Raw genomic sequence first — 72089 nt, forward strand, 5'->3', positions numbered from 1 at the left:
GAGACCCAGTCCTCCGCCCCTAAAGCTTGATATCTTTATGTCTATCTTAGTTCTAAAACTTTTTATCTTTAAACTTGGTCCGTATTTTCTTTTGTTTTGATGTTCTGGAGGAACATCAGTTTGTTTATATGGATGTTGCTTGCTTGCTTTATGACTATTTGCATACTATTTCTGCCTATATGTGCTTTGTTCTATGCTTTGGACACAAACCATTGTAATGGTGCTGTGTTTTGATATATATGTGCATTAATTTTGATGAACGCCAAAAGGGGGAAAAGAAAGGCAAACTCAATTGTTGACAAGCTCTCCATCCATCTAAATAGAGGTATATTTTCTTTTTGTTACTGATTGTCTTCTATTTATTTTAAGTGAGTTTGCTTAGGTTTGTCATTCATCAAAAAGGGGGAATATTGTTGACCTTAAGTTTTGATGATGTCACAAGGAACCTAAGCAAACCCTAAGTGTTTTAACTTCTGTCTATTAGCTTTGATTTATTGACAGGTTTATATATGCAACGAAGTTCTAGAGTCTGAATGGAGCATGGAACAAGGTCTAAGGATAGGCTATGGATGAACAAAGAAGACAATCAGAAGTCAAGTTCCTTTAGTGAGGAACTGAAGCTCCAGAGTCGAAGCTTCACAGTATCTCAAGGAGTCTAATGTATTTTATCTTTATTTTAGGCTTCTTGTATTTATGTTAAGTACATTGTCAATTGATAGGATTTAAGTGGATTTAATTTTATTTGTTAAAGATTTTATTTTCCATATTTTAACTTGTTTTAATTTAATTTTGAAAATATCTTTTTAAGTTAAAATATCTTGTTAGTTAAAAAGATTTTCTGTTTTGATTCTATCCTATTATTTTGGAAAATCTGATTTGGAAAATACTCTTTTAAAAACGGTTGTTTTACTTGGTCAAGGAAGTTGAGAGAAAATAAGAAGCCGTAAACCACTTCCTTATAAAGAGTTTTAGCTTGCTGCCCAAGCACCCACGAACTGCACTTCCTAGTTTTATGGAAGTTGTGGCTTAGTGGGAGTTAAGGCAAACGACAGTGTTTTAACTTCCCTTTTCTAGTATAATTAGGATTGGTATTCTGTTGGGAAAACACACTTGAGCATTACAGTCTTTTAGTCTTCAAAAGAGTCATAATCCACTTAAGTCCTTGAGTGTCCTTGTACTTAGAAATTTAGAGTTTAATCTTTGAGTTGTATTGGGATAGAGTTTGGGGAAACTCTAAGAGTGTTTATTGCTTTGAGTGAAGCAAGGAGAAAAAGAGAGTTAGAAAGATCAACTGATTGAGGGATCAGTTGAAGGGAGCTTAAGTTCGTAGAGGAACTTGAGTTTAGAGTCTTAATTTGTAATAAGTTGTTTGCCTTATTATTATTAAGAGTTGAGTATAAAATCCCTTGTTGTCGTGGTTTTTCTTCTTGATTAGGGCCAAGAAGTTTTCCACGTAAAATCTCTCTTTGCACTTTTAGTTTTTATTCGAGTTCCTTTATAAATTCCGCAAAAATTACCCTAGTTCCTCTACAATACAATTCACCCCCTCTTGTATTGTTCATTCGAGTCAACAAAGTATTTCAACATTTCCGCCGGCGGCAGCTTATTGTTGCCAGAAAATGGAGACTAATATGAGTTCGATTCTTTAATTCAAATTTCGATAATTATACAACTTTTTGTCAAATTTAAAGGTCAGCTGACAAATTCTGGAGAAAATCCTGCATTTAGTCTCTCTCCTCTTACCTTTATTTAGTACTAGTACTTTTTATCCAAATTTGGAAATCTGATTGTAAATTGAAGGAATAAAAAGAACACCTAGAAAGTAGCTCATCGGAAACAAGCTGGGTTTATTTATGATGATAAGATGGGGTAATTCAAAGTTAATTGCAAATTAAGTGACAATTTGTGTTCTCTAAAAAAATTACATAATTTGTAAATCAACAAAAATACCCATCAAATGGATCAAAAACTATGAAAAATGAATATACAGATTAAGAGAACATCTAAGTTCATTTCGTTGATAAATGATTGTTGTTTATCAAATTGCAAAATTCTACTCCGTAAATACTAGTAAATACATAAATTTTTCTACTTGTCATAGTAAAACCGCTACTTGAGAGTTGAGATAGGGATTTGCCCCAAAATCTCTACTTCACTATTTCATGCCGGTGATATTAGGTTGATAAATGAATTATGTCCATCAATGAGATGAATTGGGTCTCCCTCAACCATCAAAACTATGAGTTTACAATTAAAGACATCAATATAAGCACTGATGTATTTAATTTACCACTTGCATTTATTTAGGCAATTATATAGTATACACTAATTACTAGACTTAAACTAAGCACAAGTAGTCAAACTATACAGTAGTCCATACATTTTTATACTTAATATTCCTATTATTTGAATTAGTCTTGATTTTTTTTATTTAATAGTAGGTGAGATTTGAGTATAATATATTTGAAGTGTTGTCTGGTTAAACCAATTTCAACTGTTATTTGCCATACCAAACACTCTTTCATTCTCTCAGCTCATTCTGAAACCAAACAATATGGATGTTGGAACCGTGTTGTCCGTTGCTCAAACTCTGTTTGCTTCTCTTCAATGTTCAGAGCTCAAAGAGTTGAGCTCCTTGTTCGGCTTTGGGTATAAATCTCAACTTGAAGAACTCCAAGAGACTGTCTCCACTGTCAAGGCTGTGCTCCAAGATGCTGAGATCAAGCAGGATCAGCTTTCTTCTGAAGCACAACTCTGGATTCAGAAGCTCAAGGATGCTGTTTATGATGCTGATGATTTGTTCGATGAGTTCGTCACTCTTGTTAAGCAGAAGCAGCTCATTAAGGGTGAGAAACTCTCCAAAAATGTGAATATCTTCTTTTCTCGTTACAATCCTATTAAGATAGCTTACTCAATGTCCCAAGAGGTGAAGAGAATTCGGAGGAAGTTAGATGCTATTGCCAAAAATCACTCTCAATTTGGCATTAGTATTGATCCTCAGCCTATCAGGAGGAGGAGGGAGGAGACATGTTCTTACATCTATGAGGGTAGTATCATTGGGAGAGAGGATGACTTGGAGAAACTTGTAGGTCATCTGTTGAATTGTTCTACCGTTCAACAAGATGTTTCTTTCCTCAGTATAGTGGGTATTGGAGGATTAGGGAAAACTGCTCTTGCCCAACTGGTGTATAATGATCCAAGGGTCACAAGTGCATTCCCATTGAGGTTGTGGACTTGTGTCTCTGATCATGATCAGGAGCAGTTGGATGTGGAAAGTATACTTGGTAAGATTTATGCTTCGACTGGTGAAAACCATGAGGAATCTACCATAGAAAGTTTACAAAGCAAACTTCGAGAAAAATTAACAAGCAGAAAATACTTGCTCGTTTTAGATGATGTATGGACTGAGAATCGCAATCACTGGCTTAAGCTTGAAGAGTTCTTATTGGGAGGTCTGAGAGGAAGTTGGGTTGTGGTAACAACATGGTCGCACAAGATGGCCCAAATTGTAGGAGGTGGTCGAACATATGAACTCCAAGGGTTGTTAAAGGAGAATTCATGGTCCTTGTTTAAGAAATTAGCATTTGGATCAGAACAATTAAGCCCCCACGACGATTTGTTGAAGATTGGCCGAGAGATTGTTGAAGGATGTGCCTGTGTCCCTCTTGCCATAAGAGTGGCAGGTAGTCTTCTGTATGGTCAAGACAAGAGTAGATGGATATCATTTCAGAAGATTGGGTTATTTAACTCTAGAGAAAGCCAAAAGGACATCATGCCTATACTCATGTTTAGTTATCATCAACTTGAATTGCCCCTCAAAAGTTGTTTCACATATTGTGCATTGTTCCCAAAAGACGCTGTCATACAGAAGGAGATTTTGATAAATCTTTGGTTGGCACAGGGCTATGTTGTTCCATTAGATGATGGTCAAAGTTTGGAAGACGCTGTTGAGGAATATTTTGCTATTCTGATGCAGAGATGCTTTTTTCAAGATGTAGAGCACGATGAATATGGTGAGATCATTTCATGTAAGATACACGATCTGATGCGTGATATTGCTCAAAATGTAGCAGGGAAGGAGATTTGTTTTACAAATTCTGTAAGAGACAACATGGATAGAAAAGTCCGGCATATTTCCCATGTAAGAATCGAACACTATCAATGCTCTTTTAATAAGACCCACATTTGTTCGTTTTTGGATACTGGCACATTGGAAGATCGTGTTGTAATTGACAAATCTTTTTTGAAGGCATTAGTAGCAAGTTGGGTGTGTTTGAGGGTGTTGGATTTGAGTAAATCAGGTATACAATGTTTGCCGCACTCAATAGGTGAATTGTTGCATTTAAGATATATAGATATTTCACACAATGTTCTTCTAGATGTGCTTCCTCAATCAATTACCAAATTATTTAATTTACAGACATTGAAATTAAATAGGTGTATATTCTTGAAAGAGTTGCCAAAAGATTTGATGAAGTTGGTTAACTTGAGGATATTGGATATAACTGATTGTAATAGCCTGACTAACATGCCAAAGGGCTTGAGTAAGTTGACTTGCCTTCGTGTGCTAAGTAAGTTTGTATTGGATGGATCAAAGGCAAGTCAGAAGCAATGGTTTGATCAGCTGGGAGAGCTAAAAAGACTTAATAGCCTGAAGGGTGAACTTTTTGTCCAAATCAATTTTGTAGAAAATGCCATAAAAGTTAAGGAAGATATAGATACGGAAGGAGCATATTTGAGGGGTAAGGAACATCTCAAACTTATTAGAATAAACTTTGATAATATGGGGATTGATGAAGAAGGAAGGAGATTAATGGAAGAGCTGCAACCACATCCGAATCTCAAGGGATTAGAGTTGGTTAGTTGTGTTGGCATGAGAATGCCGAGTTGGGCTAGGGAAAATAAGTTGGCGACCTCTCTCCCTAATCTTAATAGATTGCATCTTTACGATTGCGGGATGGAGGACTTGATATGCCTTGGGAATCTTCGTCATTTGGTATTCCTTAGAATTGTCAGATGTTATAATTTGAAGTACATTTTTTAAAAGAGTGCATTAGCAGGTGGCAGTGATCCGAATGGATTCTTTCCCCGCCTGAGAAAGCTAGATATGTGGCAGCTTCCAGAATTGCAAGGATGGACAAATTTCGGGGGGGGTGGGAAATAATAATCAGCTTTGTCTTGATATTAACAGCAACTTGAGCATGGCACCAATACCACTTCCTCAATTGAACTTTTTGGAGATATCAGATTGCCCTAACTTAAAATTGATTCTGCTATGTCCCAACTTAGTAGAACTGAATATCAATAAGTTCAATGAAAGACTCCAAATAATTGTGCATATTACGAAATTGGGGGATGAAAAGGCGGATGTAAGTGGCAGCAGTACTGGTTCTACTACTTTCTTATCTTCATCCTCTTCTTCAAATGATGTTTCCAAATTAAGGAAATTTAGTATAGATGATGTTCTATGGCTTAATTCGTTTCCCAGAGAAGTAATTCACTGTCTTGTTGAGCTGTGTATATTCCATAATTTTGAGTTGGAGAGTTTGAAAGAAGCTGGGGGTGTGTTCAGTAGCTGCTCGTCTTCCCTGCGATCCTTGGAAATTGGATATTGCTATCGTAAATTGAGGAGTCTTATTTCTGGAGGATTGGAACATCTCTCCGCCTTGGAGGCTTTATCAATGGGAAATTCCCTGTTTCTCATGGTGAGAAACGAAATTTGTTTCTCATGGGGGCATTTTCGTGAATAAATCAACAACTTTTTCATTATTGTGGGCTCCACAGTTGAGTAAAGTTGAATAAAGTTGTTGGTTTATTTACGAAAATGCCATGTGAGAAACAAGATTTGTTTCTCACCATGAGAAACTGGGGCATCCTCTTTATCAATCTCTAGTTGCCCTAATGTAAATTTTTTGGGAGAAGAGGAGGAAATGAACACTATTGGCATGCCATGGCCATCCTTTTCTCACTCCCTTTGTTACTTGAAATTGTATGATCTACCACAGCTTGTGGTTCTTCCAAATTGGATGCAATCTTTGGCAGCCCTCCATACCCTCGAAATTTGTGATTGCCAGGGATTGGAATCTATGCCGGATTGGATGCCTAAACTGACTTCCCTCAGGATACTTCGACTTTATCGCTGTTCTGAACGCCTCAAGGAAAGATGCCAACAACACACAGGGGAAGACTGGCCTCACATTAAGCACATCTCTTCCATTATATACAAACTACCATACTTCTGACATTATAATGATACAAATTTCGTACTTGGAAGTAATCATGGTATTTGTCAATGTAATCATTTACAAATTGCAAATTTGCAAACAGTTGATAGAGTTGGATGTATTTACAATATGCCAAATCTTTGCTTAAGTATCTTATTTTAATTAAACAGGTATGAGTAGAAAAGTATAATTTGCAGACTTAGAAGTTACATTGGTGTATTAAGTTAACAGTTTAGCCAAAAAAAATTGAGTTGAATAAACTAATCAGCTGAATGGAAAAATCTCAACATTGTTTCAGTGAGTTGCAAAGGACGTTATAAAATGATACAGAATGTTGTTTTGAAGGTAATGTTCTTAGGCAGTAGAGTTTGGTGCTTGAGAGGGGAGCCGCTCCAGAAAGAGATGAGATGACGTTATAAAATGATCAATATTTCAATTTAAACCTGTGTTCAGAGTTTAAATTGAAATATTGATCATGTGGTGCGGCGTTACATATTATATGTTTTCAGCCATTAAGTCTTGTATGAATTAGATACGATTATTGAACAAACTACATATTTTTCCATTAAAGCTGCTTCGGATGCATAATGTCCACTCTCATTAGCTACGGATGCATAATGCCCACTCCCATTAGCTACGGATAGAATGGAGTAGTAACAGTTTCTGGATACAAATTTAAAGTTTAGGAATCAGAGGCAAAATATAAGCTCCAATTCATATATAATACATTTTTTTTTTCTTTTTATAGATGTAAAAGAAGTATATATATATATCTACTTCTTTATTATATAATCATTTTGCAGCAAGATTAATCCCTGATACTGTACTATATATACTGTAAGTTGCTTGGATATATATTAGTAAACGCTAGTCTTATTAAACTAATACGAAGAAGTATAATTAATCAATAACCAGCTCATATCTACGTTTGATACTTGTGGATGCATTGACTTTGAAGGTTACACATATACTCAAGACTTGAGCATCAAATTAACCAAGGGGGAGTATATTGATCTATCTAGCCAAACACACAAATGTAATAATAAGACAGAGTTGAGTAATATTTGTGGCAAAGATGATGAAGCGAAACAATTATGGTATGGTTCTTCTACTATAATCCTTGCCATCTTATGTTGACAACCATTTGTGTACCAGCAGTTGCCCAAGGTGTCACTGCAGAGTTTAACAAGGGTTTTCGTGCACTCGACTGCCCTTGTTATCCAATTTGCCTTTGCAAGTGATTTTATTCTATATTTGGATTGACATTAGATGTAAGTTAAACTAGTAGGTTATTGCTATGTTCTTAAGGATGTCTCTGGCCTTCGTCGTCTGTTTGTTGTTATTTCCCTTTTTGTTTGCACTTTTCGCTTTAATGGCCTAGCCAAATTTTAATATATTTCCCTTTTCCGCGTTAAAGAAGAAGTAAGTGTTGGTTTTTATTTTTGGAAATCAAGATTTAAGACTTATTGAGAAGGCCCAGAAGTCTTCACGAGTCGATCTAGAATGCAAAAAAAGGAAAGTGGGTTTAATATTGTTCAAGTATTGTATTGCTAAATCTTATGTCTATCTTGGACACATGTACGTAGGTTGTATCAACTTCTTCTGAATTAAGATTAAGGTTAAACTAATCGTGATTCGAGCATAATTTAATAAGGAAAGTGCATTTCTATCTACCAAAATACATCTAAAAGCAAAAAATGGTAGTGGCACGTAGGGGAGTTGCACCTGATTAAGTAGTGCTGCTTCTTGGGCGGCCGTGTCATGGGGAGGCCATTGCCAGGCCGTGGATACCAAGGTTTAGCCACAATCAGGTGTGGAGTGTGTTGCAGCAAGTTATTTTTGGTGCTTTCATAATCGTCACTATGTCACAACTCACAAGCTGAGAAATCAAAAGTGGCCATCACTAGTCACTACAAGTTAGCAGTCCAATATTACTCCACATCTCTCTAACCTTAGCAGAGAGCTTCATCTTTCCCAAAGTTCATTCGATCAAACAAGATAAAAGAAAATTATAGCATACAAAGTTCATTCATCTTTCCCAAAGTTCATTCGATCAAACAAGATTTGTGCAAGATGGTCTCAACAAAGAATTGCTTACAAAGAAACACGATAAAAATAAAAATGGCAATCATTGATTATTGTATCAAAATTTAAAGGGTATCAACTATCCAAGCAGATCAAACTTGAAGTGTATCAGTATCAGTATGTATGGTATTAAAAAATGCAACAGAAAACTATCACTCTTGATGGAGTTAAATGTGCACTCACAATTCGCTTACTTTTTCTCTCATAAAAAAAGAGAAGGAAAAAAAAAATAGCTAAATGATTTTGTTATAAACTGGGAACCACAGAATTATAATGCTCACCCAGACCAAACGCATGCTTGTGGTATGATAGCTTGATACAAGAGTTCAATGAAGTAGAAGAACCATCAGTCTTGTACTCCTTGCCCATTTCAACATCAGGAAAGGACCCTGAAAATATAATTATATGTTTCTTCAAGCAATGTGTCAAGGCACCAAGCTCCAGTTGCCCACCCCAAGCTGCTGTTGTTTCCACCTCGTGACAGTAGTTTTCAAATCTCTGCGCCAGAGAATCGTCTGACTCTCCTTCAACCTCATTCTCTGATATGAAAAAGGGGAGAAATTCAGAGACATGATCAAGCATATAAGAAGCAACCATTTCTCGAAGCTGCTGGAAATTGTAAGGTGAAGAACCTCCTGACAAGTGAGCTAGCTGATCCTCCACAGCACGATAAAGGCAGTGGCCATCAGGTTTAATATCATTGATGGTCAATCCAAGTGGGTCTAGCTTCTTCTCCAATAACCCATCTTCAATCACTCTATCACTAGTGATGTTGCTTTGTTCCTCTTTTATTCTTTGTTCCCTTGCAGCTTCTTGCTGAGCTCTTTTCTCACGTCTCTTAACACTTTTACTAGGCTTGTGATTATCAGCACTACTGGCCACAGATACTCCAGCAATTGCTTTGACAAGTGTATCAAGGTTTCCTTTGTCATTTCCATTGCCAATTGTGCAGCTATTATAGCCCAGTGAAGAAAGTTCTTGTGCATGTTTATCTCTGAGATTTGCAGATAGCTTGGCTACTTCTTCCTCAACTTGCTTTTTCTTTGCTTTCTGTTCCGCTTTGCTACCTTTAGCTGCAGCCTTTTTCATCTCAACCTCTTTGTTCTGTAGCTGGGAAATTTCTTTCCTGTAATTAACAGAGGGTATTTGAAAAATGACAGTGAGATAACATTCTCTGATCCACAGGTTTGTATGCCCCAAAAGAAGGTAAACTAAATCTATTCCAATGAAAAAAAATAATTAAGGTTAAAAAAAGTATGCCAGCTTTCTATTATTTAGAACAATACCCTTTCCTATATTTCTTACACATGCCCCCCACTACCCACACTCTCTCATACTCAGTGTATATATATATAGTAATTATAACCATCATAAAAAGGATGGAGATAGTATTATTTTGAAGTATCAAATACAATTATAAGGAAATGCTCAATTTGTCCCTTGAGATAGGAAAATTTCCACTTTGTTAAACTATATTTTGTATATTTTCAGTTTTTTCACTATGGTAACCTAAGATACTATAATCAGTGACACTAACACTCCACAAAAATTTATGAACTTAGAAATGTTATTAAGGTTTTCTTTTAGAAAGGCAAAGTTGGCCTCAACAACACCAACTATAGCATGGGTGCATAAAGAAGCGCAACTTCAAACAGGTGCACTTTGGACCACAAACTATGCACCACACTACTCTGGTGGTTGTAGGGAGTCACAAATAGTGTTGTCTATGTCACAACTTGCATCCCCTTCAAGTTGTACAGCTCTTTACACCCAAGTCATAGTTGGTGTCTTTGAGGCCATACTTTTCTTTCAAAAATAATAATTTTGATAAGCCAATGAATGAAAAGGTTAACACTTAAATAACCTGTTATTTCCCTATTCTCCTTTCATGATCCAACTTACAAGATTCCAAATAAGATCTTGCATAACAAGTCACTATTTGACAGATATTTTAACAGTATTTGCATCAGGCCAATAGATTTATCATATTTACAATCTGAGGTGACTGAAGTGAAACTACTTCTACAATCTGCAGTGTTCAATGGTTAACGAAGTGAAACTGCTATGAATAATACAAAAACAGGGCACTAAAGTGAAAATGTTGGCATAACTCAAAAGTGCCAAAATGAAAAATTACCAAAATTCAAATATTTTTACGATAGAATTAAAAGATAATGAACTGCTGTTTCCAAAGACTAGAAAAAGCTATTTGAAAATAGCCACCAAAGACTTTATAACATTCATCAGTGACCCTACTGATTCAAAGAGCTCAGTGATTTATAAACCCAATAACCCTAATTAGAGTGCTATGAGATATTCGATCCTTTTTAATTTATAAAGATTTTTTTAAAAATAAATTTACAGACATAAATAGGAGTAACACTAAGATATACAAAATGACATATTCACATACTTGCAATATCTTGGATAGATCACATATAGAGTAAGTAGAACTAAAACTAATATGTGATATTTATTCATTGTAGACGAATATTTTTTTCAAAAGCCATCACTTCTATTTTTAATGATGAAAAAATATGAAGCTACTATCCCATCTTCAAAATAAGGAATGCTAATAACTACCATGCCAAAGAATTCAAAGAGAATAGACGGACACATACTCCCAACAAACCAAATTTGATTATCTGAAAGGGGCAGCAAAATGTAGAAAAGACTAAAAAAAATACTCCAGAATTGCCAAGGGAACATGCTTCTACTTTCCATAGTAGAACTAGAGAATAACATAGGATATCTAACAACAAATAGCTTTCCCAGGGGGGCAATGACTTTGGAAGAGAGAAGATTTACACTTAAACTTGCTCAATTCTAATAGACCAGGAATCGCTATTCACAAAATAGTGCTCAAAGCAATTCCTGTGGTAGTCAGAATATTGCTCAAAGCAATCGCTATGGTAGTCACATTGATAAGGAAACCTGAGCATAAGACTCCAGTCACATATTCTCTGAATAAATTATTCTACACTATGCTCACCACAAGTCCACAAACCACAAATTGTAAGATTTACAGAGTATAGTATCTTAGGCCCAGTCACCCACATTTGTAAACCAAACTATCAGCATAATGATCAATCCCAAAAAATAAAAAAGTACTAATTCACCCAATATTTACAATCTAGGAAACTAGGAAAGCATTACTGGACAGATCTATATCTTGCAAATGTTATTAAAAAAGTAGGCATTTAAAGAATAGGCTTTGTACATCAGATAGCTTTCAAAAGCATAACTCAAGAAAACACAAATGCTCCAGAGACTTCAGTTACAGTGCTCTCAACTTCTCAAGCATGACTACCTTGATTCAAAGAAAGATTGAAAAGTTTTTAAAGCTTCACTCATCAGGCAAGGTTTGGATTGGTGTAGCTCCTTCCAAAGGTAAATTCCACATTGGTCTGTATTAATTAAATAATCCTCACACCCAAGGGACTCAACTATCCAATCATTCAGGATAGTGGGGATTGGAATATGGTCCATCAATCCATGGTATAAGGTAAAATAATGGACTAGTTTACTAAAACAATCTAGTGAATTACTTATCTGTACCAAAACAACGTATTGACACAACAGAATATAAAAGGTTTTAATACTTCCATAATGCAGAAAAAATCCCTTATGAGATAAGGATTATAATAAGATCATAAGGACAAGGTAACTGAAGAGTTACACAGGACATAATCCCAGCGAAATGATCTACTACGTAAAATGGAGGCTTGTCACTAAAAGAGCATCTAAAGAACATTATAAAAAAGCATACGATTAGCTCTCTGCCTCAATCATATACGAAGTATGTAACCCCAGTGAAATGATTAACTGCATAAATAGTGGTTTGTCACTAAAAGAGCATCTATATAAATAACTAAATATATAGCACATAAGAAAATAACATCCTATCTATTGCTTAAATTGTTAATGGAATATAGAAAAATTTACCTGTGCCTTGAAAGCATTTCATCACGGGTTTCTTGTTTCTCCACAGGTACATTATCAAGGTTTTCTTGAGCTTCAGCAACCTCTATCTCATGGCTACCCTCCATCTTTTGACCTGTGCAACAGAATGATTAGTTTACCCAAGGTCTATGTGCCAAAACTTAAGACATAGAAAGACTGGAAAACAAGTATGAATAGCTGATAAAAACTTAGATGAGTAATGATTGTTGTAAATCACTACTAAATCAGTTATCTCATTCAAAAATGGAGCTAAAGAGGTATAGTTCATGCATACAACTTGGTTAATCTATGATAGTTCCTTATATAATCAATCATCATACCTCTAGTACATTTGTGATATTCATGTAAAAAATTTGCTTCAGCTTCTAATTAAAAAATAAAATCAATAGAAGTAGATGGTTATATAAACAGGTATAGGGCCGAGCCGAGTTGAACCAAGCTCGGCGAGTACGCTAGCACGTAAATTTAATCAAACTTGTATTCCCAAGCATTAATTTGTGCTAAAAAAAAGACCAACCTATCATTCTATAATCGAAACTACAATTCTCCGAGTATTAGTTTAACAAAAATAGATTTATACAATTAAGAAAAAAATTAATTGAGATTAATCTGCTCTTAATCTGAACCAGGTAACATCCTCTTCTTAATCACCTTAAGAACCCTTTTGAATTAAATAATAACTTAACTATTAACATCACTAATACTCAAAGTCTCCAAAAGAAGTGAATGTCCTTCAAAAACATTAAAAAAATTAAAACTTTCTTTTGACAATAATCTAACCATATACCCATTAGATTCTTATGAGTGAAATTTAAAAAATTCATCATAAATTTGCCAGATTATTCTAAATTCCATAAACTAATAATGACACAAAAAAAGTAGAATACATATCATATAATTTGTAATTTCATAGCAGAACTGTCCCAGAGCCTGCAACAATTAGCAACCAAATTTGACTATATCATCAAATTAGGCTTAAAAAAGAATGTAAAAATTCTTCTTGCTTAAGAATATGAATAGCAAATTCTAGCAACCACTCGCTTGTTATAATGTTTCATAATTACAGTAATTATAACCAATAGTTCAATAATCAACCTTAGAAGAACCCTAGATTGATATATTGACAATTAAAGTACCGATATAAACTAGATAGTATAATTGATATTCGATGTCAATAAATTTGAAAAAAAAGTTGAAAATATTTTACCTCGGAAGTTATTTCAATGGAGGAGAAAAAGCTCAGAGGCGGCTTCAATGGAGAATTCAGAGTACGCTTCCTTCAATGGAGGAGGGAGGGAGGGCGGGCTGCAGCAACGCAGCGGAAACGTGATAAAGCTCCAAAGGGTTAAAAAAAAATATTCTAGGTTCGTATTTTAGGTTCCGGGTAATCGGTATTGGAACCGGAAAGGAAGTCATGAATCTCATGATACATCACGGTTAGACACAAGTAAATACTTAATTTCGTAAATTATGATATTTTAATAGTACTACTAAGCCCTTTCGCAAAAAAATAAATAAATAAAATAAAATAAATAAAAGAGTACTATTAAGTCCCGGTTCACTTCATCTTAAAAAAAATAATATTAAGTAAAAATAATTTCAGTTCGGCAAAAATAAGTTCAGTTTAGTAAAAATAATTTCAGTTCAGTAAAAATAAGTTCAGTTCAGAATCTACATACAAAGCTGCTCTCTCTCTCCCAAACCCTACCGCTTTCCCAAAAACTGCTCCGGCCATGAGGCTCGCCGGCGGGCGTGCGGCTCACCGCCCATGCCACGGCGTCGGCGAGCCTCCGATCTACTCCCTTAGGTTGTTTTTTTCCTTTCTCGTTTTTGTTTTCGTTTTCGTTTTGGTTTTTTGTATTTTCGGCCTTGCAACGTGCACCGCCTCCCCTCTTCGGCCGCGTCAGTTCCTCACCGGCCTTGCTGCCGGCTTGCCGCCGGTTTTCGTCTCCGCTTCCTCGCCGTGTCTAGGCCCCTCCGTTTTGTCCGTCGTCGCGACGTTGTGTTCGAGAACGGGGAGGGTGAGTTATCTCCCTCTAAGTCCCTCGCGTAGGGCCGTTCTTAGTCTGGTGTATCCAGCCGTCGTTGCCGCGGTTCAGGGGTGTGTGGGGTTTGGGTTTCTCGGGCGGGTATTGGCGGTCCGGGTTTTACTGTCAGGCGGCATGTGGGTTGGGTTGGTGAACCTCGGAGCTTTGGTGGTTGTGCTCGGAGTGGCGGCGGGGTGGGTTGTTAGGGTTCTGTTCGTAGTTCTTGTTTTTAAGTTTCTTCCTGTTTTTTCTATTAGTGTAGTGTTTGGGTTTCCTGTTTCCGTCTTTGTGTGTTATTTGGGTTTGTTATTTTTTCTTTTTGTGTGGTGTGTTGGTGTGCTATGGGGTGTGCAGATCGGTGTACCGATCTTCTGGTGCAGGATTTCAGCCGGGTTTGTTGGCTATGGGGCTTTGGTTTGATCTTCAGTTGGTTTGGGCTAAAGGGTTATGCTTCCATGTCGATATCCGTGTTTAAATCGGAGATTGTCTTGTCAATGGTGAAGTGTACGACACCAATTTTGATTTCAGGTCGAGGAGTACAGGATTCTGAGTCAATGAAGGTTCTCGTCAGAAACTACAACATATTGCCAGACCCCCTTGCAAGAGGCTGCATAGGACAGCATTATATGAGCCAAGGGTATTTCAGAAAGTCATTTTGCGCGTGCAATTGTAGTTTCCTTTATTTCGAACTTGTAATTGGTTCTTTTGTCTTTGTATTGTTCGATTACGATTTCTTATGTAAGTGCCGTATGGCTTATTATTAATGAACTTAATCTCCCCCCCTTCAAAAAAAAAAAAAAAAATAAGTTCAGTTCAGTAAAATTCAGTTTTCTTAAAGAATAATTATAATAAAAAATCAGTAAAAATAATTTCAGTTGAGCAAAAATAATTTCATTAGTTCAGTAAAATTAATTTTACTTCAGGAAATATAATTCACAAATTTTTGTATGTGGCCACATGGTGTGGCCAACCACAATTTCTATTTTTTTTTTTTTTTAAAAATACCACAAGTCTTCTCACTCCTCTTTTCTTAGCTTGTTCTCCAAGCCAAACTACACCATACATCACCAACAACATATCTCTACTACACCCAGTTTCTCAGCTTCTTTTTCAAGCCACACCACAAATCACCAACAACCATACCTTTACTTTACCCATTTTCTCTCTCCTCTTTGCCAAATTGCTGCAATTAAAGCCCGAAATTGTAGAAATTGCTGTGAAAACTTGCAATTAATCAACCTTAAGATCATCAACAACATTTGAAGTAGTGAAATTGATGAGAACCAGAGAAATGTGAGCTTGTTTTCTTCGTGAAATCTTAGATCGAACATTCTTCATTCGTCAAAAATTCAGCAACAGAAACAACAATAGTAATATGAGTAGATTGTAGAATATTTGTAGGGTGCGACTGGTTTGGACAAGGATTACTTGTAGGGTGTTATTGGTTTGGTCAGGGGTTACTTGTATGGTATTACTGGTTTTGGTAAGGGGTTATTTGTATGGTGTTATTGGTTTGGTATAAGTAACTCTTGAATAAGTAACTCATACAAGTAACCCTTGAAACAACTCATATATGTAACCCTTGAATAAGTAACTCATACAAGTAACCCTTGAATAAGTAACTGTTGAATTAACCCATACAAGTAACCCCTGAATAAGTAATCCATACAAGTAACCCCTTAAAAAAAATACAAGTAACCCCTGAAAAATACAAGTAACCCTTGAATAAATAATCCATACTTACAAGTAACATCTGGAAAAAAAAAAAAAATTACAAGTAACCTCTGAAAAATACAAGTAACCCCGGAATAAGTAATCCATACAAGTAACCCCAGAAAAAAAATACAAGTAACTCCTTAAAAATACAAGTAACCCCGGAATAAGTAATCTATAAAAGTAACCCCTGAAAAAAATACAAGTAACCACTGAAAAATACAAGTAACCCTTGAATAAATAATCCATACTTACAAGTAACCTCTGAAAAAAAAATACAAGTAACCCCGGAATAAGTAATCCATACAAGTAACTCTAGAAAAAAAAAACAAGTAACCCCTGAAAAATACAAGTAACCCCGGAATAAGTAATCCATACAAGTAATCCCTGAAAAAAAAAATACAAGTAACCACTGAAAAATACAAGTAACCCTTGAATAAATAATCCATACTTACAAGTAACTTCTAAAAAAAAAATATAAGTAACCCCGAAATAAGTAATCCATACAAGTAACCCCTGAAAAAAAAAAAAAAAACAAAATACAAGTAACCTCTGAAAAATACAAAATACAAGTAACCCTTGAAAAATACAAGTAACCCTGATAAAACCTGTAACCCCGTAATGCACGTGAATAGTAATTCCGTTATGCATGTCTGGGTCTGCTATTTTCGCCGACTTGGCAACATGTCACACGGTGTGGCCTGCTGCACCAAAAAATTCAAGTAACTCCTGAAAAAAAAAATACAAGTAACCCTTGAAAATACAAGTAACTCCTGAATAAGTAATCCATACAAATAACCCCTGAAAAAAAAAATCCAAGTAACACCCCTGAAAAATACGAGTAACCTTGACAAAACCAGTAACCCCCGAAAAATACAAGTAACCCTGACAAAACCAGTAACCCCCGAAAAATACGAGTAACCCTGACAAAATCAGTAACCCCCGAAAAATACAAGTAACCCTGACAAAACCAGTAACCCCGTTATGCACGTGAATAGTAACTTCGTTATACGAGCGTCTGAATCCGTTATTTTATTGAATTGGCAGCAGGCCACACCGTGTGGCCTGCTGCACCAAAAAAGCTCTAAATATAATTTTGTTTCAATAAAAATAATTTTAATTCAGCAAAATTAAGGTGAAGTGAACGGGGCCTAAGAGGTAATAAAGTATACAGAAGATTACTATACATATGCTTCCAGTAGTATAAACGACACTCTTCGGGCTTTTTCAGTTCACCTTATTTTTGCTTATTTGATATGGTCTTATCCAATCTGGTTGTCTAATATAAGTAATAATATAATCAAAGTTTGACCTTAAGTGTACTATAATCTATATGAAAAAAATAATACCAAGTGAGGGTCTTTTTAGATTCATAATAATGCGTTATTTTATTAATATGTAATTTTCATAATTTTTTTTTTTTCATAACAAAATTATGGAAAATTTGTCAAAAACAACCTTTTAAAATGCCCACTTTATTTAAAACAAGCTTTTAAATTTTTTTTTTGCCATTTCAGACCATATTATAAATTTTTTTTTTATCAAAAACAACCACATGTTACTTTTCGACGTTGACTCTATTTTTCCCTATGTTGACCACGAGTGTGCGAGTCACGTGACCTCCTATAGTGCTTAATACATCCCTTTTCCCTCCAATTAACTCCTATTAAAACCCTTGCTTCTTTTTCATCCCTCTTTTAATACGAGTGAATTGGAGGGAAAATTGGTGTATTAATAAGCAATATACGAGTTCATGTGCATTGCACACTAGTGGTCAACATCGGGAAAAATAGAGTCAACGCCGGAAAGTAGCATTTGGTTGTCTTTGATAAAAAAAATTTATAATGTGGTCTGAAATTGCAAAAAAAAAAATAAAATAAAATAAATTAAAAGGTTGTTTTAAATAAAGTGGACACTTTAAAAGGTTGTTTCTGATAAATTTTCCCAAAATTAAAGATATTTAGCGATAAAAAATTGCCATAAAACAATAATCTGATCCAAACTTATTTTTTTTAAGTAAAAATAAGTTGAACTAAACAAGGCCTTACTAATACCTAAAAAAAAGCAATATTACTATTAGGACTTCCAGTGGTATAAAAACTCTTATACAATTTTACTTGTGGCTGACAGTAATGTATTACGACTTCCTAGAACCGGCTACTTCCTCCGTATTTTAAGTGTGCTAAAATAGTAAAACGTAGTCTGATTTAGTTTCTCAACGAAACCCTTTTATGTGGCCGTTTTGTTTGTTCCTTTTTTTTTTTTTTTTTTTTTTTTTTTTTTTTTTTTTTTAATGGAAGTGTTAGACTTTTATTTTTGGGAAATTACTACTACGCATATTTTTAATGTTATTTCTCTCTACTTTAATACACCATACTCAAATAGTACAATTATTAATGTTAGTAAATTGATGTAAACATTTTATCAAAAAAAAATGATGTAAACAAGGGAATTAAAATCACACTTCTTTCGTTCCACAAATATTGCAACAATTACCGTGTTAGGAAATTGTAAAATATTGCAACATTTCTCTATTTGCACATGTTTTTTCTCTTTCGATCTTCTTATTACATAAATTCAGCTATTTTTATCCCTATCTAATTCTAAACTCTTTTTAAAATATGTTTCTCCTCCCCATGTTGCAATATTAGGGAAATATCAAAACTAGTAAGAAATTTGGAGGGCTTATAGCTGCAATAGAAAATCTAAACTTTTTTTTTTATTTATTATTTTGTAGTTTATTTATTTAGTTTTATAGGCTTAATAATGTTCCTCCTTCGGTAAAGCTGTATTCTTTCTTTCTTGAATTATAGGGGATTTTTCTCCATGATAAATATTTTTCTTACTTTTTTTAATTTGAAAAAATTTTCATAAATAATCTCATCGTTTAGCAACCTAAAAAATTTTCGTCATTGGGACTTTCTTCTCCTAAAACCCTAATCGATTTTTACCTCTTTAAAATGTTATATAGGTCACGTGTCATCCTTTAATTATTAGTCAATTTGGTTATTAAGATATTTTAAACTACCTCACTCTTCTCTTCCGTCCTGGTTAACCTGAACATACAGTCGGACACTAATATTAGCTCCAACCATCATTAAAGTCCACATAAAAGCCGTCATAATCAAATACTCCAACACCGGCACTTTTTTCTTTGTACCACAACACCTAATTAAGACCAATATCGACCCTTTTATCCTTGTACATACAACAACACTGGCAATGTTTATACCTACTTCAGTTCTTTTGATTCGGATTAGTTGACATTATTCACAAATTCTTTTGCGCATCCTTTGTGATTTATATATTACAAAAAAACCTCTCTCAATAATCTTTATTTAGTAAAAACAAGAGTTATTTACCTCTATTTTACATTATGTGTAACATTATATATGTTTGCGAGTATAAAATACTTCCTCCGTTATAGGTTATGTGCAACGATTTGACATAAAGGAGAGAAAGAAAATGTATAATTGTTGCACATAACCTATAACGAAGGTAGTATTCAATTGTTACACATAAAGTGAAACGAAGGTGAGTAGTTATTTTGTAACGTAGGGAGTTGGAAAACGATTTCAAAACAGGAGTTTTAGGCGGTCTCTCATTCACCCACAAGAAAGGAAAACATAGGTGGCAAAATGAACACAAAGTCGAAACACATGCAAGTGATGCAACACTCTCTTCTCAACACTTGGAAAATGAAACTGACACCCCTTACCACACGTGTAATTTAGAACCATTCCCTCGCTCCACCACATTCTAAATTTAAAACTACCTAATTTCATATCCTTCTATATTATACGCCTAAATTAGTTACAATTTTTCTTCAAGGATCTTCAACTTTCATTTACATATAATCTCACTTTTTTGTCCTAAGAATTACTTCGTATTAATTAATCATAGTAGTTGTTGATATTTGATTATTTGGTGTAACATAACATACGTGATTACTAATGATGGCACGACTACGCTCCGGGATGAAGTTGATGTTGTTGGTGATTGTGGTGGCTGTGGTGGTGGCGGACAACGTCACCGTTTCGCACGCACACGACGCCTCCAAGGAGGAGATTAAAGAAGGCGGTGAATCGTGGACGGGGTGGGCTAAGGAGAAGATCCAAGAAGGGCTTGGATTAAAACAACAAAATGTTGGTGATGCAGGTAATAATTACCAAGACGAATTTTTAGTTTAGGTAATGTATGCAGTGATGTAGACAAGATTTGAACTAGTTAATATCCACCTTAACTCGTAAGGGTGTATGAAACAACATCTTTATTGAAAGTGTTAAGTGCACAACGTACCATACCCTAGTACAACCATACTTGAATAAAAAATTGAGTTTGGATTATGCATGGATTCATGCTATTTTGAGTTATGGTGGCTTTTTGTTCCCCTGTGTTATGGATTCTTTGAATATTTAATTTTAGAAAATTATGATGGTAGTATGGAATAATCATTTGTGATTAGATTTTATCTATTTATATGTTGTCACTTAAATTAGTTGGAAGGAAATTACAAGTAAAGTTTGGCTATATACTACCTCCGGTCCAATTTACTCGCAATAAAGGAATATTTAATGTCTCACAAATAATACTCCTTTGTTGCGAGTAAATTGGACCGGATGTAGTAAATTCATGTTGCATGCATATTATAATTATTACGAGGGATTGGAACAATACGACAATAACTATCCACAACAATATGATACTTTGTACATCGTATTAGTTATTTCTTAATAGATTGTTTTGCTTAGATGTTTAAAGCTTGTTAATTTGTACAAAATCAAATGGTTATAATCCATAACATAGATCATAAATCAAGGTTATAAAGATTTTTAACAATAGAATGATTATAAATGAAGTACAAATGTGCAATATTGATCGAGTAAAGTGCAAGATTATAATTTTATGATATGGGCAGCAAACGAAGCCAAAGAGAAGACATATGAAAAAGCAAATGAAGCCTCCGACAAAGCAAACGAAAAGGCACGACAAGCTAAAGATAAAACATCCGAAGCTACTAGAGATGCCGCGAACAAGGCTGCATCGACGAAAGATGCAGCCACTGAGCATGCCGAAGTGGTGAACGACAAGGCTCAGCAATACGCCAACGAGGCCTCTAACAAGGCCTCGAATGTCAAAGACCAAGTCCAACAACAATCGGAAACAGTAGGCCGTAAAGCTCAAGAGGCCAAGGAAGCAACGGGCCAGAAGGTTGATGAAGCAAAGGAGGCAACAGCTCGAAAGGCTCAAGATGCCAAGGAGAAGGCCCAAGATGCTAAGGAAGCCGCGGAGGAGCATTCGAGTTGGATGAAGGAGAAGGCCAAGGAAGGGTATGATGCTGCTAAGAAGAAGGCTGGTGATACTTTGCGTAATGCTAAGGAGATTGCTCAAGATATGACCTCGACTCGTAATATTGCTGATAACGACGATGACGATGATGAGCTCTAAAGCTCTAAATTAGAAGTTTATGTTGCAATGGTCGTAGATGGAGGGAAGGAAGACACGGATTTGTAGTTAGTGTTTTGGCCATTTTGAAGGAATGCCTTTTCTTTTTATGTTATTATAGTATGAAATTTATGTATGTGTGAAAAAATGTTATCCTAGAGTATAGTCAGTGTTATTGCATGTATGTAAAATTTACTTGTATAAGTTTTACTTATCTTTAGTTAATAGACTTGTGTAGTTGTTTTAAGTTAAGAAGAGCCACCAAGAGCAGTTAGCAATGGTGGCGAAAAGGGCAGAAACGGGGTTGTTGCCACCAATCACGGTGACTACACGTACAAGGTAAAACTATGTATGGTAATTTTTAAGAAAGTTGAAAGTAGAGCTTGTGAAGGGCAATACATATGTACCCAAGCTCAGTTTTGAAATAGCTAGCTCCTGTATTATGTACTAATAAAATCACATTCCCTCTGGATTATTTTTTATACCCCTCTATATTATTCCGATCCACTTTTGGTCGATCTTCATACATACCGATTAATCGTTTAAAACTCTAAATTTCACCATATTTTACACAGAGAAAACAATATGGCTTGTAAAAAACCGAAAGACAAATAAACTGTTTACAAGAAAACATACAAGTTCTGAAACTCCTTAAAATCAGTACATTGATTACAACGATTAGAATTGTCCCTAAAGGGTTTACACCTACGTATGTAAGTATGTTACTGCTCATTTATGATTACACTAATCTAAATAATTTATAAAAGGTGAAAATAAGTGATGTTGAAAAAAGTTACAAAATTGGGCTTGACCTCAACAACACAAGTCTGCGGAATTGTGGAGGTTATATATACATTTTTACCGTACAAGTCTACGCTGTAAAGAATCGGATATGAAACATAGGATTTCTAACTAAGAAAAGGGACCAAACGAACCCACAGTTAATTCTTCTGGCAAAAATACACTAAACTTTACTATCTCTTCAAGACTTCCCCTGAGTAGCAGCCGAATGACCCTTACCCTTTGGCATTTTCTTTGTGCTAGCTGCAAAGAGAAAAAAAAAAAAAAAAAAATAACAAATCAAATTAGCAGCTAATACAATCAACTTCAGAAACAAGATCTAATTGAAACATAGAAAGTATCAAACAGTATCGATGAAAAAAAATTCAGAAGGTATGAAAAATTAAAGAGGGTGATTGAGAGCATATACCATCTTCGACATCCTTCATCTGGTAATAATGAGGAGCGATCTCAATCAGCCAATCCGGTTTTAGCTCAGTTACCTGCAATTAGAATCGAGTCAACAACTTAACAATGTACGAAAATATATTTTCGAAAGAAAATGAAAGCTAGCAGAAGAATATATATGCCCATCCAAAATATAATACTCAAAACAGTCAAATGGAAGCAGAAGGAAGAAGGATGAAAAGTCACCTGTCTCATATATTCCTTCGTTGTCAGAACCAGTTCGTGGTATACTACCCATCTTGGTTGTGGCTCCATCTGCTCATAAAGAAAACAATTGTTCAGTTCCAAAAACAATATAAAAACCTATATACTTCGTATACTAACAAACTTAGGTAACCAAGGAGTCGGAGCACAAGGCAAGTCAGGGGAACAGGGTATGCAACAGAAAAGAAAACACACACACAAGCAGAAAGCATATATTTTGCAGTATTAGGCATTACTAGAAATGCATGTAAATAACCAACCCCCAAACGACAAACTTAGAGAAAAGTCAATTACAACCCTCGCCCCCTTGCCCTTTTTTTGGCTTGGGATAGAGAGATTGGGGAGAAGGGCAAGGATAGATTTAACTTCAACTTGGCCAAATCATGTAATCAAGTGCATAGCTATAACAGAAGATTCAGTAAAAGAAGTGACAACAAACCATCAGGATCTAGATCGTGAAAATTTTAAATGAGAATTTTTTGCACAGCCATTCAAGATGACTATGATCAATCCATCCAATGGCCCTCGACAAAGGGATGATGACCTAAATTAAAAAAAATTAAAAAAAAAAAATAAATAAAAAAAATAAATAAAAAAAAAACTTCACTACTGTACCTGATTATAATTCGAAGTTCGAACAACCAACACAAAAATTTCAAATAAACAAGACAAATTGAAGCCACTTATCAAACCAAAAACCATTCCAAAGTTCCACTCTTCCCACCCATGCTCACCACTTATTGTTATTTTTTCTTTTTTAAATGCCACGAAGCCATCTTAAAAGCCCCAGGATAAAATTAAAATTAGTTACCTCACTGTTGTACCAATACTTCACGTGTGCATTGAAAATTTCACATCATATAAATGCATGACATACAGAATAGTACATGAAAATGCATTTGATGGATTTTGCTTTGACGTTAATAACAGAATCCAAGCAACTGAAAACTTAACACGGCTTACCTGTGCTAAACCAGAACTGGGATGAAGGTACACAGTTTGAGGATGCTTGATTGTCCTATAAGATCCATTTTTCTGTAACCTTCCCGTATGAGGAAAGAAACCTGTAGCAGTTAATGTAAAATTGCATTTACTACTTTATCTTACAGTCTCACAGATAGCATATGTTATCAAAAATCTGAATAGAGGGCTTTGCATAAGAACCTGCAGTGATTGACTTTTTTATAGCTTCCAAATCATTTAGACTCGTCGTGGCTTCAATTTCAACCCTTTCCAGAAGTCCCTCAAGTTGATCTCTAATATCCCTTGCTCTTTTCATACTCCTGACCTAAACAAAAGAATCCAGAATTTAATATTTACTGGAGAGCATGAATCAGATAACTACGATAGACAGCACTAACATAGGCACCATCCTATAGAAAAAGAAATGCTACCAAATCTTTAGATAGAGCAGTTAGCACTATTCCTTACCAAATCAAATAAAATGAAAATAAAAGACTGCATACCTGAACATAATTCTCAAAGCACCACATGCTTCCATAATCGCATGCTTTCCAGTCATTGTAGATCTAGGGAAAGAGGACAAAAATTTAGCACAAAAATCAACAAATATTACAGAGATAGCAGAAAATTCAGCAATATTCACAGAAATAAAAATCGAGCTCCACAATAATCATGCTCGGCATAAATCCAAGCATATTAGAAAGAGAAGGAAGGAGTTCTTAGACACCAATGTGTCTAATGCACTAGCATAAGAGAAAAAATAATGCTTTCCATGAAAAAAGTGTCAAAAGAATAATATGAATGCCTTTTACCACACCAGTGTGCTTCTCTCCTCTTCCAATTTTAGAAAAAACAATCTAAACATAGAGTAGCTCTAATACCTTGAGAAGTGCAATATGGTCTCCAACATTCCCCTCGTGGAATCTCATCCTTGCAGTGTCTGCATGGACTTGTTTGTCCTTGGGGCGGTAAAATATCGAGTTCCCAATAGAAAGCATTGCTGCAATGGTAATGATCTCCTCTGAACATTTATGCTTCTCAGAAGCAACAATCATCTTTGATAACATGGGATCAAGGGGAAATTCCGCCATTCTTCTACCAACTTTAGTCAGCTCACCTAGCTTATTTAGGGCACCAAGTGCATAGAGCAACTCAAGAGCTTTCAATAATGCTTCAGATGGCGGTGGGTCCATGAAATCAAAGTTCAACAAGTCATGAATTCCAAGACTTTTAAGGGAAAGCACAACATTTGCAAGATTTGTTCGCTGAACTTCAGGGACAGTATTATCCTCTAAATCTTGGTAGTAATTGTAAGCAGTGTATAATCTATAGCACTTTCCCGGCCCTGTTCGTCCAGATCGACCTGCACGTTGATTTGCTGATGCCTTGGAGATGGGTGTCACCAGCAATGACTCCATCCCTGTTCGTGGATTATACGACTTCATCTTGACGAAACCTGGATCTATAACATATTTAATCCCATCAATTGTCAGAGAAGTCTCTGCAATATTTGTGGCCAACACAACCTTACGTGCCCCTTCAGGAGTTGGTTCAAATATCTTTGCCTGCAGATCTGTTGGAAGGTTGGCATAAATGGGGCATATAATAAGTTCAGAAATCTTTGTGCCAAGGCCCCTAGTCCTATGCTTCAGTATTTCCTCTGCTGCTTCAATTTCTTCTTGTCCAGTCAAAAATATAAGAATATCCCCAGGTGATTCTGTGACATGTATCTGCAACGCAGTAACAATGGCTGCATCCAAATAATCAGCTTCAGGTGCCTTTGTATAGTGTATTTCGACAGGGTAACGCCTCCCTGGAATTTTGAAAATTGGAGCAGAATCAAAATAGTCACTAAACTTCTCGGCATCAAGAGTTGCACTTGAGATGAGTAACTTCAAATCTGGCCGAAAGCGAGCAACATCCTATTACACGGGAGCACTTTTCTGAGTATATAGCAAGATAAATTGGGAATGATCACAGAAACAAAACAATATTCACTGCCAGAGAAACATATAGTCCTAAACATCCAAATATTTCCCTCGACTAGCTAAGATAAGACAGTTGGAATCTTTACAAAGCACTACAACCCCATCATTTACCAGGTAGGTCAACCTCACTTAAATTGAGAGAAACATCTGGGATTGGATTAACAAGAGATTGCACCTACCTTGACCAATCCGAATAATATGTCCGTAGAAAGTGTCCTCTCATGTGCCTCATCCACCATGATAACACTGGAGAAAATAACAAATCAGATGTCTAGGCATATAACTTGGATAGAAGAATAGAGTTAGACAAGTCTGGAACTAGCAAGTCACCTGTAGCTAGCAAGGTCAGGCTCACCAAGAAATTCGCGAAGAAGCATACCATCTGTCATATACTTAAGAATTGTCTTCTCAGATGTGCAATCTTCAAACCGTATGGAATAACCCACCTGCACATGAAAACAAAGTTGTACAATCTTAGGGCACAGCATAATAGCATATCATACTGATAACTACTGCATTCGCTAATAGTCACATGGCTATTTATCATGAACATCACAACTGCTAAACCACTGAATAATTGAATTCCTGTCATGAAAGCATAGACATAATAATACAACACAGATTCCCTATAGTATCAACGATGAACTTTTTTAAGTATGATCAGTGCTGTGATTCCATTTTTAAATATGGTCAGTAAGTTTTTCATAAGAGAACACATGTAATGACAACTGTATGAATGTATGATACACCATTACTTTACATTCTTGGGTAATATATCTAACATCATGCAAGGGATTATCCTAGGCCTGAGGTACGTTTTACTTATGCAAGGAGAAGGCCCAAGAATAATGTTGCTGCTGATGTGTGAAGCTGAGTGGACAGAGTTTGTTATGCTTGAGGGCAGAAGAGTAATTCAGAATATAGTTTGTTATTTTAATTCTCTGTGTTAGCTGTAATAATTGAGTTTGTTAGGCTAAACTCTGATTATAAATATGGTTAAGGAATTGGGGGGAAAGTATCTAGAAAAATACTGTTGAGTTGCTTGGGAGAGAGCCTTCCTCTCGAGAGAGGGCATTTGTGTTGTAATTTTCTGGGATTGCAATACAAAATATCTGGGTAGCTATTTCACTTCTCTTTGATTGCTTGAATCATCCTCTGTTTTCATACTAAACTCTAGCAAATTTGGTATCAGAGCAGTGACGATTCTTGCCGGAGAAGACAATGGCTCGCCTTAATCATGGTCAGCGTTTGGACTTACTGGAGCAGGAGATTTCAGGGCTGCCCTCGCGCGTTGCTCGCGAAATCACCACAGCAATGGCGGCCTTCAAATCGGAGATATCTGACCAGATTGCTGCTGGGCAGGAGAAAATCCGATCGGAGGTGCGCTCCACCTTATCCAATGCACCGCAATCTGGGGAAGCTCTCAGTTATCACTGGGAAAACCCATTCTCTTCACAACCTCGTTTGGATCATGGTGATGGAGGTTCTCAGGCGGGCCAATCTAATAGGAAGTTAAGGAAACTTGACTTACCAATTTTTGATGGCGTAAATTCTGATGGATGGATTCTCATAGCTGAACGTTTTTTCCATTTCTACCGATTGTCGGAGGAAGGCGGCGATCGTCGCTCTGGATGGCGATGCTCTGCTTTGGTACCAATGGGAGCACTGGAGGCACACCGTGTCAAGCTGGGACACCTTGAAGAAGCTCCTCCTCCGCTGCTTAAAGAAGATATCCGGGTCGAAGTTCGGATCCAAAACCCACCCACGTTGGATCTGACCATGGATCTCTCCATGCGGATTGAAGAAAAATTAAAACTAAGCCCAAAACCCAACCTCAAACACGTGGAGAACCCAATACCCAAACACACGAACCAACCCAAACACATCCCCAACCTCGAACCTATACACTGGCCTAAACACGAACCCATATCCCGTCGCCACCGCTGCCAGCGCCGCGGCTTGAGTGTGCTGCTGACAGTGGAAGACGAGGACGACGAGGACTCTGGTGAGTTGTCCATGGCTGAAACCCTCCTTGAAAATTCTATAGCACTACCACCTCTCTTAGAACCGCCGCCGTCTATTGTACCGCAAGTCACCTTGAGTTCAGTGATGGGGCTAACCAGCCCGAAAACCATGAGGTTGGCTGGAACTGTCAACGATTGCTCTGTGGTGGTGATGATTGTCCCCAGAGCAACACATAACTTTATCTCCTCCACCGCCGCGAAACACTTGCAGATTAATCCGATCCACTCTAAGAATTTTGGGGTGACCTTGGGTACGGGGGAATCTGTTCAAGGGGAAGGAGAATGTAAAGGAGTCGTGCTGGACCTCCAGGGGTAACGACCGTGGAAGATTTTCTCGTGTTACCTCTGGGTAATTCCGACATTATTATGGGAATCCAGTGGCTGGAAAAATTGGGGAACACCACCACCAATTGGAAAACTCAAACTCTTAAATTCCAATTGGGAGGAAATACAGTAACCTTGAAGGGGGAGCCTCAGCTCGGGAGAACAGGGATTTCGTTAAAGGTCATGCTCAAGAATTTGCAGAAAGAGGGTCCGGGGTTTTTGCTTGAGTTTAATCGGCTGGAACGAGTGGAGAATGAAGCTGAACCGTTAGTGCCAGAGGTGTTTTAGCCCTTGGTGCAGAAGTTCCATCAGGTGTTCAATATGCCGCAAGGGTTACCCCCGCAACGACAAATTGAGCATTGCATTGTTCTTCGCAGTGGTGCTAATCCCATCAGCGTTAGACCTTACAGGTACCCACAATCACATAAAGATGAAATTGAAAAATTGGTGTCTGAGTGCTAGAATTATTCAATCTTCAACGAGTGCTTATTCGAGTCCTGTGCTTTTGGTGAAAAAAAAGGACAATTCCCGGAGGTTGTGTTGATTACAGAGCTCTGAATAAAGAAACAATCCCATACATATTTCCAATCCCCGTAATCGATGAATTGTTGGATGAATTGGGCGGGGTGGCCATTTTTACGAAACTTGATCTGAAATGTGGATACCACCAGATTCGAGTAAAGCAGAAGACTGCTTTTCGCACGCACGATGGCCATTACGAGTTTTTAGTTATGCCCTTTGGTCTAACCAACGCTACAGCAACTTTCCAGTCACTAATGAACGAGATATTCATGTCGTTCCTTCGCAAGTTTGTTCTCGTTTTCTTCGATGACATCCTGGTGTACAGTCCCTGTGAAGAGTCCCACTTGGTCCATCTTAGACAAGTGCTGAAAACTTTGGCCACACACCATGCTAATTACAAGAAATGTGAGATAGGCAAAACTCGAGTGGCATATCTCGGGCATGTGATTTCTGCAGCAGGGGTTGAGGTGGATGCCACCAAAATTCAAGCCATGATGGATTGGCCTCCTCCCTCGAATTTGAGAGAGCATAGGGGATTCCTTGGCTTCACGGGCTATTACTGGAAGTTTATCCAAGGTTATGCCCTCATAGCTCGGCCTCTCACTGACCAACTTTTCAACACTCTCAAAGAAGCTATGGTCAACGCACCTATCCTTGCTGCCCCGGACTTTTCTCTCCCTTTTGTGTTGGAAACTGATAGGGCACGGTTTGGGTGCAGTACTCCTTCTGACCATCCGGTGGCTTATTTCACCAAGATTATAGGTGTGCAAAGCAGGAACAAACCCATATATGAAAAGGAGTTGATGGCAATTGTCCTTGCCATTGAAAAGTGGAGGCATTATTTGCTTGGCCGCCACTTTGTGGTGCGGACTGACCAGAGGAGTCTCAAATTTCTCCTCGAACAACGGGAAGTTGGTCAAGCATATCAAAAATGGGTAAGCAAACTCTTGGGTTACTCGTTTGAAATTCACTATAAGCCAGGGCCTACGAATAAATTGGCAGATGCCTTGTCTCGTCAGTTTTCACCAGAGGTGGAGTGCTGGAACATGGTGACTTCGTGTGGCCTACGATGGGATTATGTGCAATCTTTTATCCTACAGAGAATAATCTCTCAAATTCAGGCTGGAGAGTCGGTTCCCAAATGGTTTTCCTGGGATAATGGAGTCTTGAAATATAAAGGCAGGTTGGTAATTCCTAAGCAATGTGAACTTACCAGAAAATTGCTTAAAGAGTACCATGATTCAGTGATTGGTGGGCATGCGGGTGACTTAAAGACGTATCAAAGACTTGCTGGAGAATGGTTTTGGTTTGGTATGAGGAAAGATGTTCGGGTTTATGTGCAACATTGTCACATGTGTCAGCAGAATAAAACTTCAACGCTCACTCCTTTGGGTCTCCTTCAGCCTAGCCTTTGCCTATCCCAGAGAGAGTGTGGGAAGATATATCCATGGATTTCGTTGAAGGTCTCCCCAAGTCGTTGGGGTGGGATACCATACTAGTCGTGGTGGATAGGTTGACTAAGTACGGGCACTTTATTCCACTTAAGCACCCATTCACAGGCTCAGAGTGTGACTCAAACCTTTGTCAATGAGGTGGTCAGACTTCATGGTATTCCTAGCTCTATTGTCTCGGACAAGGACAAAGTTTTCTTGAGTATATTCTGGAGAGAGTTATTTTGTATTCAAGGGACACAGTTCTTGCGCAGCACGGCCTATCATCCACAGACAGACGGGCAAACAGAAGTGGTTAATAAGGGGGTTGATGCCTATGTGAGGTGCTTTGTAAATGGCAAACCTCACAGCTGGGCTAAGTGGCTTCCGTGGGCAGAGTATTGGTACAACACGTCCTTTCACACCGCCACAAATTGTACTCCTTTCAAGGCACTCTATGGGTGTGATCCTCCTCACTTGGTTAGGTTCTCTGCTGAAGTACCTCTGTTTCTTCTGTCGAAGAGCAGCTGCAAGAGAGAGATGCCATGCTTGATGATCTCAAGTACCATCTGGTACAAGCTCAGGTTTATATGAGGTTTCATGAGAATAAGGGAAGAAGAGAGGGCTCATTCAATGTTGGGGACTTGGTGTATCGAAAGCTACAGCCTTATAGACAGAAGTCCTTGGTGCGCAGGACAAATGACAAGCTTTCTCCCAGGTTTTATGGCCCTTTTCCTGTGGTTCAGCGTATAGGGAGTGTAGCTTAGAAGCTGCAGCTGCCCCCTCATGCTAAGATACATCCTGTCTTTCACATTTCTCAGTTAAAGAAGGCTCTTGGTGCGCACCAAACTTCATCACAGCTTCCTGCTCACTTGTCTGCTGACATGATAATGGAGGTAGAACCTGAGGCTGTTCTTGGGGTGAGGAATTCTCAGACTGCCATGGAAGTACTCAATCAATGGAAGGGACTGCAAGAGTTCGAAGCTACCTGGGAATTCTTTGATGAAGTCAATTTAAGGTTCCCTTGCTTCCACCTTGAGGACAAGGTGAATCTTTGGGTGGGAGGTATTGCAAGGGATTATCCTAGGCCTGAGGTCCATTTTACTTATGCAAGGAGAAGGCCCAAGAATAATGTTGCTGCTGATGTGTGAAGCTGAGTGGACAGAGTTTGTTATGCTTGAGGGCAGAACAGTAATTCAGAATATAGTTTGTTATTTTGATTCTCTGTGTTAGCTGTAATAATTGAGTTTGTTAGGCTAAACTCTGATTATAAATATGGTTAAGGAATTGGGGGGAAAGTATCTAGAAAAATATTGTTGAGTTGCTTGGGAGAGAGCCTTCTCTCGAAAGAGGGCATTTGTGTTGTAATTTTCTGGGATTGCAATACAAAATATCTGGGTAGCTATTTCACTTCTCTTTGATTGCTTGAATCATCCTCTGTTTTCATACTAAACTCTAGCACATCACAAAGTCACAAGTAATTACAAAAGTCCACAATTACAAGAATAAATTATGCAAAGATGGCAATTTGTTTTTGAAAAATTAGTTGGCCAAAAAAAAAAAAACGTAAAAGACAGCAAAGCAAAATCCAAAACCCTAATGTCTAACATTTCACCACCCTTTTTCAGTATTTAGAATTTCATGTGAGACATGAAGCAATATACTCCCTCCATCCTCTAAAAATATCAGAGACCTTAAAGGTACGATATCAACAAGTGACATAAATCGGCAACCAATGAACAAAGCTTACCTCATGCCCAAGTTTCACACCCATTTCTTGGGAAACACGAGCAGCAACACTCATGGCAGCAACTCTCCTTGGCTGAGTACATCCAATCTGCATTACAGGAAAAGCAAAGTTTTGATTTTTCAGGAATTTATGACAATATCTAAATGCATCCAGCTAATTTACTCATGATAGTATTATAAAAACTCAAACCATTGTCAAAAGGGTGGATTAAATAATGTATAGACAAAAGCTTCTTCTTGTTATTTCCCTTAAACCAGAACCTATTTAGGGTGCATTTGCGTTAACTTCACCTATAATTCACTCATGTGAGCTTTTATCCTGAACGTAACTTGTATGAACTTATCTGAAAATATTTTTCCAAAAACGTATTTCCAAGCAAAAGTTCAAATTTAAAAATAAGGTGAGGAGAACACATCCTAATAGTAGTCTTCTCCAACAATACAACATGGTTGATCTAGAATTACAATGGAATAATTGGCTTGGAGGTACTTTTAAATGTAGCAATCAAGAATCTATTTTGGACTCCTACAGGTGTCAGAAGTCAGAGCTCTAGCCAGTGCTTGACAAATATCACAACTCATAGAAGTAGCAACTATGAGGCATATCCAGAACAGACACATGAATAAGTTCATTGAAATTTCTGATGCAGTATGCTTCTAAAGAAGATCCAATAAATTCTTGATAACTAGATACTCTCACTACACAAACCACATAACCCACAAGAGTATCTCGACAGAAAAGCGAGTATACATGAACTTTCATAAACTAACACATGTCGACTTACAGGCATCTACACAACTGTGCATATAGCAGTCATTTTCCTTGTAGTAAGGTAGTCAAGTACTAAACAGCAACTATTTTTCATTTAAATTAATTATGAGTCTAGTCCACCTCAAAAAAAAAAAAAAAAAAAAAAAAAAAAAAAAAAAAAAAACACACACACACACACGCACACACATTCAGTGACCATTTGGTTCATACTAGAGAGGGTAGAGAATTGAGCCCAGAACTTGAATATTTGTTTGGCTCGAGAGGGGGCGGAGGTAAATCAAATTATTTACCAAGCAAATCCTTTCATTTTTTTGGTTTACGTAAAAGAAACTTCAAACATCCCCTCGCCTCTTTCCTATAACCCAGCCACAGTTTGATGCCAAATTCGACCAGGAAATAATTGGACCCAACCTCCATTGACAGAACCACAATAGTCAAGAAGGGAAGGTTCTGGGGCTGGGAGAAGTTGGTAATGAAGGTATTATCTAGAAGAAAGTAGTGACCATGGACAATAAAAGTGGTGATAGCTAGGTCTTAGCGATGGATGGTTCTGAGGATAAAAGAGGTAGACTGAGAAAAGAGTGGTAATTGTAGACGATTGCTGGTTGGGATGATCTGAAAGGGTTATAGCCTTACAGGTGACAAGTGGTTGGGAATTGTGAGGATTAGAAGTTGACGTGGATTTGGTGTTGAAGTGAGTAATAGTAGTGAATGACTTCTCAAGATCTGTAACAGGTTGGAGACTCGGGGAATCTAAAACAGTGAGGGTAGGAAAGAGGGAGTGAAGAACAGAATACCAGTTTCTTGTTTGGGGTGAAATGATTAAGGCAAAATGAGGAAATAGGATTAACCATTCTTGAATATGCCCAACAATACAAAATCATGCACATACGCATATCAGCTTCTATAAGCATAATGCTTAGAATTAATTCAACACAAGAGCGGTTAAGCAAAGAAAAGCTTCATAAGCACTCGCATTAGCTTACTGTAATACCAAGGTTCTTATTGATACATGCAGTGGGAAGCAAGTCCACACACACACACACACAAAAAAAAAAAAAAAAAAAAAAAAAAAGGGAGAAACATTACAACATCTTCGCAAGAAATATAATGTTTACAGTTTACAGAAAGAATTTACATCCATAAAAACAAATCTAAATTTTTCAGGGAAAGAAAGAATGAGATAGAAAATTTAATACAACAACAGAATCCAGAACAAGAACAACTACCATATGAGAACATATACTTGCAAAACAAAACAGTAGACAAAAGATTTGTTCTGATATTACATATACTTAGCACAGAACACCTACCATTCCAACTTTTGTATATCCACCTTCATGGAGGTACTGGGGTATCTGAGTAGTCTTTCCAGAACCAGTCTCTCCGACAATTATAAGGACCTAACAAGACAAACAAGGGGGACAGGTCACAACCCACAACATCACATAGCAGTGACAGCGCATTAAGTATGATGTACATAGCATTTAATCAGATGTTTGAAATACCTGATGATCTCGGACAGCATCAAGTAACTGTTCACGATATGGATAGACTGGCAAGGTTTTCCGGTCCTCCTAAGCACCGACAAAATAGAAATCACCAAAGGAAAAAAGACAATAGATTATTGATCAAAGAACACATTAACACTATTTTTTAAAAAAATTTAAAAAAAAAAAAAAAAAACAGCAACTCCATAAAGGCTGAATACCGTCAAAAGCAAGATTGGCAAGTCAGAGGACAATGAATAGTCACAGAACTTTTTTTTTTTTTTTTTCTTTTGACAAAGTCACAGAACTATATTAATACAAGTTCTTACACTTTAAAAAAAAAAACTCAGGAAAACAAGGAAACATACTAAATTTGTTAAATAACAAAATCATGTCAAAAACAGTGACTTCTCCCACAACTAACAGGGAAATGTAGACATAAACATCCAGATTCAGCAAATAAAATAAACTTAAGAAGATAGAATTGCATTGCATAATGCAAAACCACAAGCATAAATATCGTAGCTCAGGAAGTAGACATCAAAAGTTTAAGCTACTTTAAACTGATTTAATCCCTTGGTTAATGAACAGAAGGAGAACAATAAAAAGAAGAGGTACAACATTTGTAGATCATACTTGTGGCAATTAATTAGGCAATATACAACATGAGGATAGACAGAAGTTTGTACAGCCATATGTGGCCAATCTTTCATCACCACAACAGTCAGCAATACGAGACAACATAAAACAACAACAGCAGCAACACCAATAAGAAGACAGCATACTAGCAAAGAAAAATAAAATACATGAGATCATGGATAAATGGCTGCCATATTTTCTTTTTCATGGAGAATTTTGCAGGGAAATTAGTGTTGGTTGTAATTGCACAATTAATTAATACAAGTTAAATAAGGTAATTTCACAACTGATCATAGTAAAAGAGGCATACACACATCCATTATATATCAAAGTTAGAAGTCAGCATGATTACCCACTTCAAACTCATTCATCTATAAGTCTCTGATTCCATTGTTTATAAGCAAGAATTCAGGATGCCAGTCAATTACTCAATTATAATCATCTCATTCAAATACAGCATTTTTTTTTTTTTGTTAGCTACTTTTTTTTTTTTTTTTTTTTTTTTTTTGACTCTGAAGGTTGAACTACAAGAAAATATGAGTACGGACTACAAACCTGAAGCTTCTCCAAAGCGGTCTTTGCTTTGGACTCTTCCTGTGACTCAGTAAGCATCTCACTTTCAAACTGCAAAAAAGAACAACAATTATAACTTATAAGCATATACGAGCACAAGTGACAAGCAAACAAGATCTTAATTATTACATAATCTATTCTACCTTGTCCCCATCCATTACAGAGGCCTTTATGAAGTCGATTTGATCTTCAAAGACATATCTGAATTAAAAGTAAACAAATAAAAGTGGTAAGTTAAACATAGACATCAGCAATAAAGCCAGATATAACCAACGAGAAAACAAGACTCACTCATAGCTTTCAGCATTCTGCCTTTTATCTTTGGAACCAAATTTGAGGGTTGCTTTTCCTGAAAGAAAGGGCTTCAGTTTAGAGAGGAAAAGAAATTAAAAATGAAGAATATGAAAATATGCTTCAAAATCTTCTTGTAATATAAATATACCAATCTGGTGATCCTCCCAAGCTTCTTGTTCAGCAAATGGGTTCATCTTACCCCCAGATTCACCACCATCCCTAATGAACAAATAGAAAGAGGCAGAAAACGTAATTAGACTGACAGCCAAGTGTTGATGACTTAAAATCCACTCTGTATATATATATATATATATATATATATATATATATATATATATATATATATATATTAAATGATATAAACTATGCAGATAAATTGGCATACCTGTAACGATTTAAAGCTACAGAAAATCTTTTCTCTTGGTTCACTCCACCGTCAACATCATCATATGCATCTGGCATTCTATACTGCGATTCAGAAGCAAATACATGTACACCAAACTATCAGAAAGCCCACAGACAGCACTTTATATGAGAACCAAGGGTAATCTTAACACAATTTGAATCCATGTTTTAGGAAGGAAAATAATTAGACTTCCACTGACTTCATTAGTAGATATGTTTTATGTCCAAAGAATCGATAAACAGAGTTTAAAATTACTTGTCTTCTAACTTTAAAAATTTATGAAGCTTGTATAACAGCTTTTACTTAGGATTTGGCTATACACAAGTAAATTCAAACCTAGCTTAGGACTAATAAACTTATAAACATGCTTGTGGCAAAAATGGTTGAAGGTGATGATGAATCTGACCTGTAACAAAATAATCCAAAAAACATCCAAACAAACAAAATATTTTTGATGGATATGCAGTGGCCATATAACTGATTAACTGCCCAATATAACAAGGAAATGTGATCGGATACAGTAAGATGCATTCAGGAGCATAACGGACGAGTACACCTTACTAAAGGTATTGAAATTTAAAAATAAATAAATAAATAAATAGGGGGGGGGGGCGAAATGATAATAATTATAAAAAAAAAAAAAAAAAAAAGGGGGGGGGGGGGGGAGGAGTTTCAAAAACAGCAATCACAAGAGAAAAAACAATAAAGACAAATCACCTCGTTTATCTCACTAGCATCTTCTCCTCTCCTTTTGGAGACAAGCTCATATATTTCCTTTTTGTACCTGTGATAATATGAATGTCATTCAGCTATAAATTAAAAAAATAACAAACAAATATATTTAATCAAAAAACACATTGAAACAATTGAACAAAAACGTAACCAGATTACAACTAAAGAAACTTTAAAGGCCCTAGAACATGCACAAACTTATAGAGGACTAGAGGTTAGCTGTGTTGCATACTTGCATGTTCCAAGTAAATCCTAAAACTATAAATGGTATCCATGCCATAAACAAAACCGCCACATGAGAAGGATTCAAATCGTCAGCAGCATAAGGATGTTTAAACAATTTAAGAGAAGCCTGATAATAAAACACATGAATTTTCATGAAAACAAAAATATTATAAAACAAATTTTAAGGGAAAAAAACATATGATGAACAGTGAACACCAGCTATTACTCTACTAGGAGTCTAGGACACATGAAAACCACCAATAACATGATTAAATTACATCAAACGTTGCAGTATACAGCTCAATTTCAATAATGCAAAGCAAGAGGCATATTAAGACTACAGAAAAAAGAAACACAATAGGAGTGACTCCAGAAGACAGTACTGTTCAGATTGTGAAATATGAAACAAATACGAGGAAGATAAATAAGTTAACAATTCTAGCAAATGAATATGAAGATGATGACACTTTAAAAGACATCACTAAGTACATGGACAAAGAATCACCTTAATTCGCGTTGCTCTGCTTCAGTAAGCTTAACACCATCAAATAGATACTGTTCATCTTCGATCTCATCTCTGCATCACATTAAACATAAGATCAGGTAGAAAAGGCGAAAAATACATGAACTAGCAAATTACCCGAGCTCAATCCTATTTAACAATTTAGAAAATAAAAAATAACTTAAGGTGCTACTGCAGACATACCTGAGCTCCTCTAATTTCTTTTCCTCCCTTTTCTTCAAGTATTCTTGCCTTGAAACCTTTCTGCAGCAGATGAGCAAAACAAAGACGAAGCAACATCAGTACAGGAAACAAGGAACAGAATTCTTTAGCTGCAAACCTACTGATACTATATCAGTAAGGAATCTCATGGTGACCAGAATTAAATTTGCAATCATCAAACAAAAACAATGTAAGGTTTACAAAGCACGTAAAGGAGCCACCCTAAGAGCCAGGGCAATAAATTGATGAAATTAATTCTAATGACAAAGTAGACAAAGTAGGACCATTAAGAATCAAGTGTAATCACAATAAGAACAGCAACAAAAGCAAATTAAACCAGAATGAGGGTGTCTCAAAGGCAGAGTAAACTCATTTTAGTCTTATTCAACATCGAGTTAAAATCATCTAAAGCTTCATCAAAGTTCGAAACACAATCAAAGATGGGAGACTGGGAGCACTTCTTCAACTCAATTTTGCATGATAAAGATTAACCTAGTAGAAAACATGTATTAATATCGACAGAAGTCCAAAGTTGATGATGCTATTTAACAAAGATAGCTAGGTCGGATTCAAAGACATAAAGATAACCCTTAAGGAACGATTCATATCACCTTTATATCCATCAAATGACGAAGCTGTTACTACTACATAAATACAAACAAATTATTTAGAGATACAGTTGTACTCAATTGAATGTATAATACTTTCCACCTAAATCATGCATAACAACATCTTCACACCACAATGATGACAAAGCCTCTAAGGTTAAGCTGGATTTCAGATGACTACGGTTCCACTCTAAGATTCATTATTAATTTGTGACGGTATTTCTCAGCACACATAATATAATGGCCCTTCACTCTACAGCTTTTATAAATAAGATAAAAGGATCTTTCTGTGGAATTCTACGAAATCCAAAAATTTCATACGAGCAAGAACTTTCAAAGAAATTATGTACAAATGTACATCTAATTATTATTTTCAAATCAGGATTTTTTTAGTATCCTTTGTAAAATTTGAGAGAGAGGAAGCAAGAGAAAGAGAGAGGAGGCAATTTGAGGCCAAAAAGGCATTAAAAAATAATGAGGTGCAGAGCAACAGGCTTTCAATTTTAGAGAACAAAAAAAAAAAGGTTTCCCTGCAATGAATCAACAATGGCATGTTCTGGAAAAAGTTCAAAAATTGAAGTAAGATGCAATTATGCCAAATGCTAGAGTCATATAACTATAGATTAAGCAAGAAACTAACCTAAGTGCATCTATATCATCCTGCTCCAAAGCATTAGATCTCCGAATTGCCTCTTCTGCAAAACAGAAATGAAGTTTTCTTTAAAGTAAATAGAACAACAGAATGGTTTTGAAGTTTCAAACTTTAGAATAGTCCCCTTAAGACGAAATTGTAACTCTTTGTAACTAACCTTCCTCCTTCTTCGTCAACTTCGTCTCTGTTAGCTGTAAATAAAAGTGGTGTCATTGCCAAACCACAAAGCATGGAAAGAACAAGAATGGAACAAAGAAACACAGGAAAAAGCATTTTACTAAAAATAAAACCAAAATTAATGCAACAGAATCCATTAGTCCACTTTGAACCGTCCTGACATAGAAATGTTACCTTCCTAGTTCGAGCAGCATCTTTTTCTTTCATATGTCTTTCCAATTCTTCCTTCTCTTTTTGGTCACGTATTCTTTCTTCTTCTGACTGTTTATGAAATAGACAAATCAAGAAAATATCAACAGAAAGCAACCTCATTTAGAAATTAAACATACTTTGAATATATGTGTGTGTGTGTGTGTGTGTGTACCCCCAAATTTAGATTCCAACCAAATTTTTCCCCAGATTAATACAAAAATAACTTCAGAATTATGAGACTAGGAGATGGGAAGGCCGATGAATTGAAAAAAATCAGCAAGTGCATACCTCAGAATCATCATCATCAGAATATTTTCTCTTGACCTGTCTTTTTTGTTCTCTGCTTACCGTCACCTGCAGTATGGCATAAAGTCAACAAAAAAGATGACAAGTCAATTCAAAAATTAATCATCTAGCAGCTTACCATAACAATGAAAACTGATCAATCAGTAAAAAAAAAGTAAACACTATGCCTCATCATCTTCATCATCAGGATTGTCAGTTTTCTTCCTGAACCGCTTCTTGTGTGATTCTTTCTTCATTGGCTCAGCATTGGAAACAGGCATACGATCATCATCGTCATCTGCATCTAGAAGCTCATAAGTCTTCTGTTTCCTAACCAACATTGCCGCCTCCCTCTCTTGCTTCTGATAAAGCTGATAAAAGAAAATACAATGTTATTCAGTTTTCCAATATACCTATCTATATCTCTACTGCGCTTTTTCGATGATGTTATAATTTCATGGTCTACTTGCCGAACAAGTACAAGTATGCAATTCGCTACCTAATATTGTTAAATTACTCCGAACAGTGTCCTGATGTACCAATTCACATGTTTAGGTTCGTAAGTTATGTTCCAGATAGTAAGTTAAAGCTACAATGACTAGCACTACAGCTAAATCAATACAGCAAATTCAACAGCAAACTCACATTAACTCCAGAAGTTTTGTGGGAAATACAATCTTGTTTAGTATTCCAATACACCTATCAATCTCCTCTGCATTTTTTTTTTCCAATAATTGATTACACATCAAATTCAACACCACCAACTAAAAGTCTAAAACATTCAAATGTTATCAACATGTCCTTGAGAAATAGCATCATGAACATCCCTCAAGTATCAGATTCTTTCCACCGTCCTGAACTATATGCATCACTTGTGTGGGCACATTACAGGATACTTTTTTGACGATAAAGCTACAATTTCAGTCTGCTTACGGAACAAGTACAAGTACACAATTCGCTACCTAATTTTGTTAATTATACTCCGAAAAGTGTTCCAATGTACCAATTCACAAGTTTAGGTTCCTAATCTATGTTCCACATTGTAAGTTATACTACAGAAACTAGTACTACAGCTAAATTGATAAATCAAATTCATCATAAAACTCACATTAACACCAGAAGTTTTACGGGGAACACGAGCATATATCTCTTCAGCGAAAGCTCGGGTTTCACTTGACGATGATAACCCGAATTCCACAAGCTTACCAACAACATCCCCAGGAGAAGAAGCCTGTTTTGCTGCAAAAAAAACCAAATAAAATTCATCAAATTTTCACAAAACAAACAATTTCAATGATTTGACTTCAGTAAAAATAGAAATTGAACCTAAAAATTTATACTTACATAAACCGATTATATACTGCACGACAGTAGGCTGAGAGTAGCCAAGAAATGTCATTAATTTGTCCGAAACCCATGATTTTAAATTTGCGTCACTACCCATTTCAGATTAAGCTGCATATAAAAAAACCCAATATTGAAAAAGCTAAAAAATCACATAAAATTCTTCTCGAAATTGCATAAAATAAACCCTAGAATGTAAAATTGATTTCAGTGGTTAAAGAAAAATAATCTTACAGTAGAAGATGGCTTCAATGGAGGAGCGAAAGATTAAAAGGCGATTGGAGAAATTAGAAATCAAAGATGAAAGAAATTGATTAGAAAATCGAGTGGTTTGAAAGTGGAAAGCAAGTAGAGTAGTAGAGAAGAGGGAAAACCGGAAAACCAGAAGAAAGCGGGAAACGGAGAAAGAGGAAGAGCTCAGAACGAACAACTGAGCATTGAGAATTTGAGAAGAGACAACAAGGTTACGAGTAATTGATTTTTTTAGATCTTCAAGAATTTTTTAAGGTTATTTTTGTAAGTTTATTTTTATAATTAAAAAAATACTGGCAAATTTTAAGATATAATAGTTTTGTAATATAAACTGAACATTTAATGTATACAAAATGAACATTTTTTAATAAAATATAAACATAAAAATTGCATGTTTATGTTTAATTTTTGTGACGTGTTCATATTTTTTTACTAAATGTTCATTTTTTGTAAAATGTTCAAATTTTTTTTACTAAATGTTCAAAAGTATAGTCGTGGTGCACCTATTTCTAGGTGCACCATGGTGCACATAATACTAATTGAAAAATACTACCTCCGGTCCAAATTAGTTGTAACTATTTTCTTTTTGGGCCGGTCCCCATTACTTGCAACTTTTCCATTTTTTTCCTTATTTAGTAACTTTTTTAGGTAAAATTACAATTTTACCCTTACTTATTTTTATAACCAATGTTATTATACTACTAACCTAATAATTACACTACCTAACTGAGCAATTAGATTAATCATTCCCACCAAAAAAAACCCCAACTCTTTAAATTCTACATCATCCCAACCAACTCAATTGAATGCTACAACATTCAATTCATCAGATGAATATGGTTGGGTGCATTTATTCTAGAGAATTCTCCAGATTATATTACCCCCCCAAAACCCTAGTTCATATTTTTCTCACTCCTCACTCTTCGCCGTTTAGCATCTCCTCTCTCTCTCTCTCTCTCTAACTCTGTCACTGTCTTTGCGGTCTGGGTTTTCTCCTTCCTTCATTGTTCTGTTCTATTCTTCTACTTCTTGAGTCCCACTATGTCAAATTCAACGGACAAAGAACTCGATCTTCTTTGCCATGAGACCCTTGAATCAACTGCATCTAAGCGTCGATCTGGGCGTGTAACCTATAAGCCGCAGCGAGGAATGGGAAACATGAAACCCGTTCGTCGTGCTTCATTGATTGCGATCGAGGAGGAAGATCCGTGGTGCAAAACTTGCTGAGTTGAGCGATGAGGAGGAGAAGCCTCAGGAAGTGGTCCCTGTGGCTATGGTCGGTGATGAACCACCACTTGGGGTGGTTTCGATTGCTAAGGTTCATCCTATTCCTGCTGCTGTAGTTGATGAGGGTGAGGTCTCCGCTGCTGGATCTGCTACTGGGGAGTCAAACCCAGTAGATCTGGAGGTTTCTGAGGTGGCTAAGCCACCTGAGTCCCACGACGACGGTGAAGGGCCTTCTAACGGAGCTAAGAGGATCAAATCTGGTCCACCTGGAGGGATGTCGAGGGAAGAGGTGATTGAGGCGTACCAGCAGATCTACTACCCTCAATTTAACCATCCTCCTAACCGATTGCGCAGCGTATACTCTATAAACCCTAGTTTATTTTTGTTTTCCTTTAGATTATGTTTGGTTTGTTACGATGGTGATTGTCTTCCTTTGATGTTGGATCATGTTTTGTGTGTGCTGGTAAATCTCAAAATTGTTATTGTATTGTGTTGTGTATTTGCTGTATTTAAAACTTGTTGTTTGGTTACTTGGGTTTTGCACTGTATGATGTTATGTGGATTATGTTGGTTGTGAGTTGTTGGTAGCCTGTGTTGGCTCTGCTGTATCTTGAATGCTCATAGGGCTGGGTTCTGTGTTATCTTGGTTCTGATCTGCCTTGTGTGCTGGTATGGTTGTGCTCTTTGTTGTCTTGGTTCTGCTCTGTGTTGTGTGCTGGTAGGCTTGTGCTCAGTCTTGTGGCTAATGTGCTGCTACGGTTGTGCTAGGGTTGTGCTCTGTCTTGTGGCTATTGTTGTGCTATGGTTGTCCTAGGGTTGTGCTCTAGGTTGCTAAAGGTTTTAATTGTGTTAGTTGGACCATGTCACGTGCTTAATGCTTAACACATGTTTAATGCTTAACACATCCCTTCTGAGTCCCCTGGTTGATCATAGATGCAAGTACTAGATGGCCTTCCTTAGCATTTGAGTCCCTAAAATGCATTGAGTCCCCCCAACTGTAAATGCATACCTTGTTTATTTTCCAAATGATGATGGGACTCACCTGATAGCTACTTGGGTGGTGTGGATGCTCATGTAATCTCTGTATGAGGTTTTGTTGAGGTACCAACACTCACCAAAGCTTTGACTGAAAAAACACCCATTCTGATGGAAATATTAGTTACAAAACATTTAACTATTTGGGTTGATTACATGTTTCACTAAACAAAATATTAACACTATAATGAATACATGACTGCCTAATACATGTGTAACTTGTATTTACCAAAAGGACACATAACCTAGACATAAACTCACTCAAAAAGTTGTTAGAATATTAAAAGGTTATGTGTGGCAGTCATGTGTTGAGTCCCTATTCCATTTGCATTGTTCTCCTCATGTGCTTCAGTTTGCATCCACTTCCATGTGTCCTTGATCATCACCAATTACTGTCACTGAATCTAAATATTGAACAACTTGACCAATGAGATTCCTGTCAACTTCTAGTAACTGTGGTAGTAGACCTTGACTGTCCAAACTTCTCTTCTTCATGTGAGGGGGAGAGAAGGTGTTCCCACCTTGCTTCTTTAGTATCTTAATCAAGCATGATTGTAGTGTGATCCATGTGTACTTGTTCAAAACTGGATCAAACTCTTCAAAAGCTCTAGCAACTTCCTTTATGAGCTCATCTAGATTCCTTGGGAATGATTGGTATTGTAGTGATTGAATGACACTAAACAAACCTAAATCTAACACATTTGTTTCGGGTGATTGAGCTGGTTGGAAAATGAATTGAATGTTGAATCCATGGGCATGGCAAGCTGCCTGAAATTCTTCATCCTTAGGAACTTGATGAGGTCTTGCATTATCCCATTGAATGAAGATGTCCTTAGGTAGCTGTTCTGGCCACTTTTCATAGATAGTTGAAATCACATGTGTTAGTAGCATGTCCCTAATGCATTCTTTTGTGACACTTTGAAGTGCCTTTGTCTCTAGAGTCCCTACATCTCTGTTTTTGTTTTTCTTTTTGGCCATTTCATACTTGAAAAAAGGAAATAGACCATATTTCCCATCATGTACCATGTTGTTTTGCTCATCAAACAAGGGTTTCCCAATCATTCCTATGAACATTGATTTTATCTTGAATCTCCTTGATTGTTGTGCCCTGTATGGATCTTCCTCTGTAAGCAGCAAATAAAATGTTCTTGTCTCTGGATTAATGAAGAACCATTTTTCATTTAGATTTATCCACTGCTGCATGTCTCTTAATTTTGGGTCCCCTTCTGTTGGAATGGGATCTATGTGACTTAAGACCCATTTGAGTCTTGACACTTTGTGCTTGTCTGTAAGAGCTGGATGATTTGTGCTGGTGTGTGTTCTCAGCCTGCCTTGTTGCCTGAGTCTGTGCAGTGATGTCTTTGGTATTTTGAGGGCTGCAGCACAACCTCTCTCTGTCCCTCTCTTGTATAGTGGTACTGATGTTAGAAATTCATCTGTGTACACTTTTGGTTTGGTTCCTGTCCTGCCTAATTTTTTGGTATTAACATCAACAACAGTACCTTCAGCAAGAGATTGTTTGATTACCTTGAACCACCTTGTTGTTGTTGATTTGTGCACTGAATGTTTTCTAGCCAAATTGGCTAAGAAGCCTCTTGGCAGTGAGTTCCCCTCCATGTGCAACATAATCTCATCAACAAGTGCTCTTTTCTCTTCTACATTCATTTCTCTGCTTGCTCTTACATGTTGTTGTGCTTCTTCATTGTTTGCATCATCATCTGCATCATATCCATCATCATTCGCTTCCTGTTCTTGCTCTTGATCATCATCTGAATCGTACCACCATGGATATTCTTCTTCAATTTGTTCATCTTCTATGAATTCATCATCCAATGCTTGTTGATGTTGAATGTACTCATCCATAAGTTCATCTATGAACTCTGCCATGAGTTCCTCCAATTTTTATTTTCCAGGGTGGCTTTTTGGTGATGAAGTGGCGGCTGGTTTTTTTTTGTCGGTCTTCAACGGAGCCTATTCCTGTAACTAAAGAAGCTGCATCTACTAACACAACTTTAAGAATTAGGAAAATGCTAATCTTGATTTAGAATGATGTAATTTGATAGGGCTGCCTGTATTTTGAATTAACAAAACATTGTTTCTGATGTAACCTAACTTAACTATCCTACCCCCCCCCCCCCCAACCCCTCCCCAATTACCCTAAAACTGTTCTTTTGATATGGGGTTTTGGAAAGGATGCCCTCCTTTTATAAGGGGCATTTTGTTTGAATGACAATGAAAAATTCGAATTTTGGGGGAAATTGTAAAAAATTTGAATTTGGGGTGAAAAATTGGAAGGGAAACAAAGTGGGAAACAATTTTCCCACATGTTTGTATGTTGCCAGAATCTGTTCGTGGGAAATTCCCACTAAAAATCAAAAAGTGCAAGTGGTCCAAAAAAGTCAAATTATGGGACCACATGTATTCCCTCCATATTACTCCACTGATTACTTACCCTTACTTTTTCTAATCAACCCCTTAAAAGTTTTGCCTCAGCCTCCGCAATGACCCCCAAAGTTGCAACTAAAAATCTAAAATGGGCCGGAGGTAGTATAAAAAAATTGTAAGGTTAATTGATTATTTTAACCTTTAAAAAGAAAATTTTAGGTTATTTAAAGATGAATTCAGGACTTAGGTTATGTTCACCTCACCTTTTAAAATTAATAGTATTAAGTAAAAATAATTTCAATTTAGCAAAAATAATTTTAGTTCAGCAAAATAATAATAGCTCAATAAAATTAATTTCGATTTAGCAAAATAATGCAAAGTAAACGGGTTCTTATAGTTTGAACTTTGAAGGGATACTAATTAAAATTATTAAACAAATTTGAAGAATTTCAAATATAAAGTGGATAAAGAGGTGTCTAATTAGGAAGAGGTATGGGGTTAAAGAAAGAGATTTGACTAGCTTAAATTTCTAATGTGGGTGTTTGTGTTGAAAGATGGTTTGAACAGAGTTTTGAGTCCAATAAACTAGTTTATAAAATGCTAATAATAAGAGTTTTTTTTATGAGAGAGAGAGTTTAGTGGTAATTAAGGTAAAGTAAAATAAATCTACTATCTCACAGTTAACCCAAATTTACTAACCATTAGCAAGTTTACTCAAACAAATACAAGTTATACACATGTCTTTATTGGTCAGTTTATACAATATAAAAGGGATTTCTAATTATTATTTTTCTTACCTTGTTAGGAAAAAGAAAAGAAAAAAAAACAATTTCTAACTTATGAATTAAAGCAACTGAAAATTCCAAATTTAAGTAAATCAATTAGCTAGAGAAGAAATTCAAGAATTCACTCTTTTCATCGAGGTTCTTACAAAAATCAGGGGTATCGACTTGGTTGATTGGTGTTTCTAGTTAGTGAGTTCAAGTGAAATAGATTTAGTAGTCATTTACATGTCATACTATAAGAAACCGTGCTTTTAGAGACTATAAATACCGGTCACATTAAGCATGGTCAATTTGGAATGCATGCAACAGTGCTCTACACAATGTTAATGTTAACTAGCCTTTTGACCTGTTCAACGAACGAGTTGTAGTTCATTTTATTTTTCTTGAAATGTGTTGCTTATTTGTGTTGTATGTGTTGGTGATTTTTTTTGTAATAATTTGCTTAATTTTCTTATTTATAATTTGCAAGTTAGGAATACATAAAGATTTTAACATTAAATAATTTGTTATTTTAACTTTTACATTAAAAGGGGTATAGAGAGGAGTAAAATTTTTTTATAGTGAAAATGGAACACCCTATTTATTAGTCAAATTTGCAAGTTATGAATGCATAAAGACTTTAACATTTAATAACATTTTATTTTATATTGGGTTTTTCTATATAGTAACCCTGTTTTTTTCACTTTTCTACGCTGTGCCCTAACATATATCACTTTCTACACTGTAGCCCCAATATATTTTTTGTTTCCATACGGTAACCTTACCGTTAAAAAATTTCGTTAGTGGGGCCCACTCTCCATTATTAATATTTTTTTTTATCAAATTGCACGTAAATGCCTCGTTTTTCTTATTAAGAAATGTCTCGATTTACGCGTTCACATTTTAACACACAAAACGAGGCATTTACGTTATTTTTTTTGCCAAATCTGGGCTCAATTTGGTCCCTTAAGCCCCAAAATAGCCCTTGAAACCTTTGACGGATTATTTTTCAACGCACAAATCGATAAAAAAATATTAATAATGGAGAGTGGGCCCCACTAACGGAATTTTTTAACGGCAAGGTTACCGTATGGAAACAAAAAATATATTGGGATTACAGTGTAGAAAGTGATATATGTTGGGGCACAACGTAGAAAAGTGAAAAAAAACAGGGTTACTATATAGAAAAACCCTTTTATATTTTAATTTGAAAGGGAGTATAAAGAGGAAATATTAATGAATGTGTTATGTGGCATATGGGTGAATTATGATGCATGTGTCATATAAGTGATTGTGGTTTGTCTTTTTAAATACTAACCAAGTATAGATCTGCTGAAGATGCTGCTGCAATTGATAGCAATGTACAGGGATGTGAGCAGTTATTTCATTGAATGTCGGAGTAATTATCCGAGCAAGTGTCTTATTTCAAATAGAGTAGCTGAGGAGGGTGATACACATACATTCAGTGTATGTAGAGCCCACATACATTCCCAATTAAGTGATGCCACATAAGCTTGAGCCAAAAAAAGAAGAGGGAATATTAGGGGGGAAAATTTCACCCTCAATGGCGCTAAGTAGTAACTTAAGCAGGAAAAATGGGTGGCGAAAATTATTGGCGCCTAACCTCATTTAATGTACAATGAATCTTTGTTTTGTTTTTAATTTTTTTTATGAAATTTCTATTACTTTATCATTGATGGTATCACAACCATATTACAAGTTAATATGAAAAGGACGCCGGCGAAGATGAGCAGGACGCCGGAGAAGATGAACAGAGTGGGTGAAGATTACGGAATCCAACACCGACAATTATTTCTCAGATGAAGTTATCCGAATTTTCTATTCGCGAGCATGTTTACTAGACAAAAAAATTCGATTTTGGAAAATCAAAAATCCACCATGATCGATTTATTTCAAACATTTCTTTAATTTAATTAAAAAAATTTCACTGCACTTATCTATCACGCTTTTCCAATTAAACAATTGATGGTGAACGGCTAATTAAATTCCAGTATATGATATCAAGTTAGATAAAATATACATTATATTGAAATAATGTCATTCATTTCTCGTATTAAGATTTCTACTAATTTCCAAACTGGATTCTGAACTGGAACGGGTAATTAATTTTCAGTCACTGCAACTTTCATGGCTGAAACATAAATACATATATAATTAGTAACAAGAACAATTTTTTAAGTAAAATCCTATTTTTCCACTGATCATGTACAAATTCAAATGTGTTAAATTGTCTAATCAATTACTAATTAAATCAGTAACAAATCCTATACCGACCTTTATTAAGAAAAAGTAACTATTTTTATTAGCGTATACTTAGTATACTTAAAATAATTAACTATTTATATTAACAATTTGCACAGTACACCCTGAAACCCCGAATACAAATGGCTTGCTAGGTTATTTTATAATTAAAAATAAATAAAACTAATCAAACAGTTGTTGTTACTATATAATATAATAATAATAATAATAATAATAATAATAATAATAATAATAATAATAATAATAATAATAATAATAATAATAATAATAATAATAATAATAATAATAATAATAATAATAATAATAATAATAATAATAATAATAATAATAATAATAATAATAATAATAATAATAATAATAGTGAGCTATTGTTACTTAGGGCTTGTACCGGAGTTTATAAACTCTACTTTGCCTTTCGTACTTGTCCCCCTAGTACTTTTGAGGCGGCTCATCAGCGCACTTTTGACGAGACTCTTCGATCTTCTTTGGAGCTTATTGTTACTGCTTTAGGACCTGGGTTTGACGATTGACAGTGGCGACTTGCCACTCGACCATTTGCGTTTGGAGGTGTTGGTGTTTATTCTGCAGGTGATGTTCGGCATTATGGTTTTCTTGCTTCTCGGTTACAGTCTACTGGGTTGCAGACAAAGCTTCTACGACATGCTGACATTGTTGGTCATGGTCTAGCTTTTGAAGACACTTTGGGTCTGTTTAATGGCGCGGTGGAGTTTGATTTTTTAAGTAATCCTAGTGAGGTCGATGCCCCGAAACTCATGAAGTAATTGGCAAATATATATTTCACGAAGGTGACCGATTCTTCATTATCCACCTCTTCATTATCCCCTCGTCTATCAGCATTTTGGAAATCTCAGCAGGGAGATCACACGTCTGCTTGGCTTCAGGCCGTTCTTATTTCAAGATTGGGTCATACTATGAACGCAAAGACTTATCGATATCAAGTTAGATAAAATATACATTATATTGAAATAATGTCATTCATTTCTCGTATTAAGATTTCTACTAATTTCCAAACTGGATTGTGAACTGGAACGGGTAATTAATTTTCAGTCACTGCAACTTTCATGGCTGAAACATAAATACATATATAATTAGTAACAAGAACATTTTTTTAAGTAAAATCCTATTTTTCCACTGATCATGTACAGATTCAAATGTGTTAAATTGTCTAATCAAATACTAATTAAATCAGTAACAAATCCTATACCGACCTTTATTAAGAAAAAGTAACTATTTTTATTAGCGTATACTAAGTATACTTAAAATAATTAACTATTTATATTAACAATTTGCACAGTACACCCTGAAACCCCGAATACAAATGGCTTGCTAGGTTATTTTATAATTAAAAATAAATAAAACTAATCAAACAGTTGTTGTTACTATATAATAATAATAATAATAATAATAATAATAATAATAATAATAATAATAATAATAATAATAATAATAATAATAATAATAATAATAATAATAATAATAATAATAATAATAATAATAATAATAATAATAATAATAATAATAATAATAATAATAATAATAATAATAGTTTGTGGTGGTTATTTTGGGTTATTTAAGTGCTGTTTTTCGATTGGTATTTGCTCCGACTTTGGTGGTGGCTGTGTTGCCATGTCGGTGAAGTTTCATTGTCCCTTTGTGGGTCTTAGTGGGTGTCAAGATGGGAGTGGCAATGGGCTTACAAGGCGTTCTTTAATCAAGCATATTCATGATCGTCATTGTTGTACTGGTGCGCGGGATGTTACATGTCAGTCTCTTACTTCTAATTTGGTTGTTTATACTGAGGCAGAAGTTACTTTTACGCGTATGGGGATTTGGTTTTGTGGGGTTTGTTACAAAACTCATACGCTTCGTTCTTGGTGTCGTCACGAGAGGGGTGAGGATGTATCACCCCCTGATGAAGGAGATGGTATTATTCGTTTTGTGCTTCATAATTTCTCCAAGCCACAAGCTCCCTCTTCTTCGACTCGTATTGGGCTTGTGGATGGTTTGGCGCGAGATCAGTTTTGTGGTTTTGACGTGGCTCTCATTAATGCTTTGCTCTCAAAGGGGTTTCGTACTGTGAAATCTATCCCTCCCAAGTGTCGTTTGGGGTTTTCTCGGATTCTGAAAAGTGCTCTAGATAAGGTGATCTCTAACCCTAATGACATTTCTAGTTGGGTATCGTTGTTAGTGTTACCTCTTTGCACCCTTAAAACCTTTCGGCCGCGGAGTAGTCGTGAGTCAAGGTCTTCCGTAAAGCGTCGGCATCAAGAAGAAAGTATTTCCCGGGCTATTTGTTCTTGGGGTGCACCAGGTGGTAGTGTGCAGCTTGTGAGGGAAACTTTGGCTGAGGATGCTCCTACTATGTCGGTGGTTGATGATGAGGACCTTGATTTGGAAGAGCGTAATATCAAGCAGTGTCGTAGGAAGATTTGTGATGGTCATTACACCGCTGCAGTCCGAGTTCTTTCTTCTTCAGGTGTTGCTCCGTATAATGATGTCACTCTTGCGGATTTGCTTTCAAAACACCCTTCTTCTTCACCTCCTTCCTTGCCTGCTGATATTCCTATTGATCAACTTCATCTCATTGCTTCCTCTGCTGTTGTTTTAGATCGGATTCAGAGTTTCCCGCGTGGCACATCGTGTGGTAGGGATGGGTTACGTGCTCAACACCTTATGGATTGCTTGAGTGGTGCAGCTGTGGCTGTCTCAGACGAGTTGGTTGACTCTATTACCGGGGTGGTTAATCTGTTTCTAGCTGGTAGATGTCCTATGGAACTAGGAGAGTATATTTCTAGTGCTCCTCTCACACCCCTTGTCAAGCCCGGTGGTGGAATTCGTCCTATAGCTGTGGGTACCGTTTGGCGGCGTCTGGTTTCGAAAGTCGGTGCTGTTATGGTTGGGCAGTCTTTGGGAAGTTACTTTGATGGTCTTCAATTTGGCGTTGGGGTTTCTTCAGGCGGTGAGGCCATTCTTCATGCTGTGAATCGATTACTTGAGGTTCGTGGATCTGATGTTGGTCTTTCAATGTTGTTGGTGGATTTTCGTAATGCCTTCAATCTAGTTGATCGTGCGGTCATGTTACGTGAGGTCCGTCGTAGTTGTCCGGGTATTTCGCGGTGGGTTGAATTCTGCTACTCTAATCCAGCTAGATTGTATTATGGGGACCACACCTTATGGTCGTCTCAGGGGGTGCAGCAGGGTGATCCCCTTGGTCCTCTGCTTTTACAACCCTTGGTGTGTAAAATCAGAGATACTTTTGATGTATGTCTTCAGGCTTGGTATTTAGATGATGGCACTATTATTGGTGACACGTTGGTGGTGGGGAAAATTTTGCAGCTGATTATGGAGGAAGGGCCTCTTTTTGGGTTACATCTTAACGTGGACAAAACTGAAGTTTTCTGGCCTACAGAAGACCCCCGAAGCAGACTTTTGGGTGTCTTTCCACCTAACATTGCTCGACCTTCGCGTGGTGTTAAGTTGCTTGGTGGTCCTGCTAGTTCTGATTCTGGTTTTAGTAGTGAGCTTGTGATGCATAGGGTGACCAAGACCATTGCGCTTATGGAAAAGGTTGCTACGCTGGATGATCCTCAGTGTGAGCTATTGTTACTTAGGGCTTGTACCGGAGTTTCTAAACTCTACTTTGCGTTGCGTACTTGTCCCCCTAGTACTTTTGAGGCGGCTCAACGCACTTTTGACGAGGCTCTTCGATCTTCTTTGGAGCGTATTGTTACTGCTTCAGGACCTGGGTTTGGCGATTGGCAGTGGCGGCTTGCCACTTTACCTTTTGCGTTTGGAGGGCTTGGTGTTTATTCTGCAGGTGATGTTCGGCATTATGCTTTTCTTGCTTCTCGGTTGCAGTCTACTGGGTTGCAAACAAAGCTTCTTCGACATGCTGACATTGTTGGTCATGGTCGAGCTTTTGAAGACGCCTTGGGTTTGTTTAATGGCGTGGTGGAGTCTGATTTTTTAAGTAATCCTAGTGAGGTCGCTGCCCCAAAACTTATGAAGAAATTGGCAGATATATATTTCACGAAGGTTACCGAATCTGCAGAATCCACCTTTTCATTATCCCCTCGTCTATCAGCATTGTGGAAATCTCAGCAGGGAGATCACACGTCTGCTTGGCTTCGGGCCGTTCCTATTTCAGGATTGGGTCAGATTATGAATGCAAAGACTTATCGATGTGTATTATGCTACCGATTGGGTGTTCCGTTGTTCTCTGCCTCGACACCGTGCTCTGCTTGTTCAAGGGTTTTTCCAGGGGATATTTTTGGCGATCACGCGGTGTCGTGTGCTGGTATCGTGGGTATTAAACATAGACATAATGTTGTTCGGGATACCCTAGTTGATGTTTGCTATCGTTCTGGGATTTCAGCAAGGAAAGAGGTTGATATTGGGTTGTCTGGAGGGAACGGTGATGCCCTCAGACCTGCTGATGTGTTACTTTATTCTTGGGATCGTGGTCGCGATGTCTGTGTTGATTTGACAGGATCTTCTCCTTTGACACAGTCAAGGTTATCTGACTTTATTCCTGGACGGGTTGTGGCTGATGCAGCTCAGCGGAAGCGGGATAAGTATGAGGCTCGTTGTCAGGCGATTGGATATGGGTTCATTCCCTTCTCCTTTTCTTCGTTTGGTGAATTAGAGAAGGAGGCTATTGCGTTGCTTAAGCGAATTCAGAGGTTCTCGACGACGCAAGACATTGGAGCGCGTGCTGCAGCTCATATTTTTACTAGGGTAGGCTTTGCTATAGCTAGAGGAGTGGGGGCCTAGATTGTATCTCGGCTTCCCACTAATTTATTGTAGGTTGTATGACTTTTTGTTTTTGAGATAATAATAATAATAATAATAATAATAATAATAATAATAATAATAATAATAATAATAATAATAATAATAATAATAATAATAATAATAATAATAATAATAATAATAATAATAATAATAATAATAATAATAATAATAATAATAATAATAATAATAATAATAATAATAATAATAATAATAATAATAATAATAATAATAATAATAATAATAATAATAATAATAATAGTGAGCTATTGTTACTTAGGGCTTGTACCGGAGTTTATAAACTCTACTTTGCCTTTCGTACTTGTCCCCCTAGTACTTTTGAGGCGGCTCATCAGCGCACTTTTGACGAGACTCTTCGATCTTCTTTGGAGCGTATTGTTACTGCTTTAGGACCTGGGTTTGGCGATTGACAGTGGCGGCTTGCCACTCGACCATTTGCGTTTGGAGGCCTTGGTGTTTATTCTGCGGGTGATGTTCGGCATTATGGTTTTCTTGCTTCTCGGTCACAGTCTACTGGGTTGCAGACAAAGCTTCTACGGCATGCTGACATTGTTGGTCATGGTCTAGCTTTTGAAGACACTTTGGGTCTGTTTAATGGCGCGGTGGAGTTTGATTTTTTAAGTAATCCTAGTGAGGTCGATGCCCCGAAACTCATGAAGTAATTGGCAAATATATATTTCACGAAGGTGACCGATTCTTCATTATCCACCTCTTCATTATCCCCTCGTCTATCAGCATTTTGGAAATCTCAGCAGGGAGATCACACGTCTGCTTGGCTTCAGGCCGTTCTTATTTCAAGATTGGGTCATACTATGAACGCAAAGACTTATCGATATCTATTATGCTACCGATTGGATGTTCCGTGCTTGTTCAAGAGTTTTTCCAGGGGATATTTTTGGCGATCACGCGGTGTCGTGTGCTGGTATCGTGGGTATTAAACATAGACATAATGATGTTCGGGATACCCTAGTTGATGTTTGCTATCGTTCTGGGATTTCAGCAGGGAAGAGGTTGATATTGGGTTGACTGGTTGTTTGAAACAATCAGGGCTATCTAACTTTATTCCTGGACGGGGTTGTGGCTGATGTAGCTCATCAGAAGTGGGTTAAGTATGAGGCCCGTTGTCAGGAAATTGGATATGGGTTCATTCCCTTCTCCTTTTCTTCGCTTGGTGAATTAGAGAAGGAGGTTGTTGCGTTGCTTAAGCGAATTCAGAGGTTCTCGACGACGCAAGACATTGGAGCACGTGCTGCAGCTCATATTATTACAAGGGTAGGCTTTGCTATAGCTAGAGGAGTGGGGGCCCAGATTGTAATTTATAATTTATTACATTTTGTTAGATGCCATCGAGGAAAAAGGAGGTGGTTAGGAGAGGCTAAAATTAAAAAGAAAAAAGGAAAATGTTGAATTAAAGAAGGGAGCTGAAAATAAAGTATAAGTTAAATGAAAGACTTAAAAGAGCATGTGTGAAGTTGTAATGGGATGGGAACATGTGCCGTTACTAGTTATATTTTTTGAATACTTTCAGATTTAGATAGATTAGATTTATAAATTTGATTTTGACAAACTATTAATACATAACATTTGATTACAAGGTTTAGAGAACCCCATTGAGAACATGTGTGAAGTTGTAGTTGATTTTATCAACTTACATATTATTTTGGTAACTGGGTACAAACTTATAGTATCAATAAATACTAATGTGAACAATGTTTTAAGTTTTAGTTGGTCTTATAACTATCTTTAATATTTTATAAGTAACATGAATAAAAAATATGAGTCATAAACTATTAACAAAAACGTTATTATTGTATCCTAAACTATCTTATCTTATCACTTCATAGTTAAAACACCATTGATGTTCGGGACAACTCCCATAATAATAGGCTCAAACAAATTTATCTAAACAACAAAAAACTAGATCATTCAGCGCATACCTTATTGAAAATCTACGTTGCTTCATAATTCAGATAAAATTTGTTACGTACATCGTTACTTTGAAGTTAGTTTAAAATTTCATTACGAATGAACAATTTCAAATGTGTTAATTTATCTGTAGATATAAAGACCATACGTACATCTCTCATTATATGATTGGTCCAAAAGTATTTATTGATTATATGTATAATTCAAAACACTACAATTCGCACATGCTAGTAAATACAAAAAATTCTAGTAACCTCAACATATTAATTGATATTCACACTTATTAATTTTATAATTTATAAATTAATACATTAACTTAAATAATAAATCTCCCCAATTTGTTTTTTTGTACTTACAAGAAACATATGAGTTGATTGTACATATTTTTCGTATGTGACGTTCCCGAATGATCCAAAAATATTTATTTATTTAGTACCTATAATCATATCATTTAAACTAGAATATGTACGGAATTGTAATTGATCGCTTATTAGTATTATTATTATTATTATTATAAAAACACATACTTGTATTATATTACAAATGAGTCCTATTTACATGTTACATTAGTAAAAAAAACAACTTATAAATACATATGCATGACATAACATATCTCAATATATAATGATAATAATAAATTAACACAAATAATATTAACAATATATCATAATTAATACAAATAATTAAACAAAGAAATCTATATACAATTGCACTTTATTATTTTTGTCCATCATTACTGTCGGAATTCGATTCTTCATCACTACATGGATCGAAGTTGTTTGGTCTTTTAATATATGGTGGAATACACCAATTAAGGATCACCCATGGAGTGCCTCCAATTGGGTATAGCCCTTCCCCATTCCATACAAACTACCATACACTTTGCAAGATCTTTTCCGCATAATTTCAAGCATATATGGTGCATAATAGATTCATCCCCTACGAAAGGCGATAATCCATTTTCATCATTTGGTATAACATCATGCATGTCACATAATTGAAAGAATAAAACTTTTTACTTCGGTGATGCACCAATCGAAACCAACTTTCTCATTATTTTGATCCTCCTTTGACAACAACATTTTACCATATTTTTAGCATTCGCACATTCTCCAAAATAAGATATCAATATAGTTAGTTAAAAAATGAGAGGGAAAATTACTAATTAGAAATAAGATATCAATATAATTAGTTACATCATTCCAAGTATTTCTAACAAACAATCAACATGTTACCAAACAATTATGTTACTAGAATTGAAATACTCCGATCACCATTCAACAAAATATTACCAATATAAAATGTTACTGGTGAAAAAATGGTAGCAAAATATGTTACCGAAAAAAAGAAGCTTCAGTCATCAATTTGATTACATACAAAATAAAAATAAGTTCAGGAAACTCCCTAAGTACCGACAGGGTCCAATGAAATTGTAAGAGCATATCTATTACTGAGTACTACGTAACCAATATGGATCCCTCTCATTGATAGGAACCGAAAACTCTGGATTGTATCCAGATTGCTCAGACTGGTCAATATTCATTGTTGGTTGTGATCCATACGACATTGCGTTGTTGTCTCTGATTATGGACGAACTACCTTCTCTTGCCACTATGTTGGTGTTGTTGTTGCTACTTCCACCAACGTTAGGGATTCCACTGATGTTGCTGTTTGGAGTCGTTCCATGCCACCTCCCATTTAATGTCCCAAATGTGTTTCTTATTATTTCCTTTGCAATGAAACAACGGGATGGATTAGCGAATAATAATAATAATAATAATAATAATAATAATAATAATAATAATAATAATAATAATAATAATAATAATAATAATAATAATAATAATAATAATAAAAGAATAAATAGTTTAACATTAGCAGAAATAGAAGTAAATTAAATTGGTTTTTAATTGCAATAATAATATGTTAACAGAAAAACAATCAAATTACTGCATTACAAGTAATATTTCAATGCTTTTGATATACTAATTTTTACAAGAAATACACTTTTTAAAATAGGATTTCAAGTAAAACAGACGAGTTTATGTACTAAATCAGACTTACAGTTTGTGGTTACTAATATTATTACTTACTATAAGCCAATGTTACCAAAATACCATCTTTCGTTATAATAGTAATATATAAAATATATACGTAATTGTTTTTAATAGAATAATAGTCAAATTCACCAGGTTACCTCGTTATGAGCAATTTCTTCTGGAGTATATTTAAACTTTTTCTTCGAATTTCCTTTCTCTGCTGGGTTAGGGATTCGGGTATTTTTACCCCTTCCAGCTTTTCTCTTATCAACAGGGTCCTTTGTGCCATCTTCAACGGGTACTACACTCTTTTTTAAGTGCCTTTCGTTTTGTTCCCTTGGACGTACCCTTCGACGGCCAAATACTTTGCGTGAAGATTCATCCCACCAGCAGTGTGCATCATTATCTTTATGCTCAATACCCATTAAATCCTCCAACTCAATTCTAATCTTATCTGTCACTTCCTTATACATAGCAAATGTAGTGTCGTTGTGCAAGGCTAGCGTGCTCAGGTATTTGTTTCTAAGGCTTATTTCTTTTACCTTTTGAACTCGATTAGAGTCAAGGTCATAGTATGCTACATGAATGCCCTCGTATCGCCTCACAACATCCTTCCTCCAGCAATTTAAAATATATTTCTCTGGAATTTGATCAATATCCTCTAACTCTATTACTCGAATGATATGCTTACACAATATTCCCCTAAATTCAAACAACTTACATGAGCATGAGAAATCACCTTTTTCTTTGTCAATTGTCAGCGTGTAACTCTTCCACCTCTTCCGAACTATGGGGGTCGGAATCTTCTCATCAACTTTGTAAAAGGTGGTTGAACCAAGCGTTGAGGTCTTATTGATGTATGTATGCCGCAACCCTAGGCACTCGTCTTTTACTTCTCTGAACTTTGCATTGGTGTACTTGCTATGGAAAATGTACTCGACAAGTATAGTCTTGTCCACTGGAAGGGGTTTATCCGATGATGCAAAATTCAACAATTGCTCTTTATATGTTAAGTCCCCCATGACAGCCTCATAAAGCTCAACAAATCGAGCCAACGGGGTATCAATGTTGACGGAGCCTTTTAAAAAATGATTCATGCCTTCACTTCTCTGGGTGGAAGACATTCCAGCCCAATAATTGTCTCGACAATACCCAGGGGCCCACCTATCCTTCAACTTATAGGATTCTTGTATCCAAGTATTGCTACCGATCTGAAACTTATTTACCATTGCAGCCCATGCTTCGTCGAATTTGTCCTGGTCTAGACACTCATGGACAACTACTCTCAGTGCTACCTCAATTTCTTTCCATTTTTTGTGCGATCCCAAATTATGTGCAGCATTTTTCATAATATGCCACAAACATAGCCTGTGTGGTATCCCCGGGAATACTATACGCACAGCCTTCCCTATTGCTTTGTCTTGATCAGTGAGAATGCCTAAGGGTTTCTTACCCATACACTTGAACCATTCATTGAATACCCACACAAAGGTGTCAGTGTCCTCGTGTGAAATCAAAGCACAAGCAAGTACAATTAAACTCCCATGATGGTTGACAGCGACGAACGGTGCCAAAGGCATTTCATATCAGAAATGTTATGTTCATGTTATATATCTAATAATTATATTAAATTTACAGTCACTGACTAAAAAGAATCCTTGCAAATAATTAAAATCATCACCGAATGGTACCTTTAAACCATTTTACGTTATCAATAAAATATCTATTCTAAACTTAAGCTAATCGCCCTAGCCATGTTATTACGGTTATAATGATTATGGCTACTATAAAATAATGTAATAAATAGTTAAGTAACCTAACCTGTTGGTTTGAAACGTTGTGTCGAACGTTATTATATCGCCAAAATCTTCACACATTGCCCTACACCTTGCATCCGACCAAAACATATTCATCAACCTTCCATCGCAGTCCCTCTGGATTTCGCTGTAAAACTCATTATTAAGCTCATGCTGCTTCTGAAAGTATGCTTCAAGGGCAATTGCATCTCCTTGAAACCTTGTTTTACGACGCTTTAAGTTCACTACATTTCGCAAGTCCCGTTGATTGAATGTCAGATTTTCATGACCCCCATTTTCAACTAAAAAGGAATTGAAGTTTTTCACGATCAATATACCAGCACGGTCATTAGTCACAATTCTATCAACATTTGGGTCATCGATGCTTCTGTAATTAACCATTAGATGGCTACTTTTGGGATGAAGTATATGGTCGTGGTTCAATTGACATGTTGAGATTCTCATCTAACCATTTACCATATACCCGTGCACAAACACTTTACATTCACTTACAGAAGATCCCGCGGTTTGCTTTCTACCACCTTTCATACAGACAAGTCTTAGTTGTTTCATCATGTGGTTGGATGTCTGATTTTTCCCCCCATCTGCCTTATTGATTCCTTGCGACTTATAGCAATCCATCAATGTGGCAGTTCTTACAAAAAAAGTAAACCCTTTTTTGTATGCATATTTGTAACAAAAATTGGCAAATTCTTCTCCTGAAGGAAAGCACATTCCGACTGCTGGCTCATCTATTTGGTCATGCTGTCCTTCATTGTCATTATTATTATGTTGTTGGTCATTTTGTTCTTCATCGTCATGATCAATATCTTGTTGCTGAAAGTTCTCTATTTCGTTATCTTGAGAGAGGTTGTCTACATGCACATCTGCCTCATCAACGATGACTTGTTCTTCTACATCTTGGTTAAGATCTACTTCTACATCTTGGTTAAGATCTATGTCTAGGTTGTTGTCCATATCACTGCATTTTCATATAATTAATATTTCAAATATGATTGCAATATTATTAATCAAATTTTCATATAATTGCAATTTCATCGTGTGGTCTTTGTTGAACACATAAGTGAAACTTCATTAATAGTTATATATTTAGTATCGTAAACGTTTTATTTCGTAATGACTTCCAATACCTATATTAATCATCATATGGTCTCGTAACATAATTAATAGTTATTTATTTAGTATGAACATAGTTTTTATTATGTACAAACTTCTAGTAGCTTTATTCATGTATTGAATTCTTACCTATGTAGTTTTACAATATGGTAGACATGTCAAATACTTTTGTTTTGGCAGTACTGCATCATTGTTAGTTATATATTAAGTATCGTAAACGTTTTATTTCGTAATGACTTCCAGTACCTATATTAATCATCATATGGTCTACGTAACATAATTGTTAGTTATGTATTTAGTATCAATACAATTTTTATTATGTACAGACTTCTAGTAGCTTTATTCATGTATTGAATACTTACCTATGTAGTTTTTACAATATGGTAGACATGTCAAATACTTTTGTTTTGGCAGTACTGCATCATTATTAGTTATATATTTAGTATCATAAACGTTTTTTATTCTGTAATGACTTCCAGTACCTATATTAATCATCATATGGTCTACGTAACATAATTGTTAGTTATTTATTTAGTATCAATACAGTTTTAATTACGTACAGACTTCTAGTAGCTTTATTCGTGTATCGAATTCTTACCTACATAGTTCTACAACATGGTAGAAATGTCAAATACTTTTGTTTTGGCAGTACTGCAGTAGTTCAATCTATTACCAATAAATTTTGTTTTGTACTAGCTTTAATGTGAAACAATTTTGTACCTAGCCCCATACCAGTTATGTCAGTAGAATTTTTGAATCACTTTATAACATATGATAATTTACAAATTTATTTAAAATTATTCAATTAGACTTGCAGCAACCATTTGACTCAAAGCCTATATTACAACAGTTTTAATGTTTTGTCAATCGAATTGTCAAAGAAGATAAACATTGTATAAAATATGCAAACTCAAATATAGTGATAATGCATTGTTGTTCAAAATATATCAATAGAGACTACGACATACCTAATTCGAAGAAATTCAATTGTAGTATATGGCTTCTATGGTGGGTACTTCAATCAAACACTTCAATAATTCATTCCGTTGAAAAAGAGCTTCGAATGGTTATGAACGATGTCTAAGCGTAAATTGATTTCAATCTGTTATGAACGTAGTGTACAAAAGAATACGAAAGGTTATAGCATATGCTCATAAGTAATATAAATATCCTTTTTTTTTTTTTGGAAGAATAAAATCTAATTAAGAAATAATTAATGGACCACAATACCAATGTAATTTCGCTTTTATTTTTAAAGGACCAAAGTACTTAATTAATGTAATAAGGTTGGTTGTTGGTTGTCTTACTTTAAAGGACCAACTCTTGACACTTGCACCATAATGTTCTAATTATTTTTCCATATTCATACTCAATGTCTTGTAAAACATTTGATAATTACTAACTGCAATTTAAATTCTAATCTAGTTTGATGTTTTTTTGGTTGTAAAATAAAATTATGTTAGCCAAAATAAATTAAAAAAATTGACTATAACATTTTTTTTTATTTCAGTGTTGAAATTTGAATTTTTAAAATATAAGAAATATATTTATGAATATAAAAATTGAGTATTACTCCAGGCGGTAATTATGATAATGTTTTCTAAATTGAATATAACATTCAGCGGGAAATATCAAATAATCATCTCATGTTTTAACAATAAAATATATTGTTTTCATGTTTTTAGTAAGTATTCATAGTGTACTGTTTGAGTTATGCGCATGCGGAATTACTTCAAAAACTATTACTAGTAATTTAATTTAAAATGCATCAGTTACTAATATATTAAGTAATATGATCTTTGAACTATAATGATCATACATTTACTAATCACTAAACAATTATTAGTACATTTAATTTAAAACACAACGGTTACTAATATATTAAGTAAGTTATGCCTATACCCGTCCAAAATCCAAGTTCTAATGTTATAGGTGCAGTCTTAAAAACATAAATGAATGATTTAGTGATGTGTCATCAATAAAATTATAATTATAAAATAAAAAATATAATTGGATCTTCAACAGTTTGCACAATGGGCAACTATAAAGTACGCAAACTGTATAGTGAAATAGCAAACAACAACCATGTTCATAGTTGATTAATTATCCATTACTTACTAATACTAATATAAGTACTTCATGCCAAAGAGGTAAATGAAACAAAACAACAATGTAAGCTGTATCCAAATATAAAAATCAATATCCAACCCTTCTTAAACACCCTTCACTAAATCTACTAAATCTCTACTGAGCTTGTTAATATTGAGGAAAAAACACCTTTTGCAAATTCCATCTGAATTAAATAAAAGCATTAATTAAGTTACATAAAACACTAATCAGTGACTAATTTCCAATCTATGAAATTTATTTTAATATAACAAGATACTAAATGTGTCAGTAACTCAGTAATACTAGTCAATGGAAGGATATAGTGATTTACCAACGTAGGGAGAACTTTCGAATGAGTTGGGTGGGGATATGCTTGTCTGGTGTCAAAGACAACAATTTTTTTTCTACTTAAACTTATCAAGTACAATTTCCATCTTCCATTATGCAGCACCGGAAAGAAGACCTGCATGTGTGTGAATTCACACGAAACCAAAATGAAAATATTTTGGGTTAACGAAATGAAATCAGCACAGCATGTTTAATATTTAATTCGTAACCAAAGGAATTTACTTAATAACCGAAAAATAGATATAAGTTAAAAATAACCAATCCAACTAAATAGTTTCATAATTAATAAGTGACCATGATTATATTACCCTTTTATGGTTTTCCATTCTTTGACAAACTGCAGTATCCTTTGCAATGGCCTCCACACATCGCTTCACAATGTCCCCAACATCGCCTTGGGCCCTTGGTTTCTTTATAACCTCTTCCTGCATGGACATAATTTACAATTTGTTTAGCATATTATACCTAATTGCTTTCTACATCCCAACAACTTATGATACTAAGTTTGAAAGTATTTTGTACCTTGTAAGTTGCTGGCATCACGTAAACATGTCTTCCATTCTTTGGATCTTCACCAGTGAATTCATTCAACATATTCCCAAAGGCCTCCATATTAATCGCAGATATTGACCCGTTCTTCTTAAATGAATCGTGTATCATGCCGCGAGTCAAAGAGAATGTTCGAAACTTAAACATCACTGATTTTCTCGACCTTATTATTAAATAAAAAAAATTATATCAAAAATATAATTAACTTCTTTGACACAGATATTATTAGTTATTTATTTAGTATCAAAACAGTCACAGTATTATCTCAGCAAGTCTTTTTGCAGTTAGGGATAGATGAAATTATAGAAATATTCAAGTTTTACTACGCATGTAATATTGCCTTAAATGCTGAAACTTACGATTCATCGCCTTTTTTCTGCAATATAAAATCAGCAAGTCTTCTAGCGGTTGGGGACATAGAAGGTAGTTGTTTAGATCGAGGACTATCGAGGTCAACATCAGGAGGTGCTTGAGGTTCATGACTACCATCATGTTCATCCTCATCAGAAGTTCCTTCTCCACTATCAGCTTCACTATGAGGTCCACCCTCATCAGGAGCTGCTTCATCTTCTGGTTTATCTTCTCCGTCAGTTTCATTTTCCCCCTCAGACTTCTCTTCTCCATTTTTGTCATCAGATCTATCTTGTGACTGGGAGCCATCGCTTTCTGTTCTGTCATCCTTGTCATCTTCTTCTTCGGTTTCCCTATCTGATTCAGTATCCTCACTATCATCTCTTTTCTCCTTGGGAGCCTTCTTTAACAACCTTCTTTTTTCTGTAGATTTGGTCCTTTTCCCAGCTTTCAATTTATCTTCCTGCTTAAGATTTTGTAACACGACCGAGAAATTAAAATAATACGCATATCAAAGCTAAATTCATAATTATTTCATACAAGAAAACACCTCATCAGAGTCTGACTTAGATTTCGATCTTTTCCTCTTATCACCTATTTTTTTGGCAGATAATTCATCTGTCTTGTCCTGCCACATTTAACAAGAAATATACTAAGTGTATTTATGTGCATTATTTAAGTAATATTCCTATATTAATTGTAAAAATAAATAGTTACGTAATATTCTCTAACAATCACCTCATCCTTAGAATCTGAAGGTGTTTCCTCATTTCTTCTCTTCTTACTTGACTTTCCTTAATTCTTTTTTTTTGCCTGCCACATTGATAACCATATTAATTCTGATAAAATTAGTAACCATGAATTATTCTAAGTGTTGTTATGTACAATATTTACTTAAATTTCCTATATATTCAATGTAAATATATATTCCATGATATGAAATATTCTAATTATCACCTGATCCTCCTCCTCAGAATCGGAAGATGTTTCCTGATTTCTTTTTTTCTTAGCCAACTTGCCCTTTTTCTTTTTTTTTTTGTCCTGCCACATTGATAAACATATTAAATGTGATTAAATTAGTAACCATTAAATTTTCTAAGTGTTTTTATGTACAATATTTAAGTAAAATTTTCATATTCAACTATAGAAAAATATAATTCCATAATATGAAATATTCAGACAATCACCTCATCCTCCTCCTCAGAATCGGAAGATGTTTCCTGATTTCTTTTTTTCTTAGCCAACTTGCCCCCTTTTTTTTTTTTGTCCTGCCACATTGATAAACATATTAAATGTGATTAAATTAGTAACCATTAAATTTTCTAAGTGTTTTTATGTACAATATTTAAGTAAAATTTTCATATTCAACTATAGAAAAATATAATTCCATAATATGAAATATTCAGACAATCACCTCATCCTCCTCCTCATAATCGGAAGATGTTTCCTGATTTCTTTTTTTCTTAGCCAACTTGCCTTTTTTTTTTGTCCTACCACATTGATAAACATATTAAATGTGATTAAATTAGTAACCATTAAATTTTCTAAGTGTTTTTATGTACAATATTTAAGTAAAATTTTCATATTCAACTATAGAAAAATATAATTCCATAATATGAAATATTCAGACAATCACCTCATCCTCCTCCTCATAATCGGAAGATGTTTCCTCACTTCTTCTTGTCTTACCCAACTTGCCTTTTTTCTTTTGTTTTTTGGCCTGCCACATTAATAAACATATTAAATTTGATTAAATTAGTAACCATGAAATTTTCTAAGTGTTTTTATGTACAATATTTAAGTAAAATTTCCATATTCAAATATAGAAAAATATAATTCCATAATATGATAGTATTCTAACAATTACCTCATCCTCCTCCTCAGAATCGGAAGATGTTTCCTTATTTATTCTGTTCTTACCCAACTTGCCTTTTTTCTTTTGTTTTTTGGTCTGCCACATTGATAAACACATCAATTGTGATTATATTAGTAACCATGAAATATTATAAGTGTATTAATGTACAATATTTAAGTTAAATTCCATATACATTGTAAATCTATATAGTTCCATAATATGAAATATTCTAACAATCACCTCATCCTCCTCCTCAGAATCGAAAGATGCTTCCTCATTTCTTGTTTTCTTACCCAACTTTCCTTTTTTCTTTTGTTTTTTGGTCTGCCACATTGATAAACATATAAGTGTATTTATATACAATATTTAAGTTAAATTCCAATATTCATTGTACAACTATATAGTTCCATAATTTGAAATATTCTTAAAACCACCTCATCCTCAGAATCTGAAGATGTTTCCTCCTTTCTTCTTTTCTTACCCAACTTCCCTTTTTTCCTCTCTGTGTTGGCCTACCACATTGATAAACATATTAATTATGATTAAATTTGTAACCATGACAAAAATAATTCTAGACTAACTGACACAATGATAAACATATTAATAATGATTAATTTAGTAACCATGATTAACATAATTCTATATTAACTGCCACATTGATAAGTTATATTAATTGTGATTGAATTATTAACCTTGAGTAATTTAATTGTACACTATCATCGTTCGATCTATTTTTTGTAACAAATTTTCCCTACTACGCATACAAATATGCATACAAGTTACTATTTTAGTTAGAATCTTATCCAACACAAACCTACATTAATAGACTAACAATAGAAACCATAACTAAACAATGATTCAACACCAAACTACAAAATTGGCTATAAAATCACCTCATTTGTACTTGCATTTTTCGACCTTCTTTTACCAGCAACCGCTTTACCCTTTTTCTTGCGGTGTTCATCCTGCCAAATAGTCAGAAACAATGTTAGTAATTAACATAGTAACCAAACAAAAAATTAATTAAAAATTATTGATCAAATGCAGATATCACCTCATCATTACTACTTGATGAACTACCACTCTTTCCTTTATTCTTCTTCTTCTTCCCTTTGGCCTTTCCTTTTTTTGGTGGCATTTTTCTGATATTCTCCACTTTCGTCTCACGTAAATTTTCTTTTTCTGAATCCTGCAAGACAGATTTTATGTCAAGCATGGTAAATTTGGAAGAAATTCAATACACATGTTAGCATATGACAATTAAACTTACAGTTTCACTAGCTTCAGAACCAGAACTGACATCAATTAACCATACTGGAGACACGAATGACGGCCCGATAGGATAGTCTTGTCCATAAACGACATCACGCACCACCTAAAATTATGACACCATGTATTAATATTATAAACACACTTACTATAGTTGTTATACCATATTGTTTGCTTGTATGATCCATAATCAAATAAACAATCCTGTGTTATACCTCAGCTGCACCAAAATTTCCATCTTCTCCTTTATCAGCAGCAATAGCAGCATCAATAAACCTTTGTTCCCAAGCCCCTACCCTAGGTACACTTTTTTCCCACACCATCCCTCTACCATGTATGTTGAGACGGTCAAGGTGTGCAATCTGCAACATATTGTGTGTAATATAATTCAGTTTCAATGAAGAGGATTAATTTTTGCAATTAACATACACAATTTAGCATTATAATTTTTCAATAAAAAAAAATTAAAACAACTTACCAAAAATAAAAAACCAGCTGCACTTACCATAAGAACCAAAGGGGATCCCTTAAATCCCTTCACAGGATCACCTCCCCCATACTTGACCATCCAATCAAGTATGTATTTGGACCAGTTGTACCTCCTTGCTTCAGAAATGTACTTGTCTTTCAGGAGCCAACAAAGGCTAGGGCTAATGTTGTTGCTTGTTGTAGTGCATAAAACATTACCAAAAACACAAAGGACAAAGTGTTTAAGGAATTCTTTGGTTTCCACAGATGCATCCATGCACTTGTTGCGGACAACTCCATAGCTGATACCCCCTGAATTTTCGTAACTGTTTTTCAACTTTATGAATTTGTTATCGGTGACATCCACCTCTGGAATGCTCAAAGTCAGAGGACCATATGGAAGTCCAGTGATCCAACCGACCATATCCTCGTCTATTGTTATTTCGTAGTCGTCTCTGATTCGTAACACTCGTCTTTTTGGATCCCATCGACTGTATAAATACACCAAGAAGTCCCTGTCATATTGCTTCATTTTGATGTTCAGAAAAGACTTGAAAACTGTTTTCTTCACATAATTCTTCCGCTTTTCGGTCATGGTTTTTACAGCAACACGGACATCTTTGGGATATGACCGAATGATCGGGTACTGTAAGCCCAAAACAAATCAAAAAATTAAAATTATTTCTTACCTGATTTACTTTAACTAACTTGTTTCATAATTACAGATTGAAATAAACTGTACATTTGAATTTTTTCTTACGTTCTTAGGTTCATCTGATTGTTTCGGTCTTCCACGCGGCCGCTTTTGTACTTCCCCAGCTTGATCAGTCTCCTAATAACACAGAAGATATCACTCACAAAGTATGTTTATGAATGAAAAGTTTAATTTTCATAACAGATGCCATGTTGGATCCAAACAGAGTTAACATAATATATACACAATAATTCATAAGTTACTGTAAATATATGTCTAGTTACTAATAAATAAACATTTATATATAAAAACACAGCTTTGAAAGCGAAGTAGTAACAGTAATGTAATAATGTTATTGTTATCATAATCCGAGTTTTATTCATGGATACAACACCATTCTAATAGTATAGTTAGGAACCTTACTTCTTGTGAAGGCTTCATCTTTGGCCTGCCCGGTTTCCTTTTGGGTATATTAGAACTTGAGCCTTCTACTACACCACAAGCCTGCGAGGATTCAATTACCTGTATAAAAAATGAATGAAATTGATATCTAAGCATAATAAATAAAACATGAGGTTATAATAAAGTTGCTATTAACATTACACGCAATTACCAATTCCCTATAATGTGTGTTACTACAATAACATATTTTGTTACTAAACAATGTAATATTATCACATACAATCAAACCTCTTACAGGGTAGTTTTTCAAAAAAAAAAACCTCTTACAGGGTAGAAACCTCATATAATGTGACTGTTATCATCTACAATATAAACAGCTATTCATGCGTTACTAATATGAACTTTGTTACTAATAAATGAACATTTATATATAAAAACACACACTTAAAGCGAAGAGGAACTATTCTATCATATGGTGCCACGCAGTAAAGTATTAATGTCATTTTTATCATAATCCGAGTATCATTCATTTATAGAAACACCATTTTAATAGTAGAGTTTGAAACCTTACTTCTCGTGTAGGCTTCGTCTTTGGTCTGCCCGGTTTCCTTTTTGGTTTATTAGTAGTCACATGTAAAACGTTACTAATTAATTCTCTAACAAATTGAACAAACATAGGTTTGTGTGGAGGGGGGGGGGGGGTTGTAATAGTTATAATAATAATATTAACAATAATAATAATAATAATAATAATAATAATAATAATAATAATAATAATAATAATAATAATAATAATAATAATAATAATAATAATAATAATAATAATAATAATAATAATAATAGATGAAGAAGATGAAAAAGAAAAATCATCACACTAACAAGTATTGTTCGGAAAAAAATAGAAAAATGACTCGACTTTGCTTTATGAGCTCATGATATGCTTATAATATCTTTCATCTAATTTTTTTAATAGGGGCTTATGTTAAACACTATTTTCAAGAGAAAGAGATTTATGCCGTCTTTAATAAGTGTAAATATATAAGATAAGTCGCATATCAATACGGACTATATACAAATGAAGAATTTTCAATTTAATTTTTTTCGTAGAATTAAATTCAAGAGGTCAATATAGGATACTAGTCTATTAAGGATTTGTGAAAAAATAATACACTTTTTTATAATTTAATACTTCGTGAAATAGAAAATTGCTTTGACAAGTAAACTGACTCTCTTTACTGTTGGAAGGTGATCCGTCAAAATACATTTTACTGTTAACTTCATTATTTTTGCCCAAGTATGACACTGTGAAATCTTACACTAAATGATCTTTTCAATAGCTAAAGACTTATCATTGCTAAATTATCCATTGTGTTTATAACTTATTTCATGAATAGGATCTTCTGTTACTAATAAAGAAAGTTATATATTCAATAATTTATTAGTCACATGTAAAACGTTACTAATTAATTCTCTAACAAATTGAACAAACATAGGTTTGTGTGGAGGGGGGGGGGTTGTAATAGTTATAATAATAATATTAACAATTATACTATTATTAATAATAATAATAATAATAATAATAATAATAATAATAATAATAATAATAATAATAATAATAATAATAATAATAATAATAATAATAATAATAATAATAATAATAATAATAATAGATGAATAAGATGAAAAAGAAAAATCATCACACTAACAAGTATTGTTCGGAAAACAATAGAAAAATGACTTGACTTTGCTTTATGAGTTCATGATATGCTTATAATATCTTTCATCTAATTTTTTTAATAGGGGCTTATGTTAAACACTATTTTCAAGAGAAAGAGATTTATGCCGTCTTTAATAAGTATAAATATATAAGATAAGTCGCATATCAATACGGACTATATACAAATGAAGAATTTTCAATTTAATTTTTTTCGTAGAATTAAATTCAATAGTTCAATATAGGATACTAGTCTATTAAGGATTTGTGAAAAAATAATACACTTTTTATAATTTAATACTCCGTGAAATAGAAAATTGCTTTGACAAGTAAACTGACTCTCTTTACTGTTGGAAGGTGATCCGTCAAAATACATTTTACTGTTAACTTCATTATTTTTGCCCAAGTATGACACTATGAAATCTTACACTAAATGATCTTTTCAATAGCTAAAGACTTATCATTGCTAAATTATCCATTGTGTTTATAACTTATTTCATGAATAGGATCTTCTGTTACTAATAAAGAAAGTTATATATTCAATAATTTTTTAGTCACATGTAAAACGTTACTAATTAATTCTCTAACAAATTGAACAAACATAGGTTTGTGTGGAGGGGGGGGGGGTTGTAATAGTTATAATAATAATATTAACAATTATACTATTAATAATAATAATAATAATAATAATAATAATAATAATAATAATAATAATAATAATAATAATAATAATAATAATAATAATAATAATAATAATAATAATAATAATAATAATAATAATAAATGAAAAAGATGAAAAAGAAAAATCATCACACTAACAAGTATTGTTCGGAAAACAATAGAAAAATGACTTGACTTTGCTTTATGAGCTCATGATATGCTTATAATATCTTTCATCTAATTTTTTTAATAGGGGCTTATGTTAAACACTATTTTCAAGAGTAAGAGATAATGCCGTGTTTAATTTTCTGTTAAACACTATTTTAAATGTACATAGTATGAAATGCAGGTCACTGATTATTTTTGTAAAGGAATTTATGAAAACGTGATCCTAGTTTAGTAAGGACTTGTGAATAAATAATACACTTACTATAATTTAATACCCCGTAACATAGAAAGTTGCTTTGACAAGTAAAATTTATAATGTTTACGTCATTATTGTTGTTCATGTAGACACTATGAAATCTTACACTAAATGCTCTTTTTAATGGCTAAAGAATTATCATTGCTAAATTATCCATTGTGTTTATACCTAATTTCATGAACTAGAATTATCTGTTACTAATTAAGAAAGTTATATTCTACAGTTTTTATGTAACATATATAAGGTTACTAACTAATGTACTAACCAAATGAAAAAATATGAAAAAGCAAGAGTTTATGACCTGCCTTTGGTTTATGACTTAATACAAAATTTAAAACCGACTTTGATATAAGTCGTTTAATAAGGGCTCAAGTTAAACACTATTTCCAAGTGATAGAGATTATAGTATTGATAAGCTCTTTACCGTCTTTTAGTATTTTATATAAGATATGTCGCATATCAATAACGACTATTTACAAATGAAGACTTTTCAGTTAAAATGTTTTTTATAGAATGAAATACAACCCAATGATTATATTTCAGGGGA

The 72089-nt window shown here is 35.1% G+C and overlaps 6 protein-coding genes across 7 annotated transcripts; 2 read left to right on the forward strand and 4 right to left on the reverse strand.

The window, feature by feature from the left end:
• The first annotated feature begins 2449 nt into the window (after positions 1 to 2449).
• On the forward strand, positions 2450 to 6242 carry LOC145632623 (putative disease resistance protein RGA1). The gene is made up of 3 exons (XM_081684975.1): positions 2450 to 5040; positions 5192 to 5695; positions 5894 to 6242. The coding sequence occupies exons 1-3, from the start codon at positions 2555 to 2557 to the stop codon at positions 6240 to 6242; spliced, it is 3339 nt and encodes a 1112-aa protein (XP_081541101.1). The 5' UTR covers positions 2450 to 2554.
• A 2094-nt stretch (positions 6243 to 8336) lies between these two features.
• LOC145631939 (OVARIAN TUMOR DOMAIN-containing deubiquitinating enzyme 5-like) lies at positions 8337 to 13644 on the reverse strand. Its single transcript, XM_081684172.1, has 3 exons — positions 13480 to 13644; positions 12255 to 12366; positions 8337 to 9435 (listed from the first exon to the last, which is right to left on the reverse strand). The coding sequence occupies exons 2-3, from the start codon at positions 12356 to 12358 to the stop codon at positions 8556 to 8558; spliced, it is 984 nt and encodes a 327-aa protein (XP_081540298.1). The 5' UTR covers positions 12359 to 12366; positions 13480 to 13644; the 3' UTR covers positions 8337 to 8555.
• Positions 13645 to 19968: 6324 nt separating this feature from the next.
• LOC145632624 (uncharacterized) lies at positions 19969 to 21460 on the forward strand. Its single transcript, XM_081684976.1, has 2 exons — positions 19969 to 20170; positions 20931 to 21460. The coding sequence occupies exons 1-2, from the start codon at positions 19969 to 19971 to the stop codon at positions 21458 to 21460; spliced, it is 732 nt and encodes a 243-aa protein (XP_081541102.1).
• Positions 21461 to 22102: 642 nt separating this feature from the next.
• On the reverse strand, positions 22103 to 41500 carry LOC145631940 (pre-mRNA-splicing factor ATP-dependent RNA helicase DEAH1-like). Of its 2 annotated transcripts, XM_081684173.1 has the most exons (28): positions 41257 to 41500; positions 41023 to 41133; positions 40787 to 40917; positions 39867 to 40049; positions 39682 to 39747; positions 39376 to 39462; positions 39182 to 39215; positions 39013 to 39067; positions 37747 to 37806; positions 37546 to 37617; positions 36801 to 36867; positions 36063 to 36145; positions 35826 to 35896; positions 35675 to 35732; positions 35527 to 35584; positions 35366 to 35434; positions 34190 to 34258; positions 33995 to 34084; positions 31911 to 31997; positions 26191 to 26306; positions 26040 to 26106; positions 24754 to 25794; positions 24376 to 24438; positions 24074 to 24197; positions 23873 to 23973; positions 22892 to 22960; positions 22668 to 22740; positions 22103 to 22501 (listed from the first exon to the last, which is right to left on the reverse strand). In XM_081684173.1, exons 2-28 carry the CDS (start codon positions 41120 to 41122, stop codon positions 22440 to 22442), a joined length of 3156 nt encoding a protein of 1051 aa, XP_081540299.1. In that variant the 5' UTR covers positions 41123 to 41133; positions 41257 to 41500; the 3' UTR covers positions 22103 to 22439. The 2 variants fall into 2 exon arrangements, with proteins under 2 accessions (XP_081540299.1, XP_081540300.1); XM_081684174.1 differs by lacking the exons at positions 40787 to 40917; positions 41023 to 41133; positions 41257 to 41500 and having other exon boundaries at positions 39818 to 39956.
• Positions 41501 to 43884: 2384 nt separating this feature from the next.
• LOC145632625 (uncharacterized) lies at positions 43885 to 45423 on the reverse strand. Its single transcript, XM_081684977.1, has one exon. It carries the CDS (start codon positions 45421 to 45423, stop codon positions 43885 to 43887), a length of 1539 nt encoding a protein of 512 aa, XP_081541103.1.
• A 13944-nt stretch (positions 45424 to 59367) lies between these two features.
• Positions 59368 to 59964, reverse strand: LOC145632626 (protein FAR1-RELATED SEQUENCE 5-like). Its single transcript, XM_081684978.1, has 2 exons — positions 59588 to 59964; positions 59368 to 59380 (listed from the first exon to the last, which is right to left on the reverse strand). Exons 1-2 carry the CDS (start codon positions 59962 to 59964, stop codon positions 59368 to 59370), a joined length of 390 nt encoding a protein of 129 aa, XP_081541104.1.
• Positions 59965 to 72089: the final 12125 nt, after the last annotated feature.

The sequence above is a fragment of the Chenopodium album genome, chromosome 5, assembly GCF_948465745.1.
Source record: "Chenopodium album chromosome 5, dcCheAlbu1.1, whole genome shotgun sequence".
NCBI lineage: Eukaryota > Viridiplantae > Streptophyta > Magnoliopsida > Caryophyllales > Amaranthaceae > Chenopodium > Chenopodium album.

Coding starts and splice junctions, on each gene's coding strand:
- LOC145632625 (XM_081684977.1), bottom strand. CDS start 45,423: ATGGCAGAGTTCATAGATGAACTTATGGATGAGTACATTCAACATCAA.
- LOC145631939 (XM_081684172.1), bottom strand. CDS start 12,358: ATGGAGGGTAGCCATGAGATAGAGGTTGCTGAAGCTCAAGAAAACCTT. Junction 9,436..12,254: donor GAAATGCTTTCAAGGCACAG/GTAAATTTTTCT, acceptor TGTTAATTACAG/GAAAGAAATTTCCCAGCTAC.
- LOC145632626 (XM_081684978.1), bottom strand. CDS start 59,964: ATGGTTAATTACAGAAGCATCGATGACCCAAATGTTGATAGAATTGTG.
- LOC145632623 (XM_081684975.1), top strand. CDS start 2,555: ATGGATGTTGGAACCGTGTTGTCCGTTGCTCAAACTCTGTTTGCTTCT. Junction 5,041..5,191: donor TATAATTTGAAGTACATTTT/TTAAAAGAGTGC, acceptor TGATATTAACAG/CAACTTGAGCATGGCACCAA. Junction 5,696..5,893: donor TTATCAATGGGAAATTCCCT/GTTTCTCATGGT, acceptor ATCAATCTCTAG/TTGCCCTAATGTAAATTTTT.
- LOC145631940 (XM_081684173.1), bottom strand. CDS start 41,122: ATGGGTAGTGACGCAAATTTAAAATCATGGGTTTCGGACAAATTAATG. Junction 37,618..37,746: donor AAGAAATTAGAGGAGCTCAG/GTATGTCTGCAG, acceptor AATGTGATGCAG/AGATGAGATCGAAGATGAAC. Junction 22,961..23,872: donor CCAGTTCTGGTTTAGCACAG/GTAAGCCGTGTT, acceptor CTTTATGAGCAG/ATGGAGCCACAACCAAGATG.
- LOC145632624 (XM_081684976.1), top strand. CDS start 19,969: ATGGCACGACTACGCTCCGGGATGAAGTTGATGTTGTTGGTGATTGTG. Junction 20,171..20,930: donor ACAAAATGTTGGTGATGCAG/GTAATAATTACC, acceptor TGATATGGGCAG/CAAACGAAGCCAAAGAGAAG.